The following is a 72089-nucleotide window of genomic DNA, read 5'->3' on the forward strand; positions in this document are numbered from 1 at the left end:
ACTGTTAAGCAAACATGATTTTTGTATTATTTTTGAGTTGGATTGAGTTGTTTTATCTATAAATAGAATGCTTTTAGGCCTAAGAATGTTTTTGAGTCATACAGAGTTGTTATCGATGGGCAATTCAAACTCAGTGTAATGACTATTAGACATAAGATTATTAAAATTAAAAAGTCTTCTGTTTATATGCGCGAGTTTTCATGTTTGTGGTATGGTAGCCTAGAACATGTTAACTACGATAGATTGCGTAGATTGAATTAACATGCAAAACATACCTACATTCCATCTTGACGTGAAACATAAGTGTGAGACTTGTGTTAAAGCAAAAATGACAAAAACATCTTTCTAACATGTTGAAAGAAGCAATGAACCACTCAACTTAATCTACACTGACGTGTGTGACCTAAAAGGTACACCGACATGTGGTGGAAATAAGTATCTCATTACTTTTGTTGATGATAACATAAAAGATTATTTTTTGTATCTTCTCTGTTGGATCGAAAGCGCTAGAGGAGGGGGGATGAATAGCGCTCGTGGCTATTTCGTTCTTTTCGAAAAACTCAAAGTAAAACACGCAGCGAAAAATAAAACACACAACACAAACACCAAGTTTTTTACTTGGTTCGGAGCCTGTAGCGACTCCTACTCCAAGGCCTGCACGTAAGAGTGCTTTCGATGGGAAAACACTAATCAATTCAAAAGAGTACAGAAGTATTACAATTGTAGTACAAGGAATTTTTAAATGAAAATAATACTGACAACTTTGTATGAGGAAATCTTCTAGAAAAATTATCGTCGGAGCTTTCGGGCGTCGTGGAAGCGATTTCTGAGTAGCTCGAAGAAGCGGAAGTCGTTCGTTGTGTTGTTCTGAAGCTTCTGGTTGTGGCTACTTTTATAGGTTGTTCCGGGCGCCCTGAACCCCTCTAGGCGCCTGGAACACGTGGCTTGGCCACTCCGCACGTGCCATATCAGCTTCTCGATAACTTTTGGGTTCCGGGCGCTTGGGTCGATTCCGAGCGCCTGGATCAATTCTGGACGCCCGGACCAGCTCAAGGCGCCCGGACTCCTTCCGGGCGCCCAGACCACCTTTCTCCAGCTCCTTGTTTTCTGCAAAACAAAGTTAGTCCAGGCAAAAACTATATACATATAATATGAAATTATGACAGCCTCTAACTGTCCAGTTCTGACTTCAGATTTTCATCCAGAAATCCTAGGTCGAACCGACGCCTACTGTTCCCTCACAGGGGAACACGCCCTTATCTACTCCACTCAGGAGAGTTTACCTGTTGCCAATTGATCCTCCATACCAACTGGACTTTGGCTCAGCGGCCAAAGCTTCCAGTCTTCATGCTGGACGTCTGCTCCACGACCTGTCCAGTCTTCCACCCGGTTCGCGACACCAGGATTTCAACCTAGGGTTACCACCCCTAGGATTTTGCCCCAAGCTCTCGACCCGCCAAGACTTTCCGCTTAGGGTTACCGTCCCCTAGGACCTAGGGTTATTGCCTCCTAGGGCTTTTCCTTTGCCTAACCGCAGCTAAGATTTTTCCTCACCTAGGGTTACCACCCCTAGGACCTAGGGTTACCACCCCCTAGTGTTTTCCACCTACCTAACCGTAGCTAGGACTTTTGCCTAAGTACTTTCATGCAATCTCAATCAAACTCGTTAGATAACAAAATAACTTAACTTTGAACCCTTTGACATAATCAGAACACAAGTTTGATCGTCGGATGCTTCCCACACCAATAATCTTTCTCTTTTTTATTATGACAATATGATTCAAAGCTAAATAAAACATAATAATAAATAATGGAATTTAAACAAGAGCATGAATGCAATAATTCAAAAAAACTTTATGCTCCCCCTTTCATTATGTTTTAAATTCTTAATTAGTTTAAATTCTTAACTTTGACTTTTCTCTCCCTGTTTGACATAAATAAAAAATAATACTAAGTAAAGAGGAAAAAATGTAAAGATAAAATTTTTTTAGCTCCCTCTGAAAGGTAGCTCTTATTTGAATATTAGTTTTGTAAGAAGAAAGAAAAATTTAGCAAAACTTTTAAGCTTTTTTGAAATTCACTTAAACTTAGCTTTTGAAAATAAGTGCTTTGAAATACATTTAGATTTTTTAAAAAATAATTTAGCTAAATTTTAACTTTGAAAATAATTATTTTGTCAAGTACTTTAGCTTTTAAAAGAAGTTGATAAGTAGGGGTGTAAATGAGCCAAGCCGCTCGTGAGCTATTCGAACCTTGATTCGATAAAAGCTCGTTTGAGATCGTTTAATGAGGCTCGTTAAGATAAACAAACCAAGCTCAAGCTTCACAATATTCGGCTTGTTAGCTCGTGAACATGTTCGTTAAGTTCATGAATCAACTTTTAAATAAAAAAAATAATAGTTTTGATATTGAATTTATAGATTTTACACTCTACTTATGAAAAACATAGATAAATATATTAAATTTATTTATTAAACTAAAATTATAAATTTTAACAAGAATATTATAATTTTTTAAAAATATATAATTTAATTTTTAATGAATATTTAAATTTATAATTTATATTTATTAAGCTCGTTTAGGCTCGATAAAAGTTCTAATAAGCTCGTGAGTCATGAATATATTCGTTAAATAAATCTTGAGCTCGGCTCGATTATAAATGAGTCAAACTCAAACATCAAGAGTTCGGCTCGATTACACCCCTATTGATAAGAACTTTAGTTTTAATATTCAGTTCTATAAAGGTTTTGAAAAAAAACTTAGTTAAAAGTACTCAGTTTTTAAAAAAACTTTACTTTTAAGAATATTGTGATAAAAACTTCAGCCCTCTTAAAAAATATTTTAAAAAGCACTTAGCTTTAAAAGGATTTTGATAAAATATTTAACTTTAAACGGAATTTGAAAAAGATTTGATAAAAGCTTGGTTTTTTAAAAAAAATTTGATCAAAACTTAGTTAAGTACTTAGCTTTGATAAAAACTTAGTTAAGTACTTAGATTTTGATAAACACTTAGCATTTAAAAATATTAAAAAAACTTAGCTAAGTCAAAGTTTTCTTTGAAAATTACTTTACCAAATACTTAGTTTTTGTCTTTTCAAAAATAGTTTTAAAATTAAATTTCCTCTTCCACTCCCCCTTAATTAATGCTAAAAAATTTAATTAAATAATTTTGGTTTGAGAATCCAAGAGTCCAAGCATGTAAATCAAAAACATAAAGATTATTATTTATTTTCATAATTTTCCATCTCACTCATTCTATGTTATCAAGCATGTTCAACTTATGAGTTTGTATGAGACGGAGTTAAGTTTATTTTAATTTTATCAATATTTAAAAATATTGAAATTGAGATTTAAAATATAATATTGAATTTTCAATGAGTTTGAATTTCAAATTTTAAAATATAAGTTTAATTAGATTTAAATATTTGACAATAACTAAAATTTTGAAGATTTTGAAAATATATTGAAAATTAATTAAGTTTGAAATTATAAACTTACATATTAATTATGATTTAAAAATTAATTAAAAAATAATTAAGATTTTTGAATTTTATTAAAATTAATTACGAACTTGAAATTATAATTTTGTAAATAATGATTTTGAAATTAATTATAATTTTAGAATTAATTATGATTAAAAACAATTATAATTTAATTATGATTTAAAAATAATTAAGATTTTTAAAATCAAAGAATTTAAAATTATGATTAATAATCAAATAATTAAGATTTTTGAGATTCATTATGATTTATTTTGAGGTTAATTATGATTTTGAAATTAATTAGATTTTATAAATAATATTTTAAAATTAAGATTTTAAATTAATTATAATTTGAAATTAATTATGTTAACTTAATTGAATAATTTTAATTAATTTAGGTTTGGTTAACTACTTTATATTTTAAACCTAAATCCATCTCACTTTTTTTCTAAATTATCAACCAGGGAACCTTATAAGATTTTTTTAGATGGTTAATTTCATCTTCAATTTAGATTATCATCTAAGGATTAATTTACATTTGAGCTAGACTTAAGTTTTACTATTAGTCCATTAAATATTCATTTCAAAGATTGGCTCTAGGCTGTGGCGAGGCACTAGATCTTCTTGGGTATGAGATCATCCACCACTTCTAGACAAAGATTTTCAACAAAATTGGATATTTAATTTTCTTTATGAAACCCCTAGGTCTAACTAGTCAAGTGTAAATCACACCTAGGTCCTTATCTAGCATAATCTAAGCATGTATAATAAAATCAATAAAGACAATTATCAAACAAATCTATTTATTAATAAAAATAGTCTTTCTATTAGCTCCCCTTAGATCATAGCCTCGATAAGGTCATCATGGTAGTGGATTTGATCCTTGGGGACCCAATATTGTCCAAGTTCAATTTGATTAACCAATTTTGACTTGGGGATCCATGCTTGGACTGTTTTTCTATTTTCTCTATTTATAAGGGACAAATAAGACTTGTATTTCCATTTAGCCTTAAATCCAAGTCCAGATCGGTTGTCGACGACTCTCTGTTTTCCAAGAATTAGGTCAAGATTCTTGGAACCCAAGGTGAACCGTTCCAATGTTCCCTTAAGTTCCTTGACTTGATCTTTCAGACTGAAATTTTCTTTCTCAAGTTGTTGAACCTGAGTTGAACTTCCATTTTGAACTGGTGCAGTTAAAGAACTTAGGTTAGTCTCCTCCTTAAGGATTGTTACCTCCTTTTGGAGTGACTTGACCCGGACGTTGGATTTTGCCAATTTATTTAATAAATATGAAACTAAATTTTATAGATCTTCTACTTGAGTACCGTCGAATAGAGAACTTACAGTGGGGTTAGGCCCTTCAGAAATGGATACGGATCCGTGTCTTCGCTCGGACTCGACTTCGAATTCACTTTTGGCTTCAGACTCGGAGTCGATTTTGACAACGTACGCTTGTACCGGTAGAATGAGGAAACTTGTTTGCTTGTGTTCTTCTTCGTCGGACTCTTCAGAGGACTCAAACCACATTGCTTTCAAGGATTTCCTTCTTCGTTGCTTTTGGTTCAGACAGTCCGGCTTGTAGTGCCCCTTCTAGTTGCAGCCGTAGCAGGTAACTCCAGATTTGGCCTTCGTGTTCGATTGAGTCACCTTCTTTTTTTTTGTACATTTTCCATACGAGTTTTACGAGCTCGGTGGTAATTTCATCGTCGTCATCTTCTGAGTCCGATTCATCTTCGGACTTAGGTTCGGTTCTGCGCTTTACTTTTGGTTCCCTGGTTCTGCTTGTACCTGTAACCAAAGCAATACCTTTCTCAGCTGGACATGCATTAATCTATTCATGTAACTCAAATTCTGAAAATAACTCATCTAACTTAATTAATGAAGGATCCTTAGATACTCTGCAGCAGAAAATTAAAACATGAATTTTCTTCTTACTTAAGGCCTTGGCCTTTCTCTTTCTTTTCTTTTTCTTTCTTTTACTTGTTAATACTTCTAAAAATATTTAATAGGATTCTTATTTTTTTTCCACTAGAATACATGGCTGTTCATGCTTGTTAAAATAGCAAATGAAAACAACTTTGAGCTTACTAATCATGCTATAAAATAGAGCAAAAGAAAGCAACTTTGAGCTTACTAATCATGCTATAAAATAGAGCAAAAGAAAGCAGCTTGGACTTTCTAAACATGCTATAAAATAGAGCAAAAGAAAGCTAACTTGGACTTTCTAAACATGCTGTAAAATAGAGCAAAAGAAAGCTAACTTGGACTTTCTAAACATGCTGTAAAATAGAGCAAAGGAAAGCTAACTACCAGCCCCATTAATCCGAGATAATGCAAGCCACATAAGCTAAACCAAATCTGCAATACTTCTTCTACTTATATAGGCTACTCCTGCCACTATTCAGCACCCTAGTAACAAGCAAAAGAGACCAAAAGATGCTACCCATGACTATCCATTCCAGTGACCACAACCTGTCCCTTCTTCTCCTTCCTTCAAAGCCCATGGCCGCAAGCACAGAAGCACAAAACATCAATGTTTCAAGCTTTAAACACTAATGGTCAAGGCTAAATAATGGAGGAGGCATAACTCACAGCTATCTAAAAAAAACAAGCAACCGAATTCTGAAACTGCACTTCCAAATCACCAACTGTACAGGCTTGTTAAACTACAAGGGGCTAAATCTGGTACAGCAGGTTTAAAAGCAAGGAAAGAGCAACTAATTCCCTAACCACATGATCGGTTACAACAGGAAATAACAGAAGAAATTTCCATCTAAGACCTTGTAAGGATTTCTGCAAATGAACCTAAACTATCACAAAACAGCAAACCTTGCAATCATCCAAGCCATATGCCTAACCTATACATTTTATTTCCTTTTTTAGAGATTCACGGCAGCAACTTCAGAAACAACACTTTTCACAGCATGCTTCAAAGATCAAGAAGAACAAAAATCCGAGAGCTACTCTTACTGCAGGTGAGGAAGCACTTACCTCGTGTTCTTGAACTCACAGCCGAAGAAGGAAGATTTCTAGGGTTCGGGTCTCTTGAAATTGTGGCCTCTCTTCGTGTTCACGGGTCCTTCTTGACGAGAGGAGCTCGAATCCGAGAAGAGCTCGCGGAAATCCCCTTCGGCCGGCCGCCGGAGATGAAGCTAGGGCTTCGTTTTCCTTCGCTCGGCAGAATCGGCGTCGACGCCGTTCGTGAGGGAGAGGAGAGAAAATTAGGTCACGGGGAAATAATCAAGCCCTAAGTTCTCCTCTTATAACCTTAATATTCTGTTACTGCTTTAAATAAATCTCCTACCTTTTCTAAGCAGAACCGATGGCTAGAGCACTTGGTCAGCCGCGGCTTGGTTCATGGTTGGAGTCGCGGGTTCTAATCCCGGCTGCAACCATTTTTTTCTCCCTATTATTTCTTGTTATTAACTTCTACTACTTAAATAAAATTCTCCCTTTATTTAATTAAGTAATAACCGCTAGCCCAGTTGGTTATCTGGGTTTTGCTCGGGTCAGGGGTTGCCGGTTCGAGCCTCGGCTTGGACATTTTTTTGTCACAACTTCTTTCTTTTGGTAAAAATACCAAACGACCTCCAAAAATTCCATAAAAATACTCTAAAAATTTCTAAAAATCTCTAAAATTTTTATAAAGTATTTCTAAATATTTTAAAGCACTTTTAGGACTCCTAATGAGGAAAATTGGGTCATTACAATCTCCATACCTTATAAAAAGTTCGTCCTCGAACTTAGAATAATTATGAATATTTCTGTCTCATACTGTCCTCACGTTCCTAAGTAACTTTCTCGTGCTTCTGGTTCTAAATGACTTTCACTAATGGTACTCTTTATTCCTTAGTCTCTTAACTCCTCGGTCCTCTATCATTCATATCGCATCGTACCTATCAGTGGTCCTTGGAAGGCCTGTTATAAAGTCTCTGGAGACCATAGGTGCATTAGTCACACCAAATGGCATGACTACAACTTCGTAGTATCCGTATCGGATACTGGAAACTGTTTTGGACTCTTCATTCTCCTTTCACTTTCAACTGATAGTTCCTAGAACGCAGATCTATTTTAGAGAACACTATTGCCCTCTTTAGCTAATCAAATAGATTATCTATTCTGAGAAGAGGGTACTAGTCTTTAACTGCTTTGCTCAGTGCTCTAAAATCTATGCACATCCGCATAGATCCGTCTTTCTTCTTAACGAACAACACTGGAGCTCCCCGGGGTGAATGACTAGGGCGGATGAAACCCTTGTCAAGTAGCTCCTGAAATTGTTCTTGTAACTCTTTTAGCTCTGCTAGAAAAATTCAATACAGAGCTTTTGAAATTAGGCTGGTGTCAGGAAACAACTCAATTTCAAACTTTACTTCTCTGTTGGGAGATAGTCCAGGTAGCTCTTCTAAAAATACCTCTGGATATTCACAGACTACCCGAACGTCTTCCTGCTTGGGTCTTTCTTGTTATCATTGTCCTTCTAGTTCTAATTACTTAACTGGGCTTCTGACTCCCCACTGTCTTGTCCTCTATCTTAACATCTAATTATGCCAAGAATAACACCTAATATCTTCTCTATCCTTTCTAAACATACTTATGTATATATATGAATATAAGAGAAACAAAATTAAAATTGTCTATATTCTTTCTAAGCATATGTATCAAAACATAGAAAATTAAAACATGAATTTTCTTCTTACTTAAGCGTATATAAGCAGATACTCTATACTGCAAATAATAAAGAAAGCATAAAAGAAAATTAAATACTTTCTTACTTGAAGACGGCAAGGATGATGCTGATGTGTGATGCTGGAGAATGGGAACTGCTCTGATACCAATTTGAGGCCTTGGCCTTTCTCTTTCTGAGTCCGATTCATCTTCAGACTTAGGTTCGGTTCTGCGCTTTGCTTTTGGTTCCCTGGTTCTGCTTGTACCTATAACCAAAGCAATACCTTTCTCAGCTGGACATGCATTAATCTATTCATGTAACTCAAATTCTGGAAATAACTCATCTAACTTAATTAATGAAGGATCCTTAGATACTTTGTAAGCATCTACCATGGATGCCCATAAAGTATTCCTTGGAAAGGCGTTGAGTGCGTACCTTATTATGTCTCGATTCTCCATCTTTTGTCCAATCTCATGGAGTCCGTTCAGACAACCGAACCAGGGGTGCTCTGGTTATGACGTTGTACCCTTTGACTGAGGTGCCAGGTTCGAGCACCCCCCTGCGCAGGCTCTTATCAATTAAGTGGTACCGTTCACCTAAAAATCCCTTCGGGGGTTTCTGATAAGGGGTCGTTTCGGAGGTGGTGTCGGTCACTATAAAAAGTTTACCCATACAGTTTTGTCCCCAGGGTGTAGTACAGCTGGGGGCGTATGGTTTCATGGTCGAAAGGTCCAAGGTTCGATCCTCGGGGTGTCATTGCCTGGGGTTAGCGTCCTGGCTATGCGCTTTCAGCTGTGTACCTGCATTTACCTCCCTCCATATCCGTGGGATCGGCTCTAGGGGGGCCGCTGATGTGGCGGTTCCACATTTTTTTTTCATGGAGTCCATTCAGTAGATCTTGTATCCGCGAGTGAAGGTGGCTAGCTGTCTCACCTTCCTGTATTTTTATGTTATATAACTTATTTAAAATTAGATCGCGCTTACTTACTTTCGTATCGGAGGTGCCTTAGTGTAGCTCGATCAGCTTCTCCCATAGTTCTTTCGTGCTTGAGAATGGACTAGCTCGGTTCATCTCTTCCTTTGTTAGACCACATTGAAGAGTACACGTTGTTTTGGTGTTGGCCTCGATCTTCTTTATTATACTTGCATCCCAGTTCTCGCATGATACTGGTTTTCCCGTGCCGTCGAGTGGGAGTGAGATGTCGGTTTTGATGATTATCCGCATCTCAAACTGGGTTTGGAGGTAGGAATCCATTTGTCCCTTCTAGTAGCCGAAATCTTCATCGGAGAAGAGCGATGGTCAGACTATGTTGTAGCCTTCTTGATGGGCCATTATAGAGGAAACTCTCGCACACAAAGAGAAAAAGAACCAAAATATTCCAAGACTTGGTCTTGGATTAGTAGTGCGGGAGAAAAATATAAATAGTAATTTTTTTAATTAATAAAAATATTAATAAATATAAAAAAATATTATTACAAAATTTTAAAAATGCGATATTTCGCTAATACCAACCAATAGTGAAAAGATGAAAATGAATTTTTTAAAAATAATTTTGGAGGGAAAAAATGAAAGGCGTATGGTAGTTGTACCGATTCAGAGCGACCCCACTCTGATATCAATTGTTGGATCGAAAGAGCTAGAGGGGGGGGTGAATAACGCTTGTGGCTATTTCGTTCGTTTCGAAAAACTCAAAGTAAAACACGCAGTGGAAAATAAAATACACAATGTAAACACCAAGTTTTTTACTTTGTTCAGACCCTATGACGACTTCTACTCGAAGGCCCACACGTAAAAGTGCTTTCGATGGGCAAACACTAATTAATTCGAAAGAGTACAGAAGTATTACAATTGTAGTACAAGAAATTTTTAAATGAAAACAATACTGGCAACTCTGTATGAGGAAATCTTCGAGAAGAATCGTCGTCAGAGCTTTCGGGCATACTTGGTTATTGACAAGGGAAGTACTTTGATACACCGTCATGGGGTGGTATTCGATAGTAGTTTAGACTATCCTACAAACACACAAGTGGAGAATTAGGAAAAGGTGTATTCATAGCGCAACATTCACCATTACAATAAAACCCTCGACCTAGAACATTTTCTGAACTAAGGACTTCCTCAGTTATTTTTCTTTTATTTTTTCACATCTTAGTTTAAAACCCAAAACAATAGTTATCAATTGCTGTCTAGCTAAATTCGAAGTGTAAAATCAATTAGTATTTAATCCTCAGTCCCCGTGGGATCAACTTTTATAAATTTATTACTTAATGATAATCATGCGCTTGCAGTCACACATCAAGCAGCTACTCAGAAGTAGCTGCTACATGGTGTAGCAACTGCTGCTGACTAGCTGTTACAACATGTAGCAGCTGCTGCTACATGTTGTAGTAGCTACCTGGGAGTAGCTGCTACATGGTATAGTAGCTACTTCCAACTAGTTGCTACAATGTACACTAGTCATCTTGACAATACATTTACGGGTTATGATTTATGACAAGTATGAGTGGTCATTATATGGAAGTCACGGATTAATGAATCAGAGTAATGTAGTAGCTACTCTTGAGAAGTTGCTCCACATTGTAGCAGTCGTTGCAGATTAGCTGCTATAACTTGTAACACTAGCGGCAACAATGTGCAGTAGTAGCTACTACATATTGTAGCAGTTACTCGACAGTAGTTGTTAGAACGTGCAATAACTTGACAATACATTTACAACAGTTATATAATAGATCCAAGATTTTGGTGTATATAATACATTTACATTAGTTATACACTGGACTTACACCAGCTTATATAGTAGTTTTACAAAACATTTACACTAGCTTGACAAAAATTTGTTAGTAAAAATTGATATCAGTTTTCTAATAAATTTACATCAGCTTTTCAGGAATCTAGTGTTTGCTAGTAAAAATATTATGACCAACATGAAAATTAAATTCTCTTATCCTAGCTTGTCCAAAATTTATTATTCGGTATATTAAACTCTTGGTGTACTGCATAACAAAAAATGTATAATCTAATAACCTGAAAGATATATTTTTTTAGACTGTTAATAATCTAATCTCAAACAAAAATATGGAGATGTATAAAAAAATGAATAAACATATACTTACGATTTTACTTGTGTTAGACCCGAGAATATACATACGTCAAACTCTCTTGACATTAACAATTGTAACCCTAGATACTATATATCGTAGTAAGATTGGTCCATATTTTTAAAAAAATCCCACCTGCATTGGGATGAAGTTTGTAAGCAATATACACTAAAAGCTGATATGTATAGAGTTCTTCAACATGGCAGGTACTTATACAACTATAAAACTTAGAAGTATATAGTTCTAAGCCTCCAAGGAAGTTATAATGCATATATTGAGCTACTTACAAGTCTATAACTATTAGGTGTCAATGATCATCTGCATTATTTAATGCATGAATATATATTTGATTGACTTGTCATTATCAGTGTTTGATGATAGACTAAATGCCTCAAATGACATCATTCCAAACAAATCATGTGTATAGAGATAAACATTGTAAGATGAATATATGGGGAAAAAAACTCAGTAGTAGCAATTGATGTTATATTTACAACAAAACCAACAACATAAAATATAGATGGCCAATATGGTATGCCAGATGTTTTGGCTTTCTTTGCAATGGTTGCAAAATATGCATTTATGCAATCACCATTTGTGAGTACGGTCTAATAAAAAATAGTTATAAAAGATTCCATATTCAATATAATCATTTCGTTGGACCATATTGACTTTGTCATAGCCTTACAAGCCCTATATAAACAAAAAACAAAACATGCCCATAAATTACGTTTTACAACACTAACACCTATTGCTAAAACTGCTATAGTTGTAGCAGCTATGGAAATCATATGTGTTATAGCAACTTCTAATTATGCGTGGTTGAATTTATTCAATATTATGAAATGTATGTTTTACAATACAATAAGAAGATAATTCCAATGTAATTTATCCTTGTGTTCACAATACAATTATTAAAATTATTCATCATATATTTGCATATTACAATAAGTGTATAACTGGATCACTTGACTCACTTTAGTTGACTCAGTTTCAATAATGTCTCTACCACCACATCATCTTTATTTTTCTTAAAATATGACTCGGCTTGCTCAACAAATACATAAACAAAAGTTTTCTCCATGAGTAATTAAATGTCATATAGGAATAAACAACAAAATAATTAACCAACCTAAATCTTACCTTCATGATTTTGGATTTATGTTTGACAAGCATATTCAAGAGTTTAGATGATAAAGATGTGGAAGCTACTTCCGTAGATGAGACAAGGGTTCTTGAACTTTAATAGGATGCTCAATAATTTCCTCTCCTTTGCCCTTGACCATCTTTGTCTCATGCTCATCTTGGAAACTTACTTTTTTTTTTTTTAATTCTCTTGATCATGGGCACTCCCTCAATTTCTTTTGCAGGTGGGGGTGTGATTCTCTTTGTAGTAGTCCTCTTTGCCCTTATTATTAGATGATTAGTAGCTAATGCTTCTATATCCTTGGCAAATAATTGACTTTGAAGATCTTTGATTTTTCTCTCTTGTTCTATTATAATTTTGTCTTTTACAAATAAATTTTGTCCTTTTCTTCAATTGTTTTGTCCTTGGCAACAATTATAATTTCTGAATCATTGGTACTATTTTTAATCTCATCAATTAACTCATTAATTTGGGTCTCCATCGCAGCGAAGAGTTGGACCTTGGCCTCAACCAAAGTCTCTAAATTAACATTTTCAAACTCCCTTGCTTGGAAAAATGTATAAGACTCTTTCTCCTAAACACATTCTATAATATATTCCTAAACTTCCGCTTGCTCTTCAGAAAATGACTCAGAAACTTGATCAAAAATTTCCTCAGAAACTGGTTCTATAAACCTCTCAATAATTTATTGATCCATATTATCTACATCTACTAGGGAATCATTTGAGAGCAGATGTATCTCTAGATCCGATGGACTTAAATCAATAATTATTTGGGTCGTAGGTAGTTCTGCAATCCTAAACTTTATTATCTCCACATGGGAGCTTGATCACTTCCATCTGTATATTTTTAGAAGGACATGTTGTCTGTAAGGCTCTATTATTCTGACATATTAACACATCCACATCTATAATACAATAAGAATGGTTAAATTTAAATATTTATGCATAAAATATATTGAGCATGGGAGCTTGATTTCCTTGAAGGCCCTCTGGCTTCAGCCTCTGTGAAACATCACACTAATGACCTCCAGTTGTGGGCTCATATAGTTATATACATCCTTACACCAATTATACCTACCTAAATTCTCAAAATTATCTACACAATCAAATAGTGATTGTACTGGTAATTTAGATATACTGCTAGTAGTAATAAATAATACACAAATAAAGAAATACAATATTAAAAGTTAGCAAAAGAAAGTATTAGATTCAACAGATGAAGGTTGTTTGCTGAGGTTAATTATCTTGTTCTCTAGTTCCTTCTTTAAACACTCCACGTTACTGAAGTGTTGAAGAAAGAGTGGGGTGGAGGCTACATTCTACTGCAAATTAACTTCGTCACCTTGGTCTGGAGTCCTAGAATCAATAAAATATCTTTTCTTATGAAGCTAATCTCCTTATTTTGAAAGATGAAACATTTGCCTTCAATGTCCCAATTGTCAAACATATTATGTATAAGGCTTCGGATATTTACAATTTCAAGCATGTCTATGACCCAACCAAATGTATTTCCATTTATCAATTCCATCCACCGGTCGTTTATGTCTAATGATGATAAAAAAAAGTCTTGAAGTGAGGGTAATTAGTTTTCCAATGTACTTTCTTACGATATGCATGGAAAACAAAAGTTTTCTAGCTCACCATTTAATTTTGTCAAACAAATACATCATATTTTAGTGATAAATATTTGGCTTCATTACAATGTTACTTTTCAACCATAATATGATATATTACAATGTTAGTTTTCAACCATAATATGATACATTAAAATGTCTGGAGCTGGCTAGCTGCTACAACGTGATTAGTAGTTGCTTTAACAATGCTATTGATCACATTGTAGCAGTTATGATCAAGTAGCTACTACAACATGGCAACAAGTAGGGTTTAACCATGTTGTAGCAGTCATTAGGGTTTAACTATGTTATAGCATCTACTGTCGAGTAGCCGCTATAACGTTACAACATTTTTTTAAAAACTTTATTCCCTGAAAGTATATATTCAAAGTGAAGACCTATAATCAGTCAATACCATTGTAGCGGCTAGGAGAAGAATAAAAAACCTAAAAAAAAAAAAAATCAAAACCTTAAACAAGAGTAGAAGAATCAAAACACTAAACCCCAATGAAATACTTAAGATGGAGGCGAAGCTTCGGAGGAGAAAGCAAGTCGTCGCAGTGAGGTTAATAGACGAAGACACCATTGAGCACCGAGCTATTTCTAATGAGAATATTTCAAAATGTTTGCCAGCACGCCTAGTTTATGGGTTATCACTTTGGACAAAACCATGAGGACAAAATGGTAATTACATAATATAATTTCGCTTTCACACTATAGCAGCTACTATCGACTAACTGCTACAATGTGAAAGTGAAATACAACTTAAATCATAATACATTAAAATGTATCAAATATACGAACTATAATACTGAATATAGAAAATGATAACAAGATAAATATAAATATCTATTCTTTATAACTAATTTGTTCAAGAGTTAATACATCATGGAAGATTTAAAGCTAGAAGACCTATAAATACTACAACTTCAAATACCATATCTATTCTTCATCACTAATTTGTAGAGAATCTAACTATTGCTCTATCTATTCCAATGCATCTTTCAATTTTCTAAATTTTGCAGTGTTCGATAGTTTTCTCTCTAAGTTTGAACTTGATACTATAATTGAGGATGCACACGAACTTTCTTTTCCTCTCGATGTAAAGGAGGTAAGTGCTAGATTTTTATCAAAGTGTGTTTCGAAATCTCTTATTGCATCCTGTTTACTCTCGAAGGATTGGTGTATAATGCCCTTAAAACGATTAACTTGTATAGATGCTTCTATTTAAGTGTCATAAACACACAACTGATGCCTAATAAAGATAACATATATTTTATCTTATATTAAATAAATCATTTAAAATTATGTATAAATAATATATTAGGATTAGAGGAAATTACAAATTAAATTGAAATGACTTACTATCGAATTAATTGTGGGAAATGATGTTTGACAAGTTTTCTATAAATTATATAACCAAAAAATTATAATAAAAAATTGTTTAGATTGTCTAAGTAGCTACTACACATTGTAACAGCTAACTGTCCAAGTAACTGCTGCACTTTATAGCAGCTAACTATCAAAGTACTTGCTACAATGTGTAGCAGCTACTTGGATAAGTAGCTGATACAATATGTAACAGCTAACTGTCCAAGTAATTGCTACACATTATAGTAGCTAGGGATTTTACGTCGTAGCATAAATCATAATAATATATTAGGATTAGTGAGAATTACAACTTAAATTGAAATGACTTACCATTGAATCAATTGTGGGAAATGATGTGTGGCATGTTTTCTACCAATTATATAACCAAAAAAATAAAATTTTATAAAAAAATATTATTGACATTGTAAGATTGTACATTGTAGCCTTCAAAAGCTCTTATTGCTTGCTCTTTACTCTTGAATGACTGGTGTATGCCCTTAAAATGATTAACTTGTGCAGATAATTCTATCCAAGTGTCATAAATATCCGATTGACACCCAATAAAGATAACATATTTTTTTTCTATATTAAATAGATCATTTAAAATCACGTATAAATAATATATTAGGATTAGAGAGAATTACAACTTAAAATAAAATGACTTATCATTGATTATGAAATGTGGGAAATGATGTTTGAAGTTTTATGTAAATTTATAACTAAAAAATTTAAGATTTATCAAAAAAGATTCGTAATTCATTGTAAGAAAAGGTTTTTTTTGGACTGTCTAAGTAGCTACTACACGTTGTAGCAGCTAGGGCTCGTACGTGTAGTTGATATACATTGAAGCAGCTAATTGTTCAAGTAGTTGCTACACGTTGTAGCATAAATCTTAATAAAAAATATTGTACAGTGCTAAAAGACATATAGTGGAGTGGAAAGGCTTACAATCGAGAATAAATAAGGGTACCAAGCAAAGAAGCATCGACTTTGTTTGCGATAGAAGTTTGGGGAGCTTCCAGCCAGCTCAAGAACAAGCATGCGACTGTAAGTTGTGCTTAGCTTACAACGTCTTTGCTTTGCTTGCCAGTAGGAGAGGAAGACAGTGGTGAAGGAAGGAGCAAGGGAAATTTAGATTTGGTAAAAAGTCGAGCCATAGGTTTTGAATAGAGGGTGGAAGGGGAGAGAGAATAAAAGGAATTTAATAATATAAAGAAATAGAGTTGGTACGTAATGCCACATAAGCACGTCGCTCAATATATATATAAGAATAAGCTTGATAATAAATGATGTCTTATTGAATGTGCACAAAATGTATTCAGGCCACAGTCAATTATTAAATTGTTGTCAAACTATTGTGATAGGCGGTCACTACCTTAGATGCCATCGGTGGATTTGACTCATTTAATTAGTAACCCAAACTTAAAAATTTTAGTCTTTTTAATATATCTTTTAAAATTTTTTGGTGGACTCATGGGTTGGTTCGCCTAACCCACAACTCATTTTGAGTTGGATTGGATTAGGTGTTTTCCAACCTGCCAAGATTACGTGTCGGCCTGACCCATCTCGCTAAATAGTTGTCCGCACCATCACGGGTCGATCGATGTGATAACTATAATATAATATACATATAATAGCAATGCATATCAATTTTGTGCATAAGTTACAAAAACTGGATATATAAGAACTCGATAATAGAATTGAGAAATATTTTATTTTTCGAGTATGTATTTTTTTATTAAACATGAGAGGAAGTAAGTTCCTCAAAACAAGCATATGAAACACAAAAGGAAGAAGAAGATAATGTACAGTTGAGGTTAAGCTCAAGCGAAGTAATTAGAGCTCAAGTGAAAAAAATATTCAGAACGGATTTTATTACTTTCATCTTAGAAAATGATCTCCAAAGTTACTCAGAAGCTATAGACTCTTATAATAGACCTCACTAAAAAATGACAATTACATTTAAAATTGACTCTATCTTGTAACACTGCATTTGGGAACTTGTCGGTCTTCCTCCAAGAAGTAAACCACTCACTTGTAAGTAGATTTTCAATAAGAAAATAAAATCAGATGACACAATTAATTAGTACAATGCTAGATTGGTAATTAAAGGTTACCGACAATATGAATGCCTTAATTAATTTGATATGTATTTTTCAATATCGAGAATAACTTTCATTAAAGTATTGTTAGCTACCGTCATTCTATGAAATTTTAAAATATATCAAATGAATGTAAAGATAACTTTTCTAAATGAGAATTTAAAAAAGGAAATTTATATGGAACAACCTGAAGGGTTTTCTATGTTAGGGTAGAAAAATAAGATTTATAGATTTATGAATATGTTATATGGCTTGAAACAAGCACCAGAGTAGTGACATAAAAAATTTGATAATATCATGAAAGAATATGGATTCAAAATCAATAAATGTAATAAATATCTCTACATAAAAGTCATAGAGAATGACTATATAATCTTGCATCTATATGCATATGGCATACTTATCATTGGGAAAGATAATCAAATTCACTAAAGATATATTAAACTTAAAATTTAACATGAAAGATATGAGTTTAACTGATGTGATTCTAGGAATTAAAAATCTTAAAATAACAGATGGACTTATTCTTAGTCAGTCTCTTCACGTGGACAAGATTCTTAAGAAATTCACCAAGGCTGATACTAAGTTGGCATGAACTCTAATAGATACGAGTCGATATCTATCAAAAAATTATGAAGAGAGTATCTCTCATGTAGAGTACTCTAGAGTGATTGAAAATTTGATATACCTGATGAATTGTACACGACCAGACTTAGCCTGTAGGAAGTAAACTATGTAGATACACAAGTAATCTAGGTGTTAAGCATTGGAAATGGATAATGAGGGTACTGAAGTACTTGAGGTATACTCATGAATATGGACTGCACTATATGAGATATCATACTGTGATTGAAGTATGCAATGATGTGAACTAATATTTGACATGAAAGACTCAAATTTTACAAATGAATATGTATTCACTTTAGGAAGTGCAGTTATTTCATAGAAATCTTCTAAGAAAACCCTAATAATTAGATTCACAATGGAATTTGAATTTTTAGCTCTTGACAAATGTGGTGAAGAGGCTAAATAGCTACGATAATTTTTAAACGATGTTTATAGATGGCCAAAACTTGAATTGATAATATACATACATTGTGATAGTCAATCGACTATTAACCGGTCATAGAACCATCTGTATAATGGTAAATCTAGACATATACGTCATAGACATACCATTAGATAATTACTCTTAACGGGAGTTATAACTGTTGAATATGTAAAGTTAAAGGATAACCTAACTGATCCGCTAACCAAAGGGTTAAACAGAGAGTTAGTTGCAAGCTTATCTGAGGAATGAATTTGATGTTGATGGAAAATGTCGGTGCAAAGAAAACTCAATCTATGCAGACCGGAGATATCAAGAACTATGTTCAAATATATAACCTAACTGCACCAACTAAGTGGGAGAACTACCCAATGAAAAGATAAACGTTAAACATATAGTTTTTAATGATCCAATAGAAATGTGGAATACTATTGAGAGATTATTTATGTGTGAAAAAAGTGAGATTGTTTCAAAAAGAATTGGAGACACAATTCTTAGAACTTTCACAAAACCAGGCGTGTTTATAGCTAAGAACAAACACACTCATGAAAATTGAATTATATAAGGGAGAATTCTAGGTGAGATGTGTCAATGCTTACATAGACGACAAAACTGAGTTGTATCTGCTAACCAAATGGTTAAATAGAGAGTTAGTTGCAAGCTCATCTGAGGAATGAGTTTGATGCTGATGGAAAATGTCAATGCAAAGGAAACTCAATCTACGTAGACTGGAGATATCAAGAACTATGTTCAAATATACAACCTAACTATGCCAACTAAGTGGGAGAACTGCCCAATGAAAAGATAGATGTTAAACATATAGTTTTTAATGATCTAGTAGAATAATGTGGAATACTCTTGAGCTATTATCTATGTGTGAAAGAAGTGGGACCGCTTCGAAGAGAATTGGAGACACAATTCTTAAAATTTTTCACAGAACCATGCTTGTTTATGGCCAAGAACAAACACATTCATGATGATTGAATTGTATCAGAGAGAATCTTAGGTGAGATGTGCCAATGCTTACATAGACGACAAAACAATTCAAGAACATTGTGTTTATTGTCAGCTAGTAAGCAAACATGCCTTCATAAGGAAATATTCTAAGGGTAAAATTTACCTGTACTATACTGGACTCAACTGATGAATACTATTACATGCCTTTTCCCATTCATATAGGAGATTGTTGGATATATGTGAATGGAAAAAAGATGAAGAGGAAAGAACCTCCATTGTAAATGAGAATTTAGTCTCACATTGCGAGTTTGTGGCTTAAATGGTTGATTTATATTGGATCACAACCAAATCAACCTGTATTTTCCCATATGAACCTTTTTTTACTAATTGCTTAAGTGTGCAATGTATGCGTTAATCGATAATTAATGGAGAATTCGTAACTGATAGAGTGAAACACTAAGATTTCGAGCTTGGCGAGTAATGGTGATAAATGATCATAAAGTGGTGATAAAATATTGTCATGGGTCTGAGTTCTTATATAAGGAGGTTGTGACCACAAACAAAATAGACATTATGAGATGCAAAAGCAAGGAAGCTTCCCACCTTTGTTCCCCATAAACTTCTCTCTATCGCATTTCACTGGATAGAATCTCTATGATAGCAATTGGGTACATGCTCGGTTTGCTACTAACAATCAGTATTTGGTTGTTTACGTGGTTTCTCCCTTCATATCCTGGGAAACAGGCGCCTAACATGACCTTAAAGCACAACCGAAGGGGAATGAATCTCTTTTAAGGAAATTGGATCAAACGCATGCCTCAGCTGTAGGATCAAAATGACCGAGAGAGGGAGGTGAATTTCATGTTTAAAACTTTTCTCCTTTTCAAATGTTTTCAGAAACTTGAGTACGCAGTGGAAAACTTAAAGTACAAATATCACAAAGGAAAAGGACACTTTTATTTTTTTACTTGGTTTGTAGTCCAGCGATTACTATCCCAAGACCCACAATCTCTTGGGCCATTTTTATTAGGCAATTCACTAAAAATCTCTCCTCAAGAACTTTCGGGTAGAGAGGTCGAATACATAAATGAGGAAAGTATAACAACAACTGAAAGAAAACATTTGTTTTACCGACATAGATTGTAGTTAAAGATCGAAACTCAATGTCAGTATCATTTTGACTACGACAGTTGGACGTAGTAGAGTCCCAACACAATAGTTGCGCATAAACGATGCAATAGAATCAAGTCAAAGATTATGATAGAATTGATTATGAAGTGCTTTGGCTGAATGCTCTTTTATACTACATCTCTAATGACCCAGGGTGTCTCCATGAACTTTGACTCGATCCAAAGTCTTCGGCACTTATCCTTTTAGAGGTGCCTCCAAGCGGCTGAGGGCGCCTCCAACGCTTCGACGTTATTAGCTTTAAGATGCCTCCAAGTCAGCCAAGGTGCCTCTAAGGCACCTGAGCTGCCTCCAAGGCTAAAACTTCATCTTTAAAGTGTATCTACTTTAGAGAACCTCCAAGTCATCTGAGCTACCTCCAGCTTCATTCAGGGTGCCCTCTACTCAACTGAGACACCTCGAGCACTGTTCATCTAAAGTTAATTTTTTACTCCAAGCTCCTGCAACACATGTTAGTCCAAGTAACAAAATTACCTGCAAAACTGAATTAACACAAATGTATAAATATATTATTTATGATTATATCCTGTCTTACCAAGACCAAGATATAGTTGTGGTCTTAACTTAAATTTTCAAGTTAGATCTAAGTTGGACCAGTGCTTACAATCCCAATGAAACTTGTCCTCACTAGATCTCTCTCCTCCAGTTACTTATCTTCACTTATCATTTGCAGACTTACTTGACGTCTGATTTCCTAACCTACCAGGTCTTCCTATCAGATGTCCTATTTGACCTTCAATCAGTTGTTAGGTCCTACTGACCCAATTAAACTTCCTGTCAAATATAAGGTTTTCTCTAATCTATTTGGGTTTCCTGCTAGTTATTTGATTCTCTTAATCTAACTACATTTTAGTCTGGTGTCTGGTTCTCTATACTTATCAAGTCCTTTAGTCTACACACTTAGTAAGCATATTATATCACAATAAGATTTAACTTTGAACCTTTGATAACATCAAAATATAAATTCGATTCTGGTACTTCCTACATCAACATCAATATCTTTGTTTTTGAGCACTTGAAAACTCACTCAAACTTGAGATTATTTCCCGAGTAATTTGCATCACTTTTTGAATGGGTACAACGACCCTTTCGAGCTATGCCGACTTTGCAACTTAGTAGCTCGACTGGCTCTGCAACTCAATAGCTCGGTCGACTCGGTAGCTCAGTTGACTCTGTAGCTCAGCAGCTCAACCTTACAACGTAGCTCGGTCATACAAGGTAACTCGACTCTACAAGGTGACCCAATCTTCCAAATAACTTAGTCATCACAAGTAACTCATCCTTTTTTATTTGACATTTTAATATTATCAACTTAGGTTATTTTGACATATACTGATATACATCTAAAATTGATTTTATATGATTTAAATTCCCTGTTTATTTCCGGCAAAGATGGTTTAACTGCAGGTTTATGCTAGCCTTGTTTTCAAGGCAAATGGAGAGTTTTCTTTCGATCAAAGTTTTGGGATGATGCAGGCGGAGCTCAGCTATCAGGGAGCTTCTTGTCAAGTGAAGCAGTGATTTCACAGGGCCACCGGCTCCAGTGGTCAACTGGCCATGAGAGGTATTCATTCCACTTCTCTGTGCTTTATTTTTAATATCTTTGAACAAGGAGACTGTTAATGCTTTAGTGATAATTAAGTCCAACTAAGTTTAGAATCTCTTGCACGTTGCCTCGTGGAAAGCATGATGGTGTATGCTTGACGTATTGGATCCACTGGCCATGAATGAGCTGCTTCATTGGTGGCACCGAGGCGAGTGAGTCTTCACACTTGTTTGTTTATTAAGATCATGATAGTTGCGTAATCTTCACGGTTAGCAAGTGTCCGATGCGTAGAGCACAGACCACAATAGATTTTATACTTCAAGAACACTCTTCTCAAATCAGAGAGGCCATTATCTATGTCCTCGGATGATGATTTCGAGGCAATATTTGGGTAGTATAAACAGGGTTCGATCGATCAGTTTTTGATTATGTTTGCATCAAAAAAGATATCACATGCTTTCAGAATTTGCAATCCAAATGTTTGACAGGTTGATTTGTTTGCCTGTGTAAATTAGCCAGCCCTAAATCAGGATTTGAAATCAAACTTGTTTGAGCGGAGAGGAAAAGTATTTGAAGTGGAAGGTCTGATAATGGATTTGACCCTGATTTTTTTATTTTTTTTATGTGATCCAGTTGAGCTGTCTGGTACACAGCCATCTTGAAAGGCATGGATGCCCTGACGCGGCTTCACGCACCAGATGGTAAAGTGGCTTTTTGAAACGAGACACCGATGTTTCTTCGAAACGTTACGTTGTTTTCAAAATACGGAGCGAGGCGAAGAGATTTTCAAAATACCAGAAAATCCAGCTCCTCGAGCACCTGACTGTTGATCAGTCGAACCGCGCAATGTGTTCTTTAATTGGCACGTCGTCATGTGCTCTTAGCTCAGTGATTACTCAATTCAATCGAAGCGCTTTGATAAATATACCAACGTGTAACAGTCGCATCAGCTCACAAATCCGGACTTTTTCCGCTCAATCCGCACCGATCTTGTGGCTGACCAAGTCTAGTTAGTGTCGGCGTAATACGTTTGATTTGTCCGCCTGATTAGCTTTGGCGAATTGGTTCCCCTAATTTTAATCCGCCTATTGGTTACTGTCTCTTACTTTTCACTTACTTCTTTTGCAGCTGGCTTTTTTTTCTCTTTCATCTCTGTCTCTGCCCTCTCTCACGGTTTTGGCAGACGTTGTCGCGTACGGCCTCGCGTTGGGCGTACAGGTGGAGTCTCAGGGGGTGGCGAGGGTTTTGGTCGCGGCGAAGGCGAAAAAGGCGAGAAATTGGTGCCCAAGGCGTGCGGCGAACCGGAGTAGGGTGTCATTTCGGGGGGAGGGGATGGGGCAATGCTGGTAGCTCACGTGTTGGTTTTACCACTTCGGAGCGGAGAAACCAAACCCCACCGCGGTTCTTGATGCTTTAGGAATCCATACCGCACCGTGCGGCGTCTTCTGCTCCTCGAAGCTTCCGCTCCGGTTGTCTAAATAAATCTCGCCTTTAAGCGGAGCGAAGCCGATATAGTTCTGCATCTTGTTCTTCCTCCTTCGCAGAAGTCTTCGTTTCTCGTCGCCGAACATAAAAAGGGCGAAATGGCTGAGGAGTGCTGTTTCTTGAGTAAAGTAGGCATCCTTCGCTCTTTTTTGTTCAACGCCTTGGTTTTGGGCTTCTTTGATCTGTTTTCTTTCTATGAAGAAATTTTTACTACTCTATTTTGAATCATCCATCCATCCATCCATCTTACTAATTGCAATGTCTGCAGTGGTCATTGAGTATTTAAGATCTGTGATTGCGATTAGGGTTCTTCAACTTATCCTCATCAGATAAACTTAGTTGAACTAAAAGTGTCTTATACCTTCTAGCTTCACAATCTTTTCCCAACGAAATGTTCACTTAATGCTGGATCTTTCTTTGTATGTTTTAGTTATACCACCTGTCCAATTATCGTTACATATTAAATTGCTTTCTAACTGTGAAACTATTGTATTTTAGCTGAATAGAATACCTAATTGCCTCTATATTCTCTCATTTATCACTTTCAGGAGTTAAGCATAGTAAAGCCACCAAAGAAATCACACCTTGCCTTGAGGATGTTTGTGTTAAGTGTTGCTATGATTTGTGGCGTCTATATATGCTTAGTGTGTCTAAAGCAAATCGGGAACCAGAGCGTGCCTAGAGTCATGAAGTTTGAGGTAACAGAAGAATCCTGTTATAATCCTGGTATCTCACCATCTGAAATATCATATTTGCACTACCAAAAACCCTCAACTTTTAGAAGGTAGTGAAATCCTCAAATTATCACTTCTCATTGGCATGTAACTATATTTTGATAGGTGATTCTTTTAAACATACAGGAATGAGTGTGCATGTACACCAGTCCGCTTCTTTGCTATTTTGTCAATGCAGAGGTCTGGAAGTGGTTGGTTCGAGACTCTGATGAATAGCCATCCCAACATTAGCTCAAATGGGGAGGTCTTCTCTGTCAAAGAAAGGAGGAATAACATGTCTTCTATCACAAGAACACTAAACAAAGTCTACAATTTGGATTGGTATAGTAGTGCTTCTAAAAATGAATGCACGGCTGCTGTTGGATTGAAATGGATGCTTAATCAGGTAAAATGCTGACCAAATTTCCACTTTAAACTAAAATGTTTGCTTAATGAAAGCAACTAAGTGAGAGAACACGTGAGGCCAATTAACGGCTAATCCATTACAGTAGGCAACCCTTTCCAATTAGTGGGTCATTTTGATAGTTTATTTGTTTCTCACGCAATTTTATATATTCTAATGTTATACATGTTCGGAAAGTACTCTGGAAGTAAGCAGACTTTCAGATAAAGGGAATAATTTGGCTTTCTTCTAACTTATCCCCTTGCCTTGGACTAGTTTAAATTTCACGCGGCTTTTTCCCCTTTGGAACTTGACTAGTACACATGCCACTAATCGAATTTCTAAGAAACAATTCTTTTGTTAACTTAAGTTTTGCATCTGTCCAATGTGGAAAATATTCAGAATTTTATGAATCCTCCTACTTGATAGTTCTTGTATTAGTAAAAGCTTTATTGACAATTCCATACACGTATTGGCAGGCCGATTATGTTTGTTTCTTCTTTAGATCTTCTGTTAACAAAGTATTATTTCAATTGAATATTTTTTATTACAACAATCTCTCATGAGCTTTCCTCAGAACTCGGAGCTCTAGAAAAATGTCTCTCTGCTGATGACATTATTCCTCTGACTATGCAGGGTCTTATGACTAATCATGAAGAAATTGCCAAATATTTCAATGAAAGAGGGGTGTCTACAATACTTTTGTTCAGAAGAAACTTACTTCGTCGTATGGTTTCACAACTTGCAAATGATCATGATCGCATAGCAAAGCAATTAAATGGCAAACACAAAGCTCATGTGCACTCTGAATATGAGGTACTTTATTTACATCTACCAATCATAAACCATATTTTCTTACAAACACTTTTGTGTATAAATGTCATGCTTCCTTTCAGGCTGATGTGCTTGCAAAGTACAAACCTGCCATCAATGCAACAGAAATGATTTCCAGCCTCAGGTACTCTACTGAGTGTGTTAAAAATGCTCTGGGTTACTTTAACGGCACTCGACACATGGTTTTGTACTATGAGGATCTCATCTCGAACCACACTGTGAGTTATCTAGTAATTTATTTGGAACTGTCACTTATGATTTCCACATATTCTTAAAGCAATGCTTTCTCTTCACCCCGCAGAAGCTGGTTGATGTTCTAGACTTCTTGAGACTACCCCGTAGACATCTGGTTAGTCGTCAGGTTAAGATACACCGAAAACCATTAGACAAGCAGGTCGAGAACTTGGATGTTGTTGTCAATGCTCTTAAGGGAACTGAGTATGAAAGATTTCTTAGTGCCGACTACACGCTATAGAGTATCAAAGTGAACACTGTTCACATTCGCCATGCCCTGCCCAACAACAGATTGCCATCTCAAGGCGTAAGCCATGAAGGCCAAGGATTTTGTGTTTAAGATTTCTTTAATCAATCCACGTTGAAATATGAAGCACCCGGTGATGTATAACAAGGTCCTTTCTCGCCATTCAAGCTATCTTTTCTGTCAAAGCAAAGAAAAGGATCGTGTTAAAATTTTCTACGAGGCACAAAATGAAAATCTGCTGTTTGCTCTTGTTTACATCTGAAGTTAGTGAAATCCTCATGATTCTGTGAGCTTTTAACTGGATGCCCCCGATCCAAATTCAGAAAACTGGCTTGTTTGAAAGTTTTGTGATAAGTCTACTTTCTCGCTTTCTAGCTTAATTGGCTATCGTATCAATCAACATCAACCGGAATCATCTCTGCGGCTGCACTTGTTCCTGCTGCACGAAAGAGATTGGAAAAAAAATGTACAAGTTTGTCAGATTGTTCTCTTCGTGGGTATTTATAGGAATGCTCCTACCTGTTTCGCCAAACTGGTGTAATGCATATTATCTGAATTAATTCATAATTACTTTTAAATCCTTCATTTTTTAAAAAATAAATTATTTCTTTATTGTTAGTTTAAAATTTCCTTACTTTTTTCCCCTTTAAAAAAGCTGGGCAAAAATATTTTATAATTAATTTTTAAAACAATTTCCATCTATTTCCCCCTCCTTTCGTCTAGAATGTTACATGTTACTCGTTATGTATTTTGTCCTATCAGCTTTTTCTTCAGAGGAGATCATGTGGAATAAGCTTGACAATTAACCGTCATCTATTGAGCTTTGGTCTGAACTCCAGACAAAAGATGCTAATTCTCGACACCGTCATGCAATATTTGCCCACAATCAGAACTGAACTGTCATGTACCTCGTTATGTTTTTTGTTCTATCAGCTTTTTTCTTCAGACACGATCATATGAAATAAGCTTGACAATTAACCATCATGTATTGAGCCTTGGTCTGAACTCGAGACAATAAATGCTAATTCTCGACGTCGTCATGCAATATTTGCCCAAAATCAGAACCGAACTGTCAATCCGTTGATCAACTTGATACACGGCATTCAAACTGCCATGAGTAACTTCAAGGACTCCTAAACCTCTGAAATTGTATAGCTGGAGGTATTCTAGGACCATGCTCATGGCCGTTGCCAATGCTGGCTTTCTGTCCATGGATCTACTGAAGAAGCCACGCTAGCATAAGGATGGTTAAACTGATACCTCATGTTTGATGGAAGGTGTGATGCCCTAGTCATGCCAAAGGAACCATCTCGACGATGAGTAGGAGCATAAGCAATCCCTGGGTTCGTCGGAGGAGGTGCTGCAGTAGGATGAAGTAACTCCAAACGTGTATTATGATCGTAGAAAGCGTTCCTTAATGAGACAGGGTGTTGCCGATAAGTACTGCCTCCATGATTAATTCCTTGCCTCCGATTATTGTAGGATGGATGGAAACTTCTTGTCATAGCGTCTTGCACATTCAAATGAGCTGAACGTGAAGTACTGGCATGAGGAACGTTGTGCAAACTGGCATTTCTTGTCCAGTTAGCCTGCTTATTTGCATCCGAGGAGATTCCCTTGTAGGGCCTTGAACCTGTCTCAAACATTATTTAGAATATGTACCACAAAATCTATGTACAAAAGAAATCGATAAATGCCTCCAAATATGGCTACAAGAGTAAAGAGTAATTCAATAATGTCACTTCATGATTAATTACCTCCATTATTAATTGCTTGCCTCGGAACATTATAAGATGGATCGAAATTTCTTGCCACCGTGTCTGTATGGGCTTGACTTGAAGTATTTTCACAAGGAACCTTACGTGAACTGGCAGCAACTTTCTTTTTCTTTCTGCCAGAAATATCCCTAGACTGTTCTCCCCTTCTTTTCTTACCATTTAGTTTAGCATCAAAGGAGCTTCCCTGGTGGTGCCTTGAACCTGTTTCAAACATTTTTAGAATATGTAATACAAAATCTATGTGTGTATATTGAAGCCAACAAATCGCTAAAAATATGGCTCGGGTAGAGAGTAGAGACTAGAGTGTAATTCAACAATGTTGTATCCTATGATGGTAATGCAATAAATGTTGATGCAAGTTGCACCAGAATCAAACCTGAATTTTGATGTTGTCAAAGGTTCAAGTTAAGTCTTGTTGTGATCTAACAAGTTGACTGAGTGTGCAGGATGTTTACTCAACCGGAAAAGACCTAGTTGGAGGCTAGGCAGGAGAAGTCTTAGCAGATCGTGGAACCTAGGTGAAAGTCCAAGTAGGTCGAGGGGACCGGATCCTTGGCGGTGTGATCAAGAGGTCTGGAGGACCGAAGATCAAAAGAAAAGTCTGGGGAGCCGATCAAGGCTGAGTGAAAAGCCCAAACTAGATCTGGAGGATCTAAGTTTGGCAGGTAGGTTGAGGTAAACAAACTGGAGGAGCGACAGTGAGGTCAGGTTCCCGAAGGGAACAACCTTAGGTCGCTGATCCAACTAAAGACCCGGGAAGGTTTCCAAGTTGAGAACAAGACAGTTCTACTGTCTTTTAATATTATTCTTGCATTATACTGTTACTGCACTAATCTCTGTTTTGCAGGATGTTTTGCCTAATACTGTTTTGCAGATCTGAGCTGATCGGTCGACCGAACGGTAGGATCGGTCGACCGAACAAAGCAGAATCAGCACAGAAATCAGATCAGATCAGAACTAAGTCCAAGTCAGATCAAAGACTGATCGGTCGACCAAACCGTAAGATCGGTCGACCGAACCATAGTGACTAAGCACAGTACAGATCATCAGCATCGACCAGCAACAAAGAAAATAAGCTGATCGGTCGACCGAACCAGGGGATCGGTCGACCGATTCAATCAGCATTAATTGATGATCTCGGCAGAATCACGACGAACAGGGAAGGAGGCTGTTCGGTCAACCGAAAGGCATGATCGGTCGACCGAACCATTAAAGACCAGTAAATGCGAAAGATCGTGCCAGCTTCGAACTTCAGCCAGGAAGGAAGGGAGCGGGTTCGGTCGACCGAACAGTGGGATCGGTCGACCGAACCTCCAATACATCTATAAAAACAGGCTCGAAGACAGAGGCTAAAATAACTTTCTGATCGACTCTTGTGCTCTTCTGCAAGCTGCTCACGTGACAAGTCCTCATCAATTTTGCAAGCAACTTCATCCGATTGCCGACCAAGCTACGTTTGACTACTACTATTGTCGGTATAACTTTACTTTTTGTACTGCACTTTAATTCAGTAAGATAGTAGAAGTGTTACTATCTTACATATCTGTACTTGTACGATTCACTTCTTTCTGAGGGGTTCAGAAAGAAGGATTTTAGTATTTTGCCCATTGGTGCGGTCAAGGACCGCGGGCCTTCGAGTAGGAGTCGAGCTAGGCTCCGAACGAAGTAAAATACCCTGTCTCTTTTATTATTTCCGCTGCACTACTTTGGTTTCAAAAGATTAAAGAATAGTTTTAAACGCACGATATTCCCCTTATCGCTCTAAATCGATCTATCAATAAATCACCTAGATACACGTCTAAAACCCTCCAAATTTTCTGTACAGTTAAATTGAGACAACATACAGTGCAATAAGAACAGAAAAATATTATTATGGATAGTCAATGCAGTTCTTGGAACTATCGTTTCAAATTCTAATCACCAAAGTATCCTCTCTGTACATAGATACTACCACATACATTTTCTAAACCAAATATTACCGGAAGGGTTTCATTTCTTTGTAATACTTTGTACACAATTAATTAGCATGACAATTGGATGTCTACTAGATACTTTTTAAGATGGCTCAGAATCACCATTGAACATGCAGATATTATTTCCCAAATCCCATAAGTTTATTCTGTAATTTCAGTTGAATTTTTATTGTAATAATGGTTAATCTGTCACCCAAGCTATGTAAAACAACTTTTTGGGAGCATAATCTGTCAAAAGTCATAGGTTAGTTCCAAGTCAAGGTTCATGGAAATCCGAGCTTGATGAAGTCAGAAGGTAAGGATCAAGGAGTTACGGACAAACTGAGCAGAATATTATACAGAAATAAAATCAACCTCCTATTCACCAGCAAGTATGAGAAGCTGCGGAGGCACAGAAAAATTGAAGACTATTGTTCACATAATTCTATGAAATGTCCAATAACTGCATACTTCAGATATATAGATAACCCAAAGCAATTAATCATTGACAACTTAAGTGACAGAATCTATGGAAGCTGTCTAGTTTTCAAGGGGAGGTGAGGAGAATATCTACCACCATTCATGGACATAGCTTTTGAATTTTTTCGAATATGCCTGGCCACTGCTCCCCTTTGATGCTTTTCAGCAAGAACCTTGGATCTCTCCTGCTCATTGCTCCAAGGCTACAACAAATTATCCAACTATTTTATATTTGCAATACCAAGTATCCATTTCATGTTTAGTATTAGTGCACAATCTAGATCCGATCAGTTGAATTAGGGTAACATCAAGAGCATAAAAAATGTGAGAAGATAAGGATGCAGTTGCAAATAGTGATAGAACTTGATTTGCTTTTCCATATATTTTCCAATTCCATATACCTGACAAGTTATTCTCTCACAAATATTAATGATTGGAGTTCTTCCAATTCATAAATTATCATCATGGATTAACTTTGAGATGCACTATAATTTGGTAAGTGGAAAAAATCTAGTTGACCTTATTCATCTCTTTTTCCTTATCTAGATAGTAAGACAATTGCAAAATTTTGCAGAGAGAAACAATAGAAAGAAGTCTTGAATAGGACTACTAGAACTTCAACTTCTTGTCACTAAGGGGCAGAAGTAACATACTTTTTAAAGTTGAAAATTACATGTAACCTTTCCAACAAGGAAAGTCAATACCTGGCGGAAAGTCTTTAGTCTGTAAAGGTTGCGCCCCTTCACAAGTAAAGGAAACATGGGAGGTAGTGCATTTTTGCCTCTAGACCATAGTACTTCAACCTACATACATCAAGTAACATCTATGACCAAAAAAGAGGCTTTAGTTATATGAAATATTCAAGTCATTCCCAGTTCTCACAGTAAATGTGTGTTGTTGTTTGGCTGCACCATAACTTTCCTTCACAACTCGTCCTGCAATTGTTCGCTTTCCAATTATAGTCCTTCTTGTAAATCTGTTAAACAGATCTAAGGATTTGGTGATTTACTTTACCAAAAATGTAGATGAGAGTTACATTACTGAAAATAAGAGTACGGAGAGAGAGAAATAATCGCACTTATCATAAACTCTCTGCCTAAAACGGACAACATCTCCTTTACATACATCGCCTGCAAAATAAATAAAGAAGTTTCAACGAATAAATGAAGAAACCTATTATAAACATGCCAGTGCATCAGTTTTCTACCTGTGCAGTTTATAAAAAAAGAAGACCATGGATACAGAATCTCACCATTTCCATCTTTTAGCCTGAGTGAAAAGATAATGGTTAGCATTACATTCTGCCATGCATGATACTTTGGCCAAACACAATAGTCTATGTACAGATAGATGTGTTTGTTGGTTTAAAAAACACATTGATTTGGTAATAATAACAAAGTAATCCTAAACAGATACAATTACAAAATCCAATAGTGTGCTTCACCAACCTGCATGCATTAAGTAGAACTTCAAGCCCATTCAACTAATTTGAACCAGCTAAAACAAAAAACTAGAACCACAAGACAAATAGTTGCGAAACAGAAAACCATACTGACCTCCAGTGTTCCAAAATTCTACTGACACATGTACTTTTGGTTCCACTCAGTCGAAGTCCATGGCTCCGCAAATAGGATTTACACTCTCCCAGCTTCAGAGTATCTAAAGATTGCTTCCCTGAAAACCAAAAAATCTCATGAAATAAATTGATATTATCAATGTCTTATTTGCCTAGTTAAGTCTACAGAGAGATTTCGACTTCAGACACATGACAAGATGCATAAGGCATGATCACAGAGAAAATCCATCTTCAATAAAAACCTCAAAAGAGAAAATCTATGTTCGTAATTTGGTAAGTCTAGCAAAGGATCAAGTTGTGTTATCTATCTTTCCCTCAAGTGGTTCTCTTTTCCCATAGTCTATTACATGCTGATGTAATCTTCACTTTAACGAGAATCACACACACATAGTTCATTAGATCTATCCTTATTCCTGTTTCATTTCGTCCTCTCTTTATCTCATCAATTTATTGACATGTTGTTCAGATGATAATAACATCATTGGTTGTGTGCTTGATTCGAGGACAAAGTGATTGCTGGTTGTGTTCTCTATCAACTATTAGTTTTCCTCTTCTAAGGTCAAAGAAATTCTTAGATATGTGGTTTTTTAGCTTCTTAAGTTTTAGTTTTAACTAGGTGTAAATATTATGATCCTTTTGCAGTGATAACTTAGTTTACATTTCCAATTCATGTCACCTGCTTGACATAGATAGTACAAATTCTCCAATTTGAGGGGGGAGTATATTAAAAGTAAGTTTATGAGGATTATCTCACATTGCTATCTATTTGTTAAGGCTTTATCATGAGAACATGTATAGCCATGTAGTGATTATCTCAATAATGAAATATAATGTTTTCTTTACTACAAATTCTTCAGAAATAAATTTAAAGATAAAGAAATACATCGAAAGGCAAGACGAACAGACATAGGCACACATTAAGTAAACGCCAAACTAAAATGCCACTTCTGAACTAACTTGACAAAAAAAGTTTCAGAGCGGCATTATTTTAGATATTCATCGAGTGAATATTAGAAGAAAAGAAAATTGACACATGCAGTAAGTAAGCGTTAATTCAGACCAAATAAAATAGGTTAACTTCTAAAGAAATCTCACCAATATCAACAACAAATATATCAAGCAGTTAACCTAGCAATTAGTGGTGGCATTATGCATCTGTGAAGAGAATGTACATCGTAAAAGATCGACCACTTTCCTGCACCGCTCTTCATCGTTCGGTTTTGTCTCCAGTGCATTCTCCTCATCGTCTTCCTCGCTATCATCTCCATCCGTATCAGATTCAAAAAAGACAAAATAAGAGAAAAGGGACAAATGAGATAAAATCAAAATCTCACAATAACCTCGAAGGAGCCTTCTCATCCTCTTCTTCTAAAACTCCGTCACAATCGGTATCGATGTAGTCTTCATCATCAGAGTCATCTTGTTCCTCCTCCTCCTCCTCCTCTCCATCGTCGTCCTCTACCTTTTCGTCATCGTCCGAATCGGACCCCAGCCCCTCTTGATCAGAAGATGAACAGATCGGGACGACGTCGACGCCCCGAGTCTTGCTGGAAGCGGCAGTGCGATGGGAGCGCCGCATCCTTGCTCCCCGTTTCCTTCTCACGGAAGAATCCAGAAGGTAATGAACCATCCGACGGATGGCCCAAGAAGAAACCAATTTAAACGGAAACACGAAAAGCGTTTCGGTGTTTTGCGGGTCCCGTCATTTTTCTTGTAGGTCGCTGAAGGAAGGTCTTCCTTTTGTACACGTGGCGAGTCAACTAGGGAGCCCCAATTTGCATTCAAATGACTATATTACCCTCGGCGTCGTTTTCACGTTGAAGTACCTTGTTCAAATATCAGATCCTTTTTGGTCATTTCAGATTCCTCGACCCCTGCACTGATCCCTCAGACCTAATTATCTCTCCCACGGGTTCATCCCCGGTTATCCCAGCGGCGGAGAGATCAACAGGCGGCGAGATGGATACAGGCGCAACGGCCGAGGCGAAGCGGTGGCTGGACATCGCTGAGAGGCTCCTCGAGGTGCGGGACCTTTCGGCTAGCAAGCGGTTTGCAGAGCGGGCGATGGAGGCGGATCCCCTTCTCGACGGCGTCGACCAGATCTTGGCTGTCGCCGACGTCCTCCTCGCCTCCCAGCGTCGCGTCAACAACCACGTCGACTGGTACGCCGTCCTTCAGCTCCAGCCCCCCTCATCTTCCTCCCCCTCCCCTAACGCCGACACGACTGCCGTCAAGCGTCAGTTCCGCCGGCTCGCTCTCCTCCTCCACCCGGGCCGAAATAGCGCACATGGAGCTGACACCGCCTTTCGTCTTGTGTCCGATGCCTTCGCGGTTCTCTCGGATCCCTCGAAGAAGGCCCTTTTCGATGCCGAGCTCCACATAGCCAACTCCGCCGCTGAGGTATCAGCCTCTCCTAAGCCTAATTTCTATTTCACCTCCACCCCTGCCTCCAAAGATCCATTTTGGACCGCCTGCCCCTCCTGCTGCTACGTGCATCAGTACTCTAGGGAGTACCTGAACCAGACCCTCCGATGTCCTAATTGCAGCCGGGCGTTCGAAGCCATCAAGCTCTCAGCCGCTCCTCCCGTCGTTCCAGGCACCGACATGTACTACTGCTCGTGGGGTTTTTTCCCACTTGGATTCCCTGGTGCCCCGAATATCTTTGCCAAAGAAGATCTCAATGCAGATTGGAACCCGTTCCAACCATTACATCCTTCCAATCATCAACAGCAGGGTGTGGCACGATCCTCAGACCGACATGTCAAGCCGCAGAATAATGGGGGCAATGAAAACCTGATGGAGCCAAAGTGGTCGGGGTCGAGTACGAGAACTAAGAAGATGGCGGTCAAAAAGGTCGGACGCCCATCAAAGAAGCACCCTTTTGCCAGGGAGAGCAAGGGGGCGAGTAATGTAACTGTTGACTTGCCAAAGGATCCTGTGCCATGGCCAGTCAGTCAGGCAATGCCTACAAACATTGGTGGAGTCCAAGGTAGAGATATAAATATCAATCAAGAAGTTAAGATTGGTTCTGTGGATGGAGTCCCTGCAGTTGATGATTATACCATTAATTTCCATATAGATGTTAATGCTACTGATGAAATTCTGGACAACCTTCAGAATCTTCCCTTTCTAAGGGATGACGAACTGCATCTGCGTATGCCTTAGGGTACTAGTTTTCAGTTCAAGGTGGCAAAAATTACTTGTAGCATTGTTGTATTCTGATTGGGTCAGCATTGTTGTATTGGAAGCATGACCCCTTTTTGTTAGGGAATATAACCTTTGTGGAAACAGCACTGTTGTAATTGTAATTTGCTTGGTAGCGTTGTTTTGGTTATCTTTATCAGTTCGTATTGGTATGTTTGACTTCCTGAACCCTTATTGCTTGGAAAGTGTTTGGTGGTTCTAGCTGTGTGTGATGGAAGATCTCTGAAAGGTACTTTTCATCCTTAGCACCTGCGAATTTTGATGTCAATTTTGTTTGACTTAAATGTTATCATGCTTACTTATCATTTCTTAGCTTTGCCTAATGTGGTTCCTGCCCTCATTCATCCCCATAGTAATATCCTGTAAATAAGCTTCAAATATGTGTTATTGGTGGTTACTTGTTGCTTGTGGTGTTTCTAGTTGTAAACTGTAAATCTATAATTTGCTTCCTTTTGCCAATAGCATGTATAAGAAGCATGTAGTTTGATGATATGGTTGTTTTAAGCAGCTTTAGGCATCAAAGATGATCTTTTCAAAACAGAGGTTAGCATGTAGGATTAGATTGAGCAATATGATCCATGGTAGCCTGATTGATGCAACCTAGTTCCCTAGCCTTGCCTCCTGACTTTCAAATGCCCAGGCGGAGAGTCGCCTTCTTGAGTCTCAGTGTGTCAGGTTCACCAAATACTCTGCCATGATATGGTATTCATATTTTTTTTTTTCTAGGACCTCTCTTTTGCTAGGAAGTTGTATGTGCTTATTACCTGCTTACCATAAACTTTCCTAACCTTTTTCCATCCATCTGTATCCTCAACTGAGAGTAGCAGCCAGAACCAGGTATTCTTTCACGATCCAATCATTTAAGCAGGAATTTTATGGTTCTCTAAATCACAATGCTCTACTAACTTGTGAAAGATTGACTGCCAATTGTGTTTCTACCCAGATCAAATAAACAAGGATCGACATGAAGATTTTGTGCTATTGCTACGCCAGACATTCAAAGATCATAATGCTTGATGAAACAAAAGCTAGTCAGTCTCTTCATCTTATCCGGTAGCAAGCATATTTACATAAATTGGATTTCTACTTTCTCAACATAAAAGCAGTCGTGATTAATACCTACCTAATAAAGCTGGGCTAGAAGTTATGAAAGTAGTCATTTATGTACAAGCAACCACATAGTTAGCAAGCTATTGAGCAATCGTCAGAGCATATCGAATGCCTCAGACTGAGAGAAATAACTTTGACTCTCTGGAAAAATGAAAGGTGTGCCTCGAAGGGTTGCCATGTCGATGTAATTAATCCATTAGCTTCAGGTCACTAAACTCAGCGAGTAGAAATTTGCAGGGCTCAGCTGTACAGTTGTTGCTAGACATCAGAGTTAGAATGCTGTACAAAGATTAGCTTCCATGTTAGATGAGCACTGCTGCTGGATGGGATGGATCGGGCCACAAAGCCTGCTTCGCTTCGTCTCAGATATGGAAACTCGTCCCATAGCCGCGGCCAAAACATCGACGAAACAGCTGCCATCGTGCTGCTCTTCCGACTTTGAATTTGAATTCTCTGCTGTAAGAGAGCTGTTAATGAGTGCAGCAACTCTTTTTATATCAAGTATGGGTTTAGCACTTCTTCTAATCCTGGCCTTTCTTGTCACTGCCTCAGATGAGCATTTTGTGTAGAACAAAATCCATGGGTGCACTGAAATATTAGACAAACGTTAGCTAACTAAAGGTGAAGAAAAGGCAAATAAGCCTATTGCACGACAACAGTTACTCAAAATTTCATCGATTGTGATTCTTTCGGAGGCATCCCGAGTAAGCATCTTGCCAACAAGGTCCTTTGCAAGCTCCGAGATAGCCTCCCAAGCCCCGGTGATGAAATGAAGCTCCATAAATTTGATTTCTTCAAAGACAGCTTCTCGAGAGTGACCTTTGAATGGAAGTTCACCGACCAAGAGCAGATGGAGAAGAACACCGGCAGCCCAAATGTCAACTTTTTCGGAATAGTCTCCAACGAGAACTTCTGGGGCTACATATGCAGGGCTCCCTGCACGTCCAGATAACTTCTGCCCTGTTTAAGCAAAAAAATCAACATTGCTCATGTGATCATCACCAATATAATTGGAAGCTATCAACATTGAAAGAATGTGATCATTACCAATAATAATCATGTTGGCGAAAATTGTAGTGAATCAAACTTGATTGCATCTTTTATAGATAAATTTTGCTATTTGCTCTCTTTTAATACATCAACTAAATTTGGATGGCAATTAACGAGATACAAGAAAGCAAATGTCAACTTGTAATAAAGACTAAAGAGAAATGCTTAGGATAAAAAAAAATGAAGAGCATCCAATCGAAAACAATGAAATCACAGGCAAGGCATATATCAATAGTGAAGTCAACAAAAAAGAAACAATCAGCATGTGCATAATAGATTGTTTATAGTGACGCATTTAGGCCAAGAAGGTGGAAGGTCATGTTTTATTTGGTAGAAAACACAAAAGAAGATCTACACTAAAAGGCACCGGATAATTCTAGATAGAAACAAGATTCAAACACCAGGATATGCAGAATACAAACACCAGGATATGCAGAATACTCGTCCATTATAAATGTCAGTCAGAATTAATATGGAACCATAGCAAAAAGGAGCCAGTATATTAAGGTATGTTAGCATAGCAACAGGATGACACACCAAATAAACTGGTAGATGGAAATATAACCTCCAAAACACGATCAGCAGAGCTCCGTGAAAAGTATCATGAATACCATTTTGTTTCCACATCTGTTGAAAATATCTCATAGCCCATCTAATCAGAACTCATGTGTCTCAGTTAATCAAATTGACTTGTAAAAACCACAGGACAAATAGACATGTAGAGAGAAAGAGAGATTGAAGCTTAAATAGTGTTTATTTTCAGGCTAGGTTTGAAATTTTGAGTCATGTCCCGTGACAAATTGAAGGTGGAGGGAGGAAGAAGATGAAGAAAAAAGGAAGAAGAAAACAATAATTACATAACTCGACAAGTAGTAAAATATAATTATATGTTGTGAATCTCTGAATAGTATTGTATCCATACCGTGTTGCGTTAACCATGGTTTTAATTTTTGTTCCGTGTCGGTCAGCCGAGGTGAAGTATTTTGTTCTACTCATTGACTGACACATGGAACAATCCAAAACCCAGAACATGTCATGAAGGTGTAACACAAGGCGATGATGGGCTTTGAAACATCTCACAGAGGCATACAAGAGGCGGTTACTGCTTTGCAACATCTCACAAAGGTTCATGGAGGCATAAGATGGGCTTCTATGTGAGATGTTTGTGGCTCAGTCGAGGCAAGGTGATCCATGATCAAGTGAAGTGGTAGATTACGGCATGTGGTCATCTATTAAGATAGGTGGTCCACGATAGTGATGCCAAGAAAGGTTATCGATCATCACGGTGACAAGCAAGGTAGTCCATGATCAAGGCAAGGAGAAGGTTAGAGGCGAGGTAGTTGAATGAGGTCAGGTGATTGGTTTGTCACACTTCTTCTCATGACTCACCTTCCCACAACAATCACACATCTTGATCTTTCCTCGTTTCCCATTAATGATCACATATCATGTTGGCGAACTTATTTTTTCATCCTTTTTCTCCATCTAATGCTCTTTAGTGTACTCAATAGCTACTTCAAATCTATGGGTTGGGACAATAAATTAGTTCTCAAAATCATTCTATAAATGCTTTAGCTTGAAGTAATTCACTGCCACTATCATCACCTCTAAGAACACTCCTTCAGATCGCTTCATACTATTTTTGTCTCATCGGCATAGGCAATTTTCCTACAATTCTTTTCTCCATGGGATTACACATTCATGCAACAATCACGCATGAAAGACACACTGTGTACCGGAGTGTGTGATTCCAGGGTTTCACAACCTGAAAAACAATCGAGAAGAAGCAAGGATATTGTTTTCATCGTCCATGGTCGATTATCTTTCACTCACACAGCTTAAGGCGTTGATACCATGTAAATTTTGATGAATTTGAATAGTGAAGATGAAACAAAAGAAGAATGAGGTTTAATTAATTGCATTGATGCTTTGCTACATCTCGATTACATAAGCATTTGTTTCTATAGAATGTTGCTGCCACAAAGTAATGGATCTACAAATAGGTACTATGCGACTTGATACATAGCTCACAATGAAAATTACAAATGAGACTATGCAATGCTTTCACAATTGATTTGGTGGCTAAAATGAAATCTTGTCCTCGACCTTGTCCAATAAACAAAAACAAAAACAAAAAAAAAATATGAATACCTGCTATAAATCGGACTGCTAATCCAAAGTCAGCCAGTTTTATCTTCCCTGAAGCTGTGAGAAGAATATTCTCTGGCTTGATGTCCCTATGAACAACACCCATTTCACAGCAATACTTGATGATCGTGATTAACTCCTTTATAAGAATGGCAGCCCTCTGCTCTGAGTACCTCACTTCCTTGTTTATCTGATCAATCAACCGGCCCCCAGAACACAGTTCCATAACAAGATGGAAGCTTATCTCATCTTCAAAAACTGCCTTCAAGGTAACAATGCCAGGGTGGCCCGATATATGCTGCATGATCTCCACCTCGCGATGCACTGTCTCATCCCCATCCTTACGCAGAGTCTTGCAGGCGAATTCTTCTCCATTGGCCTTGCTCCGGCACAACCGCACAGAACCAAACCTCCCTTTCCCGATCTTGCGACCGAGGACATACTCATCCTCTAGTTTCTCCTTCCGCCCAATCCTGGTCGCAGGCTCCATGCACCCCAGCTTCCTCTTCAGCCCTCGGCCGGGGTAATCAGCCGCCAATCTCCCGTAGGGAGGAGCAGTCATGACCACTCCAGCGGCCGCGCGGCTGCCATCACAACCTGCCTTTTCTCCCCCGCCGCTGCAAGATCCCGCCTTCTGGTTGCGGAACACCTTCCAGTCCTCGCCGCACTGCTTCTTGATCTGACGCGCCGTGTCAAAATCATCGGTCCGGGAGACAGCAACAGTGTCCGGCGGCCTAATCCCTTTCCTTTTCCGCCTCATCGCCACCGCAGAGTGGATCAACCCAACAAGACCAGACCTTGTGTAATGACAAGAACCAGAAGGCCACACGCTGCCGCTCTGCCTCTTCTCCGCCGCGGATGGAGAGATCGTTGCGCGAGGGACCAGGATGGGGCGAAACCCTAGAATCAAAGCTAAAGATTCGGCAAATTCCAGGAGAAGATGTGGATCTTGGGGCGCGCGTGCGGAAAGAACTCTGGAGAGACGGGAGGGAAACACGCAACGAGCTACGCCTTACGAGAGCGATCGAGCGTCGATCGATGAAGGAAGGGTGTGGTCAGGGTCTGTGCGGACCGACGCCAAATTGAGGCAGTTTCTCCTGCTTTAATAGACGGCCATTAAGCAGCATGTGCACTTACGTGACGGATCCGGATCCGGATCCTATTCGAAAATGGATTCGGCCTACAACTTCAAGGTTCATGAATCCTAAGTGCAGGCCCAAATCCAAAAGTGTCTCACGGCCTAAATGTGAGCCGGGTCTTGGACTCTCACATATATGTTTATTTATTTTGCATATATATGTATTACAACAGCCTTATGTTGCGGGACATAACTGTACACGACTGCCTTGTTGTCAAGTCTACATGGCATCACGATTTCCTTTTCACTTCATAACACCACTCGTTAGTCTACCCATCAAAGCTCCGCAATGAAACTAGGACAGTGGAAACGTTTCTTTTGTGCTCGTTGTCCTCTCCCCTCACCGCGACACTCGCCGTCCTCCCCTCTTACCGCATCTATGCGTTGTCCTCTTCCCTCGGCGATGAAGCTTCGCAGCGAAGCTAGGGCAGCCAAACTTTGCCCTCACCGTTCCTCTCGCCTGTGCTCATCGTCATCTCCCCTCGGTACTCCCATGGTCTCTCGTCAAAGCTCCGTAGTGAACCTGGGGGGGGGAAGCTTTGCCTTCACCATTCCTCTAGCTGACCTCTAGCCACCACAATCCCTCTCTGAAGCTCATCCCTCACCACACCGCTCGCCTATGCTCGCCCCTCACCGTCCATTTTGCTGTGAAACTTCCAGATCCTCGCCAACCTCGAGAACAACCGACATATTAGGGTTTTTTGCCGACCTCTAGCTGCTGCAACCCCTCTTTGTGAGACTCCTGCTCTTTGCTATTTGTACTTCGTTTTTCCACTTAATGTTAGATTTTTCCACTCTAATTTAGGGGTTGTGGTTGAAATCAGTCATGTACCTACTTCCCATAGTTCATAGAAATCGTAATTGTTATGGTCATTCTCATTTCAATTTACATGAGTCATTAGAAGATGCATTCTTCTTGTTTGATCCTGAAAATCCTCTATATATATAATTTAACTATTAATTAGTTGGTCACAACATAGTGCTTTAATTTGATTAGCTAAAACATACAATGGACTCGAACTAGAAACTAAATAATATTATAGTTATATGCATGAACAAATTATAAACTCTTTCCAAACTGGTGTTTAAAATGTATTTACTAACGTTTTATTACTTTCAATATTTATTTTACTTAACTTATTTTGAATCATCTATCTACATATTTTTTGATGAATGCCAAAGGGGGAGGGTTAGAATTTAAGTTAGAAATCCAAGAAAATCAGAAGAACTTAACCCTAAAAATGATCAAGAGAACAAAACTAACTGTCTTACCTTAGACTTCGCTTAAATCATTTTATATATATTTTTGCATATTTTTCCTAACTTTAATCCAGGTTGTCACTTCATCAAAAAGGGAGAGATTGTTGGTGCAATTTGTACTAATGGTTTAACTCAGGTTTTGATGATTGACGAATTAAGTTAGGTATTGTTGTGATCTAATTACTTAACCAAGTGTGCAAGAGTTAACGGTTTGGAGGACCTGACACTAGGCTAAAATCCAGCTAGGTCCGTGGGACTGGGTAGCTGATGCAAAGTCCAGATAGGTCAACAGACTGACCTAATATCTGGCGAGAAGTCCAGTTGAGTCTACGGGACCTAACAATCGGTAGAAGTCCAGTTGGGTCTGCGAACCTGACAACTGGCATGAAGACCTGGTGAGTCAAGAGGCTAGTCAACCGACGTCAAATTGGTAAGTGAAGGTAAGTCACTGAGGAGAATGACTCGGTGAGGACACATCTCGGTTAAGGGACAATAGGTGTTAGTCCAGTGTAGGTCTCTTTTAGACCCCTAAACTGAGACATTGACTAGATCCTAGTCTCGGGAAGCCAGGGTCTAATTACTACTCAATATTATTATGCTAACACTTGTCTTGCAAGTTATTATTTAGTTTATTGGATAACCCACTTTACAAGGCAAGAAGAGAACAAAAAACCTCGGGTGAACAATATCCAAGGCACCTTCCAAGGGATGGAAGAGGCATTCTGTAGGACCGTTGCGGCCGGCTAGAAGGGGGGATGAATAACCCTGTAAAACAAAACAAAAACACCCTTCTCGAACTCTTAAACTAACACTTGTAAATTAAAGTAAGCAGAAAGTAAATCAGAAAGCACAAGGCACCGGATTTGACTTGGTTACAACCAAGGAGGTTGTTAATCCAAGGAATGTCGCACTACTAGTATCTCCTTCGGGTAGAGAAGCCTCTTACAGCAGTGAAAGCGTAAAATAAAGAAGTTAATCTAAAACTGAAGCGTACAAGTGTTGGAAATGAATTGCTCTGAGTTGTGTTAAAGCTTCTGGACCAAGGCTATATTTATAGCCTTGGTCGGGGCACCCTGAGGGTTCCAGGCGCCCTGGGGGGGATAAAATTTTATCCTCCAACGTTCAGATCGAGTTTTGACTTAATCTGTGAAAAAGTCAACTCTGGGCGCCCCAGAGGGGTCCGGGCGCCTTGGTACATTCCGGGCGCCCCAGACCCAAAAGCCAACTCTGGTTGACTTATTCGGTCCGGATCCTCTGCTCTGGCTCTGGTCGCCTCGGTCCGGGTCTTCAACTCCGGATCCGCTTGCTTGGGTGATCTCGGACATCTGGAAAAGGGCTCACCCAAACCCAACTTCCGGTCTTCTCGTGTGGGCTTCCGCTCCGGCTTCTCGTCCTTCGGAATTGTCGCGTGTTTCCTTCTCGTCCGTCGGCGTACTCATCCGCAGTCTTAGTCCCTCGGACGCATCGCACGCCGTCTCGATAACTGCGTCTCTTGCTCCTCGAGCAGTCTTCCGGTCCGGCTTTCGTCCCTCGGAACCACCCACGCTTCCTTCTCATCCGCCGGTGTACTCTTCCACAGCGCCTCGTCCCTCGGACGCACCGCGTGCCGTCCTTCTCGTTAGCTGCGTCTTCCACTCGACTACCTGTGCTCCTAAGCTCCTGCACACTTAGACACAAGGTTAGAAACACACAGGACCTAACTTAACTTGTTGATCACACCAAAACAACCTTGGGGTTCCAACAATCTCCCCCTTTTTGGTGTGAACAACCCAAGTTAAGCTAGGGTAAAAATTGACATAAAATAAACTTAACTAAATTTATAATTAAGTGAAAAAATAAAACAAGTTAAATTTTGGTCTAACTTACCTCCCCTTAGACTTATACTTTTCTTTCTCCCCCTTTGATCACATAAAAAAATAGGGTTGAAAAAAATCTAAGGGTAAAAATGTAGAAAATTTTGAGATCTTTAAAAAAATTTTACAATATTAAACAGTCTTTGAAGAAAAATTTTTAAGTAAAATTTTAAGAAAATTTTCTAAGTGAAATTATAATAAAAAGATTTTAACTTAGACAGCTTTTGTAAAAAAACTTAAGTAGAAATTTTCAATTTCAGAATAGCTTTTAACTTAGGCAAAAAAAATCTCTTCTGAAATTTTTTTTTAAGTATAAAGGAGAATTTTTCTCAGAGAAAAATACTCAAAAAAAAATTTCTAAAAAAAATATTTTTGAAAACAAATTTAAGTCTTTGCAAAAAAAATTATTTTTGAAAAAAAATCCTAACTTAAGATTTTTCTAAGTATAAAAATATTTTGAAAAAAATGTTTGAAAAACTTTAAAAGTATTAACTAATTCTAATTTTAATGCTTTGATCGAAAGTTAATTAAACATTTATTTCAATATTTTGTCTTCCAGGTCGTGGCGAGGCGCTATGCCTTCTTGGTTATTGGAGCAATAACCACTTCCTTAGACAAAGCCTCATAGAGAAATTCACTGTTTAATTTTCTCACTGAAAGCATTAATTTCGTTTAAGATTTAGACTAAGCAAGATTTAGGAACCCAATATAGGTTCCAGCTTACTGGATTAACTAAATATTTCTTAGGTACATATTTTCTTGAAATATTCTTAATTTGTCCCTGGTGATATCTATAATACCAATTTAAATTTTTAAATTTTCTAAAATTAGATGAGCATGCATGGTTCTTCAAATTATCTACTTGAATTTTCAGATCTTTATTTTCTGATTTCAATTTCTTATTTTCTAATTTTGATTTGTCCAATTCTTCTAAGGGACAAGATTTAGCCAAAATTATTCTTAAGTTTTTAATCTCCTTTTCTAATTTGCAATAGTCTTTCGTTAATAGTTTAACAAACTTAAAGAGTTTATCAGGAGGAAGTGATCGTACCTCACCTTGTAGATCTCGTTGTCCATTTCTCCCCCTGAACTACTACTTTCTTCCGACATGGCTCCCCCTTCATCGATGCTCTCGATGCTCATTTCGGAAGAGCTTGACTCGCAATCATCGTCTTGATGACTTGCCATTAGAGCAAGTCTGGAGAATGCCTCGACTTATGACTCCGATGACGTATCGTCCCACGTTGCCTTTAGGGCCTTTCGCTTTTGGATAGGCTTCTTACCCTTCTCCTTATCCTTGTTCTTCAGCTTGGGGCAGTTGTTCTTGACGTGCCCTTCTTCGTCGCAGTGGTAGTAGCGGATCATCCTTTTTTTTCTACCCTGTGGATGGTTAGTTTTTCTAGAATTGCATAACTTCTTAAATCGCCTTACCATCATTACCATTTCTCGTCGTCGAGAGAAGACTTCGACTCAGGTTCGTCTCTCGATGCTTTGAGGGCAACGTTATTCTTGGGCTCCTTCATTCCTGCACATCTTGACTCATGCACTTCAAATGTAGAAAAGAATTCTTCTAACGAAATCTTTTCTAAATCTTTAGAAATATAAAATGCATCTATTAATGATGCCCATTTGGTATTTCTAGGAAAGGAATTTAAAGTGTACCTTAGCGAATCTCGGTTACTTACCTTTTCTCCGAGATTCGAGAGTCCGGTGATGATCTCCTTGATTCTTGAGTGCAGGTGCGCAATTGTCTCATCTTCCCCAAGTCGCATGCTGGTGAGCTGATTGCGAAGTAGATCTCTTCTGGCGAGCTTGGCTTCGGACGTCCCTTCGTGCAGCTCGAGGAACTTCTCCCAAAGTTCCTTTGTTGAGTCGCAGTTCCCGATCCTATTGACTTCTTGAGGCAGAAGAATGCTTAGCAGATGGTATTCTGCTTTGTCATTCGTCACGAAGTCGGCCTGCTCTTTTTTCGTCCAATTGGATTTCTCCTTATCTTCCGGTGTCATAAAACCAAATTCCATTGTAAGCATTAATTCAAAATCGGTAGTAAAGAATACCTGCATCAGCTTTTTCCAAGAGGCGAAATCCCCTTCGAATTTTGGTGGGTGGATGCTTGGTCTGGCCATCTCGTTGCTTCGTTCGGCGGTTAGTCCTCCTGAATCGCCTCGGCTCTGATACCACTTGTAGGACCGTTGCGGCCGGCTAGAAGGGGGTTGAATAACCCTGTAAAACAAAACAAAAACACCCTTCTCGAACTCTTAAACTAACACTTGTAAATTAAAGTAAGCAGAGAGTAAATCAGAAAACACGAGGCACTGGATTTGACTTGGTTACAACCAAGGAGGTTGTTAATCCAAGGAATGTCACACTAGTATCTCATTCGGGCGGAGAAGCCTCTTACAACAGTGAAAAGCGCAAAATAAAGAAACTAATCTAAAACTGAAGCGTACAAGCGTTGGAAATGAATTGCTCTGAGTTGTGTTAAAGCTTCTGGACCAAGGCTATATTTATACCCTTGGTCGGGGTGCCCTGAAGGTTCCAGGCACCCTGGAGGGATAAAATTTTATCCCCCTGTTGGTTGCTACTCGGAAAACCTAGAGGTTCCACTGTACAAAAATTTTGTACAAAGGTCTGAACCTTTTCCTAGCTACCATGTGTTCTTTTAAATTAAATTTTGGATCGCCTGCGGAACTTAACACGTTTGATCCAAAACTTAATCTATTTGTTCTTTTAGGTTTTGACTTGGATCTCCTGCGGAACTTAACACGTTCGACCCAAATCGCCTTTAAGTTATTAATTCCATTAAATATTAATTTCCATAATTGGTTCCCAGTACTGACGTGGCAAGGCACATGACCTTCTTGGATATGGGAGCAACCACCACCGACTAGACAAAACCTTTTATAGAAATCTAATATTTAATTTCCTAAAATAACTTTAGGTTAACCGAAAAGAACAATCAAATCACAAGGAAAAAATAAAACAAAAGAACACAACTTCGAAAAACATATTCGAAATACTAGAATCGTAAGCCTCTTGTATTTGGTATTATTTCCATAAATAACTAGCATGATGCGGAAAGAAAAATTACTAGTTATACCTTCTAGAAAGACCTCTTGATCTTCTACCGTATTCCTCTTCTAACCTCGGACGTTGTGTGGGCAACGATCTTCCGAGATGAGAAACCACCAAGCACCTTCTTCTCCTCCTAGCTAGGTTCGGCCAACACAAAGAAGCTTCACCAAGGACGAAGAACAAAACACCAACCAAGCTCCAAGGGATACAAGCTTTCTCTCCTTCTTCTTCTTCTTCTCCAAGTAGTATCCGGCCACCACAAGAGCTCCAAGCCAATAGAGAAGGTTCGGCCACCACCAAGAGGAAGAGAGGAAGAGAGGTTGGCCGGCCACAACACCAAGGAAAAGAGAAAGAAAAATAGAATAGAGTCATTCGCCTTGAAGCCTCTTCTACCCCCTCTTTTATAATCCTTGGTCTTGGCAAATAAGGAAAATTTAATAAAAACTTCCTTAATTCTTTTGCCATTGAAAAGGAAAATTTATTTAATTAAAACAATTTTCTCTTTTCAAATTTTAATGGCCGGCCACAACAAATAAATTCTCCAAGCAAATAAAACTTTAAACACCAATTAAAACTTCCTTATTTGCTTCCGGAAATTTATAAAAATTTCTCCAACAATTTTATCCCTTCATGATTGGTTTATAAAAAGGAAATTTAATAAATTAAAATCATTCTTTTAAACATGTGGATAAAAAGAAAGTTATCTCTAAAAATTAAAATCTCTTTTAATCTACAAATAAGGAAAGATATCAAATCTTTTCTTAATCTCTTGTAGAAACTTATAAAAGAGAATATTTAATTTTTAAACTCTCTTTTAAATCATGAACATGGTTAAAAAGGAAATTTTTCTTAAAATTTAAAATCCACCTTTTAATCAACAAATAAGGAAAGATTTCAAATTTTAAACTCTCTTTTAAACATGTAGATGATTTGCAAATAAGGAAAGTTTTTACCAAAAATTAAAATCATCCTTTTAATCTACAAATAAGGAAAGAGATTAATCTCTTCTCTTAATCTTTTGTAGAAAGCTATAAAAGGAAATTTTTAATTTTTAAACTCTCTTTAAAATCATGATATCCACATAAGAAATAATTTTAATAAAAATCCTTTTTAATATTCTAGTGGCCGGCCACCTAAGCTTGGGACCCAAGCTTTGGCCGGCCACCAACTTGGCTCATCCACATGGTCTTGGCCGGCCCTAGCTTGGGTTCCAAGCTAGCTTGGTCGGCCCCATTGGATGGGTAAGAAGGTGGGTATGTGGTGGGTATAAATCTCTATATACAAGAAGCTACGGTAGGGACCGAGAGGAGGAATTGGTTTTAGTCTCCCGATAAAATTAAGCATCTCGTGTTCGCCCCGAACACACAACTTAATTTTATCAATAATAATTCATTCCACTAGAGAACTATTATTGAACTACCGCACCAATCCCAAATTACATTTTGGGCTCCTTCTTATTATGAGTGTGTTAGTCTCCCTGTGTTTAAGATAACAAATGTCCACTAATTAAGTAAGTTACTGACAACTCACTTAATTAATATCTAGCTCCAAGAGTAGTACCACTGAACTTCATCGTCATGTCGGACTAAGTCCACCTGCAGGGTTTAACATGACAATCCTTATGAGCTCCTCTTGGGGACATTCTCAACCTAGATCACTAGGACACAGTTTCCTTCTATAATCAACAACACACACTATAAGTGATATCATTTCCCAACTTATCGGGCTTATTGATTCATCGAACTAAATCTCACCCATTGATAAATTAAAGAAATAAATATCAAATATATGTGCTTGTTATTATATTAGGATTAAGAGCACACACTTCCATAATAACTGATGTCTTTGTTTCTTTATAAAGTCAGCATAAAAGAAACGACCTCTAATGGTCCTACTCAATACACTCTAAGTGTACTAGTGTAATTATATAATTAAGATAAACTAATACCTAATTACACTACGACCTTCCAATGGTTTGTTCCTTTCCATTATGGTCGTGAGCTACTGTTTATAATTTATAAGGTACTGATAACATGATCTTCTGTGTGTGACACCACACACCATGTTATCTACAATATAAATTAATTGAACAACTACATTTATCATAAATGTAGACATTTGACCAATGTGATTCTTGTTTATACCAAAAGCTAGGATTTTAGTATACACTCTAACAATCTCCCACTTATACTAAAAGACTAAGCTGACATATCTACTGTCATACATCTGATTCCCAACCCTTCAACATGTCCATCAAAAGCTCTCGCCTTAAGGACCTTAGTGAAAAGATCTATAGGTCATCATCTGATGCATTCTAGGCGGCAACAACTTCTCCTCGTTTATACGATTTCTCGTATTGGGTGGTACTTGCGCTCTATTGTGTTTACTTTCCTTATAGACTTATGGTTTCTTTGAGTTTGCTACTGCACCAACATTATTACAATAAATTTGTAATAATCTTTGGACAAACCAGAAATCATATCTAAGTCTATCTTGAGGTTATTGAGTCATTCAACTTTTATGACTACCTCAAAGGCTTGCCATATACTAAGCTTCTATGGTGGAGTCCAGAAAAACACATATGCTTATCACTCTTCCATAGTTATGACTTTACCTCCTAAAACACAAAACCCCGAGGTTGACTTATTATTATCCCTATCCGATTGGAAGTCAAAATCCATGCAACCCACAAGGACCAAATTAACTGCCTTGTAAGCTAGCATATAATCTCTAGTAACTCTAAGGTACTTCAATATATGCTTTACTGCAATCCACTGTCCTTGTCCAGGGTTACTTTGATATCTGCTAACTATGCCCTTGGCAAAACAGATTTCTTATCTCGTACATAGCATACATTAGGCTTTCGACAGCCGAAGCATAAAGAACTGCCTTTATTTCCTTTATCTTCTTTGATGTCTACAGAGATATATCTTTAGATAAAGTTACTCCATCCTGAAAAGGTAAGAAACCTTTCTTGGAGTTTTGCATGCTTAAAACGAGCAAGGATTTTTCTGATATATGAAGCTTGGGATAAGTAAAATATTCTTTTCTTGCGATCACTTATTACTTTGATCTTAAGAATATATACATTCTCCCAAGTCCTTTATATCGAATTGTTTGAACAACCATACCCTTACTTCTGACAACATTTTGATATTGTTTCCAACTACCAAAAATGTTATCTACGTATAGTACAAAAAATACCACCACGCTTTCATCACACCTTTTGTATACACAAGACTTATCCGGTTACTAAATCCATAGATCTGGATTACTTTGATAAACCGGATGTTCCAAGACCTTGAAGCTTTACCTCAGTCCATAGACTGATTGAGCTTGCACACAAGATGCTCTTAGCCCTTTGCAATGAACCCTTCTGGTTGCTTTATATGGATACTTTCTTCAAGACTTCCATTAAGGAATGCTGTCTTGACATCCACTTGCCAAATAGATAAAAGAATCGGGATAGACTTAAGCATGGCTACCAGTGAAAAAGTTTCCTTTTTCATCAAGCCTTGCTTTGAAAGTTACCACCTTCCTGTCTATCCCTCTTTTTTCTATTATAGACCTTTTTACACCCAACGGCTTTTACACCATTTGGTGATTCTACAAGCTTCCAGATTTTATTAGAATACATATATTCTAATTCTGTTATTCATTACTCTTTGCCAAGATGCTGCATCTTTATCTTGGAGTACTTCATCATATGACCGGAGATCAGGTTCATGTCCTCCAGGGATCGAATCCAAAAACTCTCCCAAAACATGAACCTATTTAGGTTGCCTAACAACCCTTCCACTACGACAAGGCACTTTCTGCAATTGTGTATCATATGTGATACGTGTTGCAGTTTTCTTGTGGTATCTCATCTTGTACAGTTGGTACTAGGTTAGACATGTTCTTTATTATTTCCTTAAGAATAAATTTACTTATGAGCACGTGGTTCATTATATAGTCCTTTTCTAAAAATCAGTCATTGATGCTAACAATGACCTTCTGATTTTTAAGACTATAAACCTACTTTTGTTTATCTAGGATAACTTACAAACAAGTGAACTCCTATCCAACTTATCATTATCTCTCTTTAACATATGTGCTAGATTACTCGAATCTGAATATGCTTCAAAATAGGCTTATGCCTATTCAGCAATTCTATATGAGTAGAGAGTTATGACTTGGAAGGCACTATGTTCACTTTCATTTTCAGAGTTTATCCTTAAAACAAATTTGGTAATTTTCTGAATAACTCATCATCTATCTAATTATTCCATAAGAGTTCTTTACCTTCTTTCTACTACACCATTCTGTTGGGGTGTACCATAGTTGGGATTGAAATCCAACTTCTGATAAGTGACTCCTAAAATCTCTCAAGAGGTACTTGCCACTACGATCTTCCATAGTGACTTTTTACTTTATTCCTCCGCATCAACCTTGTACTCTTTGAACTAATCAAAGTACTTAGTCTTGCGGTACATTAAGTAAATTTATTTGTATCTTGAATAGTTATCTATAAATTAGACAAAATATTCAATACTACCTCTTGTCTGGATAGTCATAGGATCACACAAATCAGAATGAACCGATTTCAACATATCTTTGACTCCATACCCCTTGGACTTAAAAGCTTCTTAGTTATTTTTCTTCCAAGTAAGACTCGCAGGTTGGAAAGATTTCCACTACCAATGAACCCAAAAGTTCATCAGCTACCAATGAATCCTACTCAAGTATAACCTAGCTTTAGATGCCAAAGATATAATTGGTTCATTTCCGAAGGTTGCTTTCTCTTAAAATTAGAAGATGTGTTACTAATTTTCATTTGTTGCATCGTGAGAGTTATTGGATTATAAATTGTCAACCATCATACCAGAATAGATAACTTTCCTATTTTTCTTGATAACAACTTTGTTATCAAAATAGACACAATATCTATAATAGTTTAGAAACTGAAATCAGGTTCTTTCTAAACTTGGTACGTAAAGACAATTACTTAAAATCCATATTTTATTCTTATCAAAGGATAAACATCTCCCATCGCAATAGCTACCACTTTTACAGTAGTACCCATGTGGATGGTGATTTACCTTTCATTTAGTTGTCGGGTTTCACGGAACCCTGCAATGAATTGCAGACATGATTAATGACATCTTGTATCTACACTCCAGGTTACGGTAGATAACACCACTAGACATGTTTCAACTAATGAATTAAATACACCTAAATTGTTCTTAGTTCTAAGAAGATACCTTAATGTCCAAGTCCTATTTCCAATCATTACAATTGGGACTACTAAGTCTTTTTCTATAGTATGACTACTAGGGATTGACAAACATCCTAAGAATCACAAAAACATTTGGTCAAGATCAACTCCTTAAAATCTCCATGAATTTTGTGTATACAAAATCGAAGAGGAGATTTTATTCATTAATTTTATTATCTCGTCAACTTTACTTTATGATGAATAAAATTAATAGTTGATCTGTCTTTGATCAAATATTTGGTCAAAACTCTTTGAATTTAAAATAACATTGATTCCTCAAACAATATTATTTAAATTTACCAACACCTCAAATACCGTGAATTTTGCATGCCACGTTAGTGTGAACGTATACAAATTCATCATTTGTAAGAGGAGGGTTTTACCCATTGACTATCTTGTCAATATAAATTTTTGACAAATAAAATTACCTCAAACACCATGAATCTTGTATGCCACGTTAGTGTGGACGTATACAAATTCAAACATTTGTAAGAGGGTTTTATTAATTTTATTATATTGCCAATCTAGTTTTATGACAAATCAATAGTTGGTTTCCCTTTGGTCACACAAGTGATAGTAGTGACTCCGTTGGGGAGGATACTATTAAATGTGTCTAAGTGTATACCATTTCTTGACACTAAGTCCATTAATAAGATTATGCCCCTTCCGTTGGGGAAGATCACACGCTCTTAATAAACTTCCTATAGTCATCCAAAAATGGAAGTCTGTTCTAGTGATCCACAAACAAGCTCATCCGTTATGGAGGAAGGCACTCAGAGCCAACGCGCAAGCTTGTTTGCATCACTTACAAACCAATAATGGAGACCATGAGATTTATTTAAAAATCCCTCTCCCACTTAGTTATTTGTAAATGAGGAATTTTAACTATGCTAGCCTACTAAATATGTAAACCAACATGCACACACAGCACAATATAAAAGCAATAAATAGAAAATCTAATTTTCAACTATTCTGCCTTTTATCTCTAGTTGTCCTCCGTGTGTTGTCATCCCAAGCTGCTGCCATATTTGGCCACCGCCACCGGGACTAGCTGTCGCATCCATCTTGCTCCTAGTTCCGCTGCGCCTCTGGTCCTTAGAAGGTTCCACGCTTTGCAAGATTCGATCCGCGACATAAATAGAATTTTACATTTTTGATCCTATATTCCATAAAAGGAATGTACATGTATCTAGATCAAAAATAAAATCCTAATAAAACTAAATACAGCTCCTGCTGTATTTTATAATACAATCATGCACACACATATAAATGCTCTTGACATGTCCAAGGGTCCAATCACACACATAATAACTAAAAGCCATAATAGTTGGATCCTGCATCCACAAAGTTAGCACATCCTACTATTAACCTGCCTAAATTATGTATAACATGTGCATAATTAAACTAATACCAAATACACAGAGGCAAAACCCTAGCTTTGATACCAATTGTTGGTTGCTACTCGGAAAACCTAGAGGTTCCACTGTACAAAAATTTTGTACAAAGGTCTGAACCTTTTCCTAGCTACCATGTGTTCTTTTAAATTAAATTTTGGATCGCCTGCGGAACTTAACACGTTTGATCCAAAACTTAATCTATTTGTTCTTTTAGGTTTTGACTTGGATCTCCTGCGGAACTTAACACGTTCGACCCAAATCGCCTTTAAGTTATTAATTCCATTAAATATTAATTTCCATAATTGGTTCCCAGTACTGACGTGGCAAGGCACATGACCTTCTTGGATATGGGAGCAACCACCACCGACTAGACAAAACCTTTTATAGAAATCTAATATTTAATTTCCTAAAATAACTTTAGGTTAACCGAAAAGAACAATCAAATCACAAGGAAAAAATAAAACAAAAGAACACAACTTCGAAAAACATATTCGAAATACTAGAATCGTAAGCCTCTTGTATTTGGTATTATTTCCATAAATAACTAGCATGATGCGGAAAGAAAAATTACTAGTTATACCTTCTAGAAAGACCTCTTGATCTTCTACCGTATTCCTCTTCTAACCTCGGACGTTGTGTGGGCAACGATCTTCCGAGATGAGAAACCACCAAGCACCTTCTTCTCCTCCTAGCTAGGTTCGGCCAACACAAAGAAGCTTCACCAAGGACGAAGAACAAAACACCAACCAAGCTCCAAGGGATACAAGCTTTCTCTCCTTCTTTTTCTTCTTTTTCTCCAAGTAGTATCCGGCCACCACAAGAGCTCCAAGCCAATAGAGAAGGTTCGGCCACCACCAAGAGGAAGAGAGGAAGAGAGGTTGGCCGGCCACAACACCAAGGAAAAGAGAAAGAAAAATAGAATAGAGTCATTCGCCTTGAAGCCTCTTCTACCCCCTCTTTTATAATCCTTGGTCTTGGCAAATAAGGAAAATTTAATAAAAACTTCCTTAATTCTTTTGCCATTGAAAAGGAAAATTTATTTAATTAAAACAATTTTCTCTTTTCAAATTTTAATGGCCGGCCACAACAAATAAATTCTCCAAGCAAATAAAACTTTAAACACCAATTAAAACTTCCTTATTTGCTTCCGGAAATTTATAAAAATTTCTCCAACAATTTTATCCCTTCATGATTGGTTTATAAAAAGGAAATTTAATAAATTAAAATCATTCTTTTAAACATGTGGATAAAAAGAAAGTTATCTCTAAAAATTAAAATCTCTTTTAATCTACAAATAAGGAAAGATATCAAATCTTTTCTTAATCTTTTGTAGAAACTTATAAAAGAGAATATTTAATTTTAAACTCTCTTTTAAATCATGAACATGGTTAAAAAGGAAAGTTTTCTTAAAATTTAAAATCCTCCTTTAATCAACAAATAAGGAAAGATTTCAAATTTTAAACTCTCTTTTAAACATGTAGATGATTTACAAATAAGGAAAGTTTTTACCAAAAAATTAAAATCATCCTTTTAAACTATAAATAAGGAAAGAGATTAATCTCTTCTCTTAATCTTTTGTAGAAAGCTATAAAAGGAAATTTTTAATTTTTAAAATCATGATATCCACATAAGAAATAATTTTAATAAAAATCCTTTTTAATATTCTAGTGGCCGGCCACCTAAGCTTGGGACCCATGCTTTGGCCGGCCACCTACATGGCTCATCCACTTGGACTTGGCCGGCCCTAGCTTGGGTTCCAAGCTAGCTTGGTCGGCCCCATTGGATGGGTAAGAAGGTGGGTATGCGGTGGGTATAAATCTCAATATACTAGAGGCTACGATAGGGACCAAGAGGAGGAATTGGTTTTGGTCTCCCGATGAAATTAAGCATCCCGTGTTCGCCCCGAACACACAACTTAATTTCATCAATAATAATTCATTCCACTAAAGAACTATTATTGAACTACCGCACCAATCCCAAATTACATTTTGGGCTCCTTCTTATTATGAGTGTGTTAGTCTCCCTGTGTTTAAGATAACAAATGTCCACTAATTAAGTAAGTTACTGACAACTCACTTAATTAATATCTAGCTCCAAGAGTAGTACCACTCAACTTCATCGTCATGTCGGACTAAGTCCACCTGCAGGGTTTAACATGACAATCCTTATGAGCTCCTCTTGGGAACATTCTTAACCTAGATCACTAGGACACAGTTTCCTTCTATAATCAACAACACACACTATAAGTGATATCATTTCCCAACTTATCGGGCTTATTGATTCATCGAACTAAATCTCACCCATTGATAAATTAAAGAAATAAATATCAAATATATGTGCTTGTTATTATATTAGGATTAAGAGCACACACTTCCATAATAACTGAGGTCTTTGTTTCTTTATAAAGTCAGCATAAAAGAAACGACCTCTAATGGTCCTACTCAATACACTCTAAGTGTACTAGTATAATTATATAATTAAGATAAACTAATACCTAATTACACTACGACCTTCCAATGGTTTGTTCCTTTCCATTATGGTCGTGAGCTACTGTTTATAATTTATAAGGTACTGATAACATGATCTTCTGTGTGTGACACCACACACCATGTTATCTACAATATAAATTAATTGAACAACTACATTTATCATAAATGTAGACATTTGACCAATGTGATTCTTGTTTATACCAAAAGCTAGGCTTTTAGTATACACTCTAACACCCCCAACGTTCAGATCGAGTTTTGACTCGATCTGTGAAAAAGTCAACTCCGGGCGCCCCGGTACATTCCGGGCGCCCCCGACCCAAAAGTCAACTCCGGTTGACTTATTTGGTCCGGGTCCTCTGCTCCGGCTCTGGTCACCTCGGTCCGGGTCTTCAACTCTGCAGCCGCTTGCTTGGGTGATCTCGGACATCCGGAAAAGGGCTCACCCGAACCCAACTTCCGGTCTTCTCGAGTGGGCTTCCGCTCCGGCTTCTCATCCCTCGGAATTACCGCGTGTTGCCTTCTCGTCCGCTGGCGAACTCATCCGCAGTCTTCGTCCCTCAGACGCACCGCGTGCCGTCCTTCTCGCTAGCTGCGTCTCTTGCTCCTCGAGCAGTCTTCCGCTCCGACTTTCGTACCTCGGAACCACCGCACGCTTCCTTCTCGTCCGTCGGTGTACTCTTCCGCAGCGCCTCGTCCCTCGGACGTACCGCGTGTCATCCTTCTCACTAGCTGCGTCTTCCACTCGACTACCTGTGCTCCTAAGCTCCTGCACACTTAGACACAAAGTTAGAAACACGCAAGACCTAACTTAACTTGTTGATCACACCAAAACAACCTTGGGGTTCCAACACATTCAAGCACTGAAGGCGCCTTGGCACTATTTATAGAAGGTGCCTTCAGTGCTTGAAAGACGCCTTTTGTAGTATAAAGTTTAGAATTCATCAAAGATAAGGACCGGGCAGTGTTAGCTAGAGCCCTAGAGCCAATCATTTGATGATTGTATTTTGGGCTTGTTGTATCATATTCTATATAAATAAAGGCATTTGGTTTTTGGTTATTATACTTACTTGTATTGGTGCCAAATAAACTAAGTATAATAACGTCCTTGAGTAGACGGTTCTCACCTATATCAATCGGTTAGTTGAACCGATAGTGAGATGATATAGGGAACACTACTCTTAATCATTCCTAATCGAGTATTAACATTCAGGGACAATGTTAATGCAATAAGACTAGCATGTAGGTCAACTCGATGACTTGATCTCACAAGTCATGGATATAGAGATATCAAGTTGACACATGGGTATGCATTAGAGAATGTATACTGAATGACCCGCCATGAGAAAGTATCATGGATCATTATATGAGTGTCATATACTTTCTCATGTGGCTATTAGTATGACTACTAGTCCTTAGACCTGAAGTCACCATGGTTCCCTACATAAGGAGTTATGTACTTTAGTTTCGTCAAACGTCACCTGTAACTGGGTGGACTATAAAGGCGATTACTGGGTATGTAACAAATTATACGGAGGGATGTGAGTGATGTAGATGGGATCTATCCCTCCTATATGACGGGAGTGACATCGGTATTCTTGATAGAGTGAGACCACGAAGTGCATGGTCATGCCCAAATGAGTCAATATAGGATATTGAGCTCATTTGATTGAGTGAGTCTACTTGGAGTTCAAGATTTAGATTGATTAGAGGATGACACGGTCTATGCCTCACATTGATCAATCTAGATGTCTAGGATAGAAGGACACTTGTCATATATTGTGAGGAGTCACAATTAGTAATTACAAGGTGATGTTGGATCTCAACATTCTTGTAACTTGGGTAGTAATGATGTATTTCTAGATACCGCTCATTACTTATGTTTCTAAATGAATTTAGGGGCATTGCCAACGTTACAAGAACCTATTGGGTCACACACAAAGAACAAGTGGATGGAGATTAGGTTCATATGATGAACCAAGAGGATTAGATTCATTTGATGAATCAAATTGGATTAATAGTAATCCTAATTGGGCTAATTGAGTTGGACTCAAGTTGATTCATGTGTTCAATGAGTCTAATTTAGATTATGACTCGTTGAATCAATTTAATTAAATGAATTAGATTCATTATATTAAATTGGCTTGAATTAAATGGTTGGATTAGATCAACCATGAGAGAGATTAAGTCAAGTTTGACTTGACTTGAGAGGAAGATGAAGAGTCAAGTTTGACTTAACTTTATGCCACCTCATTGGTGAGTTGACATTAAGTAGACCAATGATGATGCTCCACATCATCATGGTTACTTAAGTGAAGTGTCACCTCATGGGAGTTACCAAGAGTTGTGACTCTTGGTATCCCATGGAGGTTACAAACCACTTAATTAGATGAAAAAAGAGTTTCATTTTTGCAAGGGTAACTCTCATTCAAGTGATCTTCCTCCTCCTAAGCTCTCTTCTTGCTCCTTCTCTTCTCTTGGTCGTGGGTTTCAAGCAAGGGAGAAGAAAGGAGAGTGAATCTAATCCAAGAAGAAAGGTTAGTGAAAGTCACATAGAAATTTTAGAGGAGTGTGTTCTCTTCTTTTCCTTTCTTCTTCTTCCAATCCTACCCGAGAGCCCTAGAGAGTGCTAGCACACTTGTGGTGCTCTCTTCTCCATCCTTGAGTGTTAGAGAACACTTCTTGTTAGAGTGGATATCACTAGAGAGTTGTCTACGTTGACAACTTCGAGATCCGGCGTACCGTTGGACGAGCGGGATTTGCGAGGGCACGCTTCAAATGTATAAAATATTTTTCCTTTGTAGATCTACTGTAGATCATAGTTTGAAACTCGTACTCGTATTTTCGAAAGTTTTCTTCGCACGGATCCAATGGCTAGGGGGTTTCGGGGTTTCCGCGACGCGAAAAAGCGGTTTTCGCGGCCCGAAAAACCCAACAGGCAGTTCAGGATCAGAATTACCACATTGGAGGCACTTTCAAGGCCTATGAAGGCGCCTTATATACTCAATAAAGGGAGTGCTTGCCCAAGCCATCAAATAATACACTCATATGAACATCTGTGCTTCCTATCGGACTTCCAAACTCTCCGGCTTCCTGCTACAACTCTGCTGCGACGTTGCTACACTCATCTACTACTAAGAAGTCACCCAAACACCAAGCTCAAGTCAACCATATATATTGAAAGAGTGCTTGGTAATCTTTTCATTTATGTACTTAATTACTACAAAAGGACAACTACAGTATGTTGCACTTGTTCCGAATTCTTTTGTACTCAATTCCTCCGAAAGAGGTATTTTAGTGGATTACTCATCGATAGATTCGCGAGACCTGGATATTGAAGTATGAGTCACCGAAGTCTCTGAACCAAGTAAAACTGAATGTGTGCTCTTTTACTTGCTTTTCTATTTCACTTTTTTACTTAGTTTTCCGCTGCGTACTTTGTTTTCAAAATCTAAAAGAATAAGTTTTTTAAAACCACATGATTCACCCCCTTTCACGTTCGACTCAATCCAATAGTATCAAATACAACTACATTTGTTTATTGACCACCTTTTGCCTTTTTTCCATTGATCATTTGTATGACCTTCTTTAAAACATACAAATGTTTTCAACACAACTTCATTTGCCCTCTTTGATAACCATCATTTTGTATTGATATTTTGATTCATATAAGCATGTCATTTGATCTTCTCACGTGTTAATTCCACATTTATATCATATTTCATGAATTACATTCATTTGTGGACTTAATTACAAATTATCTTATATTTATAGTATTTGATGCTAATATTCGAATATGATCTTTTAGGCATCAAAGGGGCATTGACTTGATCAGATCAGACCAAATTTGGGATCAAATCGAAGGCTAATTAAGGAGATCAAGCTTTGGAGCCATCTGAACCGTTCATCAAGATCAATAGCAATCTTAACTATCTATTGAATATCTAGTCCATCCGAGCTAGGAAAAGATAGATCAGGTCCCTTGATGAAGATTTGAGCCTTTGGATCAGATTTAGATCAAATCTCACCGTTGGATCATATGCGAAAGAATCATAGTCGTCCATCATAGATTTCAGATATGATTTAAATGGGAAATGTGAATTGCTACATGACGCATGCCAAGAAACAGGGGAACGATCTACTTCAGCGATCTCGATTCCGATGTTCCACCGTCGGCGAGCAAGCGAGGTCAAGGGCGACCCTTCCTCCGAATGAAATCCATCCATCAGCAACCAGCGACGCCACTTCATCTTTCTATTTCAGATCTGACTGTAATTTCTGTCGCGACTTCGTGTGAGAAAGAAGAAGCAGAGAAGGTGGAAAATTTGGTGGTTTCAGCCGATTCCTTTGTCTTCCGGCCGGTGATCTTCCTTTCCTGAAGCTCCGCATCCATCTGAATGATCAGAAGTGTTTGTTTCTGCCTTCCCTATGATCTTGCTCTATTTCCAGCCGAGTTTATCTCCTATGTTACCTTCATCACTGAGTTCTTTCTCCGATACACATCAGATCCAAGTTAGGGTTTCCTAGTTTGATTAGTGAGAATCTTTTGGATGCTAGCTTCCTCATTTTTGTTTGAATTGTCATTTTGTTGTAGTTTATTATGGCATAGTTGATTCGAATTCCCATGCTATTATTTTGGAACCTTTGATTAATACCACTGTTCTTGATTCTTGATGTCTACACAATTTAGATTTGCTTAGTTGTTGCATTAGGTTATTCTTGTTTGCCATTTCTTTCAATGCAGTAGTTTAGATTAGTTAGCTTCTTTGTTTGTTAATTTCCATGAGTTGAATTTGCAAATGTAGCATAGCTTTAGGTCCTTACTTCTTCTCTTTGTTCAAAAGTCAATTCTGAAATCTCCAATTTATACAGAAAACCCCAACCCAACAATAATTGATCCTAAGACTATTATTTTACCGTTTACATTAGATGGGAGACGACCCGAGACATCTCTATGCTACATTAGTGTAGAATGAATTCGGTCACTTAATTCTTTTGATACCCATTTTGCGACAAAATTAGGGTGTATCAAAATTGGCACCGTTGCCGGGGAATGTAGCGGTGTTTGATACCTTAGGATTGTTTCTTTTTCTTTTTACATAAAAATTTGAAAAAAAATGTTTCAATTGCTTTCATGTTCATATATCCATGTGTTTGATATTATATGCTCCTGTGTCTTCTGATTTTATTTGCTAGTGTTTCAGTGTAAGAGCAGGAAACTTCTTTGACCATGGATCCATATTATCAGTACTATCAGCCTCAGACTTGGTTCTATCAGCCTGAACATCAGTACTACCCACCTGTGGATCAATCAAATTTTATGTCTGAGGTTGCACATAGTCAGTTTACTGACTCATATCCAGCATATCGAAGCCCACAGGGAGTTCAGAATGATTATATAGCTATGCGAAAAGGATTCACGGTATTCAACAATTCAAGGAGGAGACATTGAGTGAATATTGGAAGAGATTCAAGGAACTTTGCTTTAGTTGTCCTCAACATCAAATCAGTGATCAGTTGTTTGTCCTACATTTTTATGATGGGTTATCGCCGTTTGATTTGTACATGGTGGATAAAGCTAGTGGGGGGCCCTTGATTGACAAAACTCCTAATGAAGCTATGAAACTTTGGAAATCATGCCAGCCAATCCTTAGCAATTTAGAAATGGACAACCGGTTACCTTAAGAGTTGATGAGGTCATTCCTACGAATATTGAGGTGCTTAAGAAGAGGGATTGTAGTGTCTTTGACAGACCTGCTCTTGATTTTATTACTTCACAGGACTCCTCTAGTATTTCTTGTTATGATTCTGTAGTTGTAAGAATTTCTAACTCTACTGATACTATTGTTGTAGATGTTACTGATAATGCAGGTACTGATGTGGATGATGATGTAAGTGTAGGGGATTGCACAGTGGAAGCAATACCCCAAGAATCACCTGAACTAGATGTGAATGATGAGAGTGTAGGGACTTGTACTATGGAGGCAAGGCCCCAAGAATCACTATCTGTGGTTGTACATTCACCTGAGCTAGAACCAGAGCCTGATCTATTACTTGATGATGAGGAGGTCACAGTCACCATTCCAGAACCTCTAGGTACCTTTCAACATGACAAGGTTAGTATTTCTTGTGATTTATTAGAAAATTTCATAGAGGTACCGTTAATTGACTTTATTGGGTGTGATGCATTTCTTGACACATGCTTTATAGGGACTAATATTGTTACATCTTTTTCTTACCTTATATGCTTGCGAGGGATGTCTACCTTCCATCTTTATAGGCTACCGGAGTGGATGCTTAAATTGAACTGTCTTCAACCGCCGGGGCAGATTTTCAAGGAGCATATGGTGGGAGGAGAGGTCTTGACCTCAATGCACAATATTCCACTTCCAAAGTGGATTTTGCACCTTAATCGACTCCAACCACCGGGGAGAACCATTCCAATACCGACGTGGATTTTAATTCTAAATCGTTTGCAATCATCTGGAATAAAGGGGAGTTCGTTCCTTGTTTTTCTTTTTGCTTTACATACTTTACATTTGCATTTTGCTTAATACTTTGTACTTTGTTTTGTATACATAGCATTTCATTTTGAATACAATTCTCCATGAAATTGTTCTAGTAATACTTTTTAAATGGTAAAAGTTCTTTAAGTTTGACCATCAATTTTAGGTCATCTTACATGATTGAAGTCTCTACTTGCATGATATTGGTTAGTGTGATGATGGATTTTATTTTGATTTATTGATCTTGATTGCAATAAAATGCCTAGTGAGGACCATCATAAGCCTAAACTCTATTATTTTCTTTATGTGTCATGCACTCATAGCAATTGAACTCTAGAACTTGCTTAATTTCTTTTCAAAATCACAATAGCATATGTATGCGTAGAAATAAAGGATATTTGTCATTCTTGTTCTCTCACAATTTCCAATCCCTTTCTCCACAATTTTCATGAAACATTCTCATCTAACATTCTAATCCTTGATCATTTCTTGCCACTCTTTTATTGAGAGTTTTGGTTGAATACATGATGAGTTAGATTAACTTGGATGGATGCGAAGTTTTAGATGTGGGGGAAGGGTTGCAATGTTGGAGGTTGAAGGATGTTGGAATTTTAGCCAAAAACAGTGTTAGAGGTAGATGTTAGCATTTGGTATGCTAATTAACAGTTCCTAAGGCAGAAACAAGGAAGCTGGAATAGTAAAAGGATGAAATGTGAATTTGTATCAGGTTAGTATCAAAATATGTGGAAGAACTTCAAAATGGTTATGAACTCAATTGAAACTCTTAAATTTCAGTAACAAATGGTGTCCTTGTGCTTCTATGTCTTATATAAATGGAATAGACAGATTCCTCAAAATCTGTTGCTGAAAAGTATAAACAGTGAGCTGTAGAATGCTGAAATGGAATATGGAAAATTGAGTTGCAAAGGCTGTTGTTGGAGTTCACTGGTGTGTTAAACTTTGAAATGTAAGAAAACAAAGTTCTGATACTAACCTGGAACCTGGAGTCTGGATTCTGGAAAACACCCTGCTAGAATCATATTTCTGGAGCTGAATGCAATATATTTGTAATTTTATGAGAGCTGAGTCTGGATTGAAACAAATGCAAGGGACTACTATTGTCGTTTGAATACTTGTTCAGTCAGCAGTATGCTATTCAGTAGCAATATTTTGATACCTGACAATTATGTTTGAACCCTGAAAACTGATTGCTTAAAGGATAGAAAGGATTGCTGAATTGCTGGAATTCGTGGCCATTAGTGAAGAATATCATTGAAGTTGAATCTGAAGTGTAAGAATTATCTTTAAGAATCTAAAGGTTGATACCATGAACTTTCGGCAGCTGCAAGCCTTTGATTTCTTGTTGAATATGAATTTAGAATCTCTGAAATTTCGAGATTTATATGGAACAAGTGAAGTGGTGGAGACTCTGCTGTGAACACAATTAAATAGAACCATGTTTAGTGCTGAGACCATGAGCTATACCTGGACAACGACAACTTGAATTTAACCCTTGTTAATTCAGTGCTCAGTGAGAATTTTAGTTAGTAGAGTTCTCAATATCAGTAATGAGATTAACTTTTCTTTCCAACGAAGCATACAAGATAATCAAAAGGAATTAATAGCTTCATTTCTGGAAATTAGAAGACTAAGAACTGAATTATGGAACCTGTTAAAGTGTGCAGCAGAGAATTCTGCAACAACAAGAAGCCTGGAAATTTTGTATCACTGCCAATGTGTGCTGATTATTTTCAATAGCAACTGAAATTCAATTTCTTACTCATTCTATGCTAAATGGAAATCTTTGATGAACTGAAATCTTGATTACACAAGCTAGAATTACCTTAACTCACAGTTTCTGAAACCTAAATCCAAGGAGTTATAATTGTTAGGCTGAAAAGTGTGAACTGTGATAATGAGTTAAGTTGTTTTGTACCAATGCTTGTAAATCAAATTTCTAGAAGCATGTTTGTTGAATCTGAATTCTGAATCTGAAGCAACAAAAGTTTAGAAATTGATTTCTTCAACATTTGAATTGCAGAGAGGAAACTAATGTATCAACATCATCAAAATCTGATGATGTGTTTTTTATTAGCAATGTTTTGAATTGAAGCTCCAATCACTCTAATGCTAAATGAGACCACTGTTTGAGCTGGAATTTTCTTACTTCAAGATGGAATTGACTCAACTCTTGAATCCTGAAACTTAAGTCCTAAGTTTAGAATGTAAAGGTTGATAAGAATTGAATTTTATATTGAATTGGAATTGTTGAAGTTAGAATTCATGGTGTAGAGCTTGCATTTCCAATGATGCAAAACCTGGAATTATCCAGCTGCATTTCAGTTTTGAATTAGAAATGGCACAACAAGACTACTGATCATTGTATGTTATTACTGATTAAGCAGTGAAATGTCAGTTGAGTGCTAAGTATATGTGATAATAGTACCCAATTGTGAGAGTTAGTAGTTGTTGCTGAATTCCATAAGTTCTTGGTTTCTAAAGTCTGTCCAAACAACTGAAATCTGTTGCTGAATCAGAAATCAGAAGCTAAAATTCAAATATGAAATCCTTAATTCTGGAAATGCTGAACTGAATTCAATACTTCACTGCACATCTGAAAAATATGCAGAACTTGATGGAATTTCATGCATATGGTGTAGAATCTTCAATGGGAAAGTGAACCAATAAGGAATGTAAAAGGAACAAAGTGCTGAATCCGAAATCTAAATCCACCTAGTAAATTGGAAAGCATGATATGTTTCATTGTCCGAGACAGACAATATTTTAAGTGTGGGGGAGAGAACTCTTCTCCATGAAGTGATTTGGGATTATTTTAGCTTCCAAATGCTAAAATTGAAGTGTGAAAAAAAGTAGCAATGAAGAGTATCAAATAGAGAGGATAGTGTGCCAAGATTCTATGGAAGTGATCAAAATGAAAAAGCGTTTGGCTTGATCTTTTATTTTGGCATCGAAAAATGGTGTTCTTTATTCCCCATGATAAATTCTTTGATACATATCAAATTAGTCAACTTATCAAGTGTATTCCTTCAATACTCTTCATTGGTTCCTTTTCTTTTGCCTATTTCATTCATTTCACTTAGTTTCTTCTTGATTCCATTTCAAGTCTTAATAAATCCTTTTGATTCATGTATGCTATGTTTTATGGTGGTGGAGAATTAGAAAATAAGCAAGCTTATGGTAGTGAAATGTTGTGAGTGACATTGAGTGAGCTCCACTTATACACATGTTTGAGTGTGAGAGTCAGAATAGGTAAGTACCTTGTGAGATTACATCTTGCTTAGTTTTTCAATTGGATTGAAACCACCATACCTACTGATTATTTTTTAGATTGAATTCATGATTGTTTGTGATCTTTAGATGGTCTTAATTAATTACCTTTTACTATCTTCTAGGTATTGCTAGAAAAATGTTAGGGAGATGAATTCTAGTTGTTTCTTTATTTTGGTTGCTTGCTCGGGACGTGAAAGAATAAGTGTCGGGGAATTTGATAACCATCATTTTGTATTGATATTTTGATTCATATAAGCATGTCATTTGATCTTCTCATGTGTTAATTCCACATTTATATCATATTTCATGAATTGCATTCATTTGTGGACTTAATTGCAAATTATCTTATATTTACAATATTTGATGCTAATATTCGAATATGATCTTTTAGGCATCAAAAGGGCATTGACTTGATCAGATCAGACCAAATTTGGGATCAAATCGAAGGCTAATTAAGGAGATCAAGCTTTGGAGCCATCTGAATCGTTCATCAAGATCAATAGCAATCTTAACTATCTATTGAATATCTAGTCCATCCGAGCTAGGAAAAGATAGATCAAGTCCCTTGATGAAAATTTAAGCCAACACCAACCTTGGTGCTGGTTTGTAGCCAACACCACCGTATAAACCAACACCAAGACAGTGTTGGGTGATGGTTTTTAAATACAAGAAACATCAAGGTGATGTTGGTGGTGCTAGCACCACCTTGGTGCTAGTATGTAAAAAAAACTAGCACCAAGGTGCCAACACTACCTTGTTAATGATTTTTACAATCCAGTACCATCTTGGTATTGATTTCTACAAACTAGCACTACATTGGTATTGATTTTTCATCACCAAGGTGCCAACACCACAAGCACTACCTTGGTGCTAGTTTTCCATCACTGGCCATAGCAGTGTTGGATGCTGGTTTTTAAATACGAGTAATACTTTAATACTGATTTTTAAAAATCAGCACCACCTTGATGTTAAAAAAGTGAAAAAAATCATAAGAGCCTTCTTATTTTTTAAATCATCACGTTTCTTTAAATCAAAGAAACATTCCATTTTATCTCACCAGTCCTCTTATAAAATAACACAATTGTCTTCAACTATATTGTTCAATATTATTATCTTCTGTTATACACAGTAAATCCTTGATCGATTGGGTAGTTATATAAATAAGATAAGTTCGAGTTATAGTAGCTACAATTTTATAACTGCTAGAATGTGAATGTTATTAAACATGATAAGTTTGAGTTATAGCAGCTATAAATCATAGCTATTATAATTTGAATATTGTTGAACAAAATAAATTTGAGTTATAGTAATTATGATTTCATAGTGTTAGAGTGTATACTAAAAACCTAGCTTTTGGTATAAACATTTATCTAGAAATAAGAATCACATTGGTCAAATGTCTACATTTATGATAAATGTAGTTGTTCAATTAATTTATATTGTAGATAACATGGTGTGTGGTGTCACACACAGAGGATAATGTTATCAGTACCTTATAAATTATAAATAGTAGCTCACGACCATAATGGAAAGAAACAAACTATTGGAAGGTCGTAGTGTAATTAGGTATTAGTTTATCTTAACTATATAATTACACTAGTACACTTAGAGTGTATTGAGTAGGACCATTAGAGGCCGTTTCTTTTATACTGACTTTATAAAGAAACAAAGACCTCAGTTATTATGGAAGTGTGTGCTCTTAATCCTAATATAATAACAAGCACATATATTTGATATTTATTTCTTTAATTTATCAATGGATGAGATTTAGTTCGATGAATCAATAAGCCTGATAAGTTGGGAAATGATATCACTTATAGTGTGTGTTGTTGATTATAGAAGGAAACTGTGTCCTAGTGATCTAGGTTGAGAATGTCCCCAAGAGGAGCTCATAAGGATTGTCATGTTAAACCCTGCAGGTGGACTTAGTCCGACATGACGATGAAGTTGAGTGGTACTACTCTTGGAGCTAGATATTAATTAAGTGAGTTATCAGTAACTTACTTAATTAGTGGACTTTTGTTATCTTAAACACAGGGAGACTAACACACTCATAATAAGGAGCCCAAAAAGTAATTTGAGATTGGTGCGGTAGTTCAATAATAATTCTCTAGTGGAATGAATTATTATTGATAAAATTAAGTTGTGTGTTCGGGGCGAGCACGGGATGCTTAATTTTATCGGGAGACCAAAACCAATTCCTCCTCTCGGTCCCTATCGTAGCCTCTAGTATATAGAGATTTATACCCACCGCATACCCACCTTCTTACCCATCCAATGGGGCCGGCCAAGCTAGCTTGGAACCCAAGCTAGGGCCGACCAAGACCAAGTGGATGAGCCATGTAGGTGGCCGGCCAAAGCTTGGGTCCCAAGCTTAGGTGGCCGACCACTAGAATATTAAAAAGGATTTTTATTAAAATTATTTCTTATGTGGATATCATGATTTTAAAAGAGAGTTTAAAAATTAAAAATTTCCTTTTATAGCTTTCTACAAAAGATTAAGAGAAGAGATTAATCTCTTTCCTTATTTGTAGTTTAAAAGGATGGTTTTAATTTTTGGTAAAAACTTTCCTTATTTGTAAATCATCTAACATGTTTAAAAGAGAGTTTAAAATTTGAAATCTTTCCTTATTTGTTGATTAAAGGGGATTTTAAATTTTAAGAAAACTTTCCTTTTTAACCATGTTCATGATTTAAAAGAGAGTTTAAAATTAAATATTCTCTTTTATAAGTTTCTACAAAAGATTAAGAAAAGATTTGATATCTTTCCTTATTTGTAGATTAAAAGAGATTTTAATTTTTAGAGATAACTTTCTTTTTATCCACATGTTTAAAAGAAAGATTTTAATTTATTAAATTTCCTTTTTATAAACCAATCATAAAGGGATTAAAATTATTGGAGAAATTTTTTATAAATTTCTGGAGACAAATTAGGAAGTTTTAATTAATTAAAACTCTCCTTGTTTGTAGCTTTTATATGGCCGGCCAAATAAAATTGAGAAAGAAAATTATTTTTAATTAAATAAATTTTCCTTTTCAATGGCAAAAGAATTAAGGAAGTTTTTATTAAAATTTCCTTATTTGCCAAGATCAAGGATTATAAAAGAGGGGGTAGAGGAGGCTTCAAGGCTAACGAATCTATTCTATTTTATATTCTCCCTCTTTTCCTTGGTGGTGTGGTCGGCCCTTCCTTCTTCTCTTCTTCTTCTCTTTGTGGCTGAACCTCTTCATGCTCATGGAGTTTTAATTGGTGGCCGGATCTAGCTTGAGGAAGAAGGAGAGAAAGCCTACATCCCTTGGAGCTTGGTTGATGGAAAAGATCTTCATCTTTTGGAAGCTTTGTGCTTGGCCGAAATTTGAAGAAAGGAGAAGGTGCTTTGGTGGTTTCTCATCTCGGAAGATCGTTGTCCACACAACGTCCGAGGTTAGAAGAGGAATACGGTAGAAGATCAAGAGGTTTTTCTAAAAGGTATAACTAGTATTTTTTCTTTCCTCATCATACTAGTTATTTTTGGAAATAATACTAAATACAAGAGGCATATGATTCTAGAGTTTCGAATTTATTTTCGATATAATGTTCTTTTGTTTTTCTTTTCCTTGTGATTTGATTGTTCTTTTCGGTTAACCTAAAGTTATTTTAGGAAATTAAATATTAGCTTTCCATAAAAGGTTTTGTCTAGTCGGTGGTGGTTGCTCCCATATCTAAGAAGGCCATGTGCCTCGCCATGTCAGTACTGGGAACCAATTATGGAAATTAATATTTAATGGAATTAATAACTTAAGGTGACTTGGGTCGAACGTGTTAAGTTCCGCAGGAGATCCAAGTCAAAACCTAAAAGAACAAATAGATTAAGTTTTGGATCAAACGTGTTAAGTTCCGCAGGCGATCCAAAATTTAATTTAAAAGAACACATGGTAGATAGGAAAAGGTTCAGACCTTTGTACACAATTTTTATACAGTGGAACCTCTAGGTTTTCCGAGTAGCAACCAACACATTGTTGCTATAATATGAAGTTCACCTGAACACTTAGAATTTAAATTTGAAATTGGATTCCTAAAAAATTAACATTGATCTCTCTCTATATATATTTTTTACCTGTCTCGTGTATATCTAAAATTTTTTTATGTTTAAGTTTATAGTTCAATCCTTAAATTTTAAAGGTAAAATTTTATTAGCACATAAACTTAAAAATCAAAAAATAAAAAAATTATTTGAGGCGCTTTAGATCATTCGAAATGCCTGGAATATGTCAGAGGCGCCTACACCTAGAGCTTATGCGGATATGCATGATAAAATTTTCATACAATAATAACTAGTGGATGTGATTTTTTTTTTAAAAAAATGTCTTGCGATTCCATTAAAAAGTGATTGGAGGTAAGGGTTTTAAAATAATAATACTAGTATAAAAGAGAAGAAGTGGCAATTAGGGTAGAGAGAATTTTGATTAAATAGGAGTGCTTGACGAGGCTAGGGAGGCTGGTCCGGACCCACGTGGTCCGGTTTACGTCGATGGGCCAAATAGACCGCTGTGAGACAAACAAAACCCGACAAGCCCACGCGTCCAATCACGGCTTCGCATTATGACGCCGCGCTCACATGCAGCACGTCGCCAAAATTTCGCATTTGTCGTTTTTAATAAAAATAAAAAAAAAACTTATTTACTGCACTGTTTCAAAATCTCGACATCGATCACATTTATTGAGTCATAATTACGTAAGCAATCCCTGCTATGGGGTGAAATATCTTCAAATTTTCAGAGAAAATTAAGGAGAGTTTGGATTCAAAAGTCCCGTATAAAGATTTAAAGGAGATCATAAATTTAAAATTATATAAAATATTTTCATTAATATGAGTTTTCTTTAAATATAGTCTAAGAGTAAAGTCACGAGGATTAAAAATATTGATCTAAAATAGATAATATCATATTATTACATAGATATTTGAAATTCTTCGGTCACAATAATTGATATTAAAGTTATGGTCCAAATTAGATACAATGTGAGGTAACTTTGAACAAAGTTGAGATAGGTCCGGAGCCAGTCAGGTTAACCAGATACTCATGGGGAGACCTGAGAGCGGGTAAGGATGACAGAATGCTTGTAGGAAGGTCCGGAGCAGGTTAAGAATGATTGGACGCAGATGCTCGCAGGAAGACCTTGAGTAGGTCAGAATGATCGGATGTTTGTGGAGAAGGTCCGTAATGGGTCAGAGTGATTGGATGCTCTCGCGGAGGTCCTAATTATGTTAGAGTGACCGGATGCTCGTGGTGAGACCCGGACTATAAGAGTAATAGTGGTCCTTCGTTTGAGGGGATGATGACTGAGATTCAATCAAAGTCCCATATTAGAAAGATTGAAAAAAAATCATAATTTTAAAAGGATTTAAGATATCTCTATTGATATGATATTTTTTGAAGAGAACATAAGAGTAAAAGTACGAGGACTTAAGTCTAAAATAGATAATATTATATTATTATAATTATAATATGGATATCCTTTTGCACAATGGATTAAGGTGGTGGTTTGGAGTTTAATTAATTAACGTGATGGTTTTGTTTTTCTTTCTGAAATGGAACGCTCGATGTTGACCGGTAGGTCATGAAAGTCTAGAACGGCGAGGTCGTTGAGAACTGAGAAGCCATCGATTTAGTTTTCGATATCTGCAACACAAAACTTTAAACTGATTAACCTCTCCCCAGTTAACAGCGAGAGCAGAGAGTACATCGACCTACAGTCGATTGACAAGAATGAGGCGAAGCTTTTACCAGTGCAGCAACACGAACAAGGCCCCTAAATTTCATTATTATGCCTATGACAAACGATTCGGAGTTGTAATAAGCCCCAGGTGAGTGCAGACTTGCAGCAAAGGGAAAACACAAGCCACCCACAAAGCCAAGTGAACATACGCACTCTACAGAGTGTTTACTGGCTCACTCACATACGAACGATGACTCGAAGGTGGTGCAGCTGTAGAATCTCTGTCTCTGGACCTCCTGTTCCTTTCTCAACCTCACATTTGTTGTACTGTTTCAACAGCAAAAATATGTTTTTTTTTTCTCACGTGGCGAGTTTTGCAATAGGTCTTTAAATCGAAACCACAAAGCTCTGCTTCATGTCTGCGGTTGAGGTTGTGGTTGGTTCGCGTTGTTGTGGAGGGGAAGATATGGCTCTGGAGGCGGTGGTTTTCCCTCAAGGTAATTTCTTGGGTTGTGGTTGGGGAGGCGGCGCGGCTTGGGTGAGTGACTTCGGAGAGCTACTGGAGGCGGAGGAGGAGACTGGCGGCGGCGGTGGCGGAGGGGATGGCATTGTGAATGCCTCTTGCTCTTCCTTGGTGCAGAATCACGTGCAGGAACGGGATGTGAACTGCTTGCCGTCGCAGACGCCGACACC

The 72089-nt window shown here is 37.2% G+C and overlaps 5 protein-coding genes across 8 annotated transcripts in view; 3 read left to right on the forward strand and 2 right to left on the reverse strand.

The window, feature by feature from the left end:
- Positions 1–23104: 23104 nt before the first annotated feature.
- On the forward strand, positions 23105–26715 carry LOC121993001. Its single transcript, XM_042547665.1, has 6 exons — positions 23105–23834; positions 24255–24490; positions 24567–24825; positions 25459–25638; positions 25719–25874; positions 25958–26715. Exons 1-6 carry the CDS (start codon positions 23805–23807, stop codon positions 26129–26131), a joined length of 1035 nt encoding a protein of 344 aa, XP_042403599.1. The 5' UTR covers positions 23105–23804; the 3' UTR covers positions 26132–26715.
- A 311-nt stretch (positions 26716–27026) lies between these two features.
- On the reverse strand, positions 27027–33580 carry LOC121992998 (zinc finger CCCH domain-containing protein 62-like). 4 transcript variants are annotated; one of them, XM_042547663.1, is made up of 10 exons: positions 33258–33580; positions 33096–33178; positions 31904–32021; positions 31600–31616; positions 31426–31477; positions 31230–31323; positions 31052–31150; positions 30442–30550; positions 27895–28116; positions 27027–27770 (listed from the first exon to the last, which is right to left on the reverse strand). In XM_042547663.1, the coding sequence occupies exons 1-10, from the start codon at positions 33551–33553 to the stop codon at positions 27316–27318; spliced, it is 1545 nt and encodes a 514-aa protein (XP_042403597.1). In that variant the 5' UTR covers positions 33554–33580; the 3' UTR covers positions 27027–27315. The 4 variants fall into 4 exon arrangements, with proteins under 4 accessions (XP_042403597.1, XP_042403595.1, XP_042403594.1 ...); XM_042547661.1 differs by having other exon boundaries at positions 30445–30550; positions 31555–31616; XM_042547660.1 differs by having other exon boundaries at positions 31555–31616.
- A 201-nt stretch (positions 33581–33781) lies between these two features.
- LOC121993000 lies at positions 33782–35263 on the forward strand. Its single transcript, XM_042547664.1, has one exon. It carries the CDS (start codon positions 33883–33885, stop codon positions 35086–35088), a length of 1206 nt encoding a protein of 401 aa, XP_042403598.1. The 5' UTR covers positions 33782–33882; the 3' UTR covers positions 35089–35263.
- An 881-nt stretch (positions 35264–36144) lies between these two features.
- On the reverse strand, positions 36145–40508 carry LOC121993002 (serine/threonine-protein kinase PEPKR2-like). Its single transcript, XM_042547666.1, has 3 exons — positions 39439–40508; positions 36901–37197; positions 36145–36825 (listed from the first exon to the last, which is right to left on the reverse strand). Exons 1-3 carry the CDS (start codon positions 40193–40195, stop codon positions 36509–36511), a joined length of 1371 nt encoding a protein of 456 aa, XP_042403600.1. The 5' UTR covers positions 40196–40508; the 3' UTR covers positions 36145–36508.
- Positions 40509–71599: 31091 nt separating this feature from the next.
- Positions 71600–72089, forward strand: part of LOC121993003 (transcription factor bHLH94-like) — a 1420-nt gene continuing 930 nt past the window's right edge. Inside the window, exon 1 of the mRNA XM_042547667.1 lies at positions 71600–72089. This exon is cut by the window's right edge and continues 172 nt beyond it. Within this exon, the coding sequence (XP_042403601.1) occupies positions 71812–72089 (278 nt within the window). The 5' untranslated portion in view covers positions 71600–71811.

The sequence above is a fragment of the Zingiber officinale genome, chromosome 6B (genome assembly GCF_018446385.1).
Source record: "Zingiber officinale cultivar Zhangliang chromosome 6B, Zo_v1.1, whole genome shotgun sequence".
Classification (NCBI taxonomy): domain Eukaryota; kingdom Viridiplantae; phylum Streptophyta; class Magnoliopsida; order Zingiberales; family Zingiberaceae; genus Zingiber; species Zingiber officinale.

Coding starts and splice junctions, on each gene's coding strand:
- LOC121993001 (XM_042547665.1), top strand. CDS start 23,805: ATGGCTGAGGAGTGCTGTTTCTTGAGTAAA. Junction 23,835..24,254: donor AGTGCTGTTTCTTGAGTAAA/GTAGGCATCCTT, acceptor TATCACTTTCAG/GAGTTAAGCATAGTAAAGCC. Junction 25,639..25,718: donor ATGTGCACTCTGAATATGAG/GTACTTTATTTA, acceptor GCTTCCTTTCAG/GCTGATGTGCTTGCAAAGTA.
- LOC121992998 (XM_042547660.1), bottom strand. CDS start 33,553: ATGGTTCATTACCTTCTGGATTCTTCCGTGAGAAGGAAACGGGGAGCA. Junction 31,151..31,229: donor AACAACAACACACATTTACT/GTGAGAACTGGG, acceptor TGATGTATGTAG/GTTGAAGTACTATGGTCTAG. Junction 27,771..27,894: donor GCAAGCAATTAATAATGGAG/GTAATTAATCAT, acceptor TGTTTGAGACAG/GTTCAAGGCCCTACAAGGGA.
- LOC121993000 (XM_042547664.1), top strand. CDS start 33,883: ATGGATACAGGCGCAACGGCCGAGGCGAAGCGGTGGCTGGACATCGCT.
- LOC121993002 (XM_042547666.1), bottom strand. CDS start 40,195: ATGAGGCGGAAAAGGAAAGGGATTAGGCCGCCGGACACTGTTGCTGTC. Junction 37,198..39,438: donor AGCAGTCCGATTTATAGCAG/GTATTCATATTT, acceptor TTGCTTAAACAG/GGCAGAAGTTATCTGGACGT. Junction 36,826..36,900: donor CACAATCGATGAAATTTTGA/GTAACTGTTGTC, acceptor CTAATATTTCAG/TGCACCCATGGATTTTGTTC.